Source organism: Bemisia tabaci, chromosome 3 (assembly GCF_918797505.1).
Source record: "Bemisia tabaci chromosome 3, PGI_BMITA_v3".
In the NCBI taxonomy this organism is placed as follows: domain Eukaryota; kingdom Metazoa; phylum Arthropoda; class Insecta; order Hemiptera; family Aleyrodidae; genus Bemisia; species Bemisia tabaci.
The window spans coordinates 51,500,693-51,572,781 of NC_092795.1; the positions used below are offsets into that span (position 1 = coordinate 51,500,693).

Consider the following 72,089-nt stretch of genomic DNA (forward strand, 5'->3'; position numbering starts at 1 on the left):
AATGTCAGTTTTTACAATGATTATGTCTGACTGGTTTTTAGCATAACTAAAAAGAAATCTGTATATTGAACTAGTGTGCCTCTGTAGCGAGACTATACACAGGTGTGTATAACTCCAAAAATCTACCAGGCCTTCACCGATGCATTCGCGAATAAAGTTAGGGTCCAAAGGGGCAGCCAACCTATGAATTCAAATTATCAACAACGATTTATTATCACAATTTTTACGACTCGTTGTTCGTAAAGTGTGAATTGGACGTATTTCTGTCAAACGGAACTAAGCGCCATCGGGGTAGGAGGGTAGAGGGGGGCTTGGATTGGCGGCGGAACCGGGCGTCAGGCTCATTCGTTCCTATACTCGCAATGCTTTTCCATGGCGCCTAGTTCCGTTTGACAGAACGTGCTATCCGGGATTCTAAATTCTTCAAAAGGAACTCAAATTGGCGCTTCGTTCCGTTTGACAGATATATGTCCAATTTGACTAAGTTTTGTCATAAATTTTCTCATTTTTGCAGGAGAACGCTCACTTATGAACATTATTGGCCATCTTGTTTTGATATACCCCCCCTCCCCCTGTAACGCTGCGTAACGCTGGCAAAGACCCCCACCATAAACATGGGAATACTCTACCCACATGGATGGGTCCGGTACTCTATCGTTATGTGACCTATCCCAATCGTAACAGCGTGACTCACACCTCACAGAGGTCGAGTCACGTAAAAGACGACTTTCGCTGGCGCATGGTCCAGCAGCGGGTGGCGCGGCGGCTGTCGGCGTCGCGGCGCCCCACGATGAACTTGTCTGGGGACGCGCGGCGCGTGGCGGGCGCGCGCAGCGCCGCGCCGGTGCGCGCTCAGCGTCACCCTGGCAGGGTCAACAGACTCGCGAAGATACAGTTGGCGGCAAGATCAAATTGTCCGCGGCGACGCGACGACGACCCGCTGCCCTAGTCACAGTCGCTCACGTGCCCGTTTCGCAATAGGATCGCTCTGCCCAGTGCCCAATGCCCAATGCGCTCCGATTCGCAGATGTGCAATCGAAATTCGCCGAAAAATCGCCTGCCAAGTCGCCTCTCCGGCATTTTGCTCTCCTTTTTTTAATCCGTCATCGCTCGCGTCGCGCGCTTATCTTCCGAATTGATACTTCAGTTACGTGCCATCGAACAATCGGTTGCATAGTCGGGTTTCGGTGGATGTGGTGACTTGAAAAAATGTATGCGCTCATAATGTGAACCTTTATTTGTGTGATAAAAGATACAAAAGTGACCTGTTATTTCTGACATCCTCGCGTTTATAGTGTTAATAATCGTCTTTATTTTTCTGGGTGTTTTCAAATTTTCTTTTAAAAATGATGGTTAATTTAATTGCTGTTGTGTCAACTTTTCTGTGGGGCTTTTCTCTCGCCCAATTCCGCATGGCTGTTTTCGACAAGACAACGGTGAGTTAGAAACGCTTGATGTATTCTCAACATCTCCTTGAGGGAAGTTTCTAAAAATATATATGCTTTGGGCTTCCTCTGCACGCGTGTAAATTCAATTTTACCGATTTTCCAAAAATACGTCTTCTACTAAAGATGCATACTGTGACACCGGCTCAAATATTTTTTCCAAATTACTGATTCTTGACTAGGCAATCCGACTGTAAAAATGCAAATATTTTAATTCGTCAGATTCTGCAAATTCCTTGATACGGATGAAGGTAAATTTTTAACTTACCTGTACTACTGTTACTTTATACTGTACCCTCTGTGATACTTAATCGGTAATTTTCTGGAGAATATCATTCATCTTAAGATTAAAATGAAAAAAAGGTCGTTTACAACTTTGCCTACACTAAAAAAAGAAATCGTTGTGCTCAAAAAAAATTTAGCCTATCGTATTGTTTTAGCAACATGTGAACGATTTCAGTCCAAGTTGTATAAGACTTTGCGCTTCTTGAATATAGAGCTTGTGTTTGGAAAAGGTTCAAGATCCACCTCTTTCTTGTCTTATATGGTTCTCGTCCAATTCATCTCGTCCGAGTGATATTATCGTGAAATGGCACGCTTATTCGCAATACACGCAAAAAAACAGCTTTTTACCGGACAAGAAGAGCTGACTTCAACGTCATATCAGTTCGCCTTCAACTTTTACTGTAGGCAACACGAGCTCCCACGTGGTCGAATAGTAGTATCCCCCTAAATGTATTCGGAACACACAAAAAATGTATTCACCGAACGTGGAAATCTAGCGAAATGGCAATTTGCCTGCAATTTTTAGTGTAGGCAACACGAGCACCCTGGTGGTCGAATAGTGGCATCATTATTGAGTGTCACGCTTGCACGGAAAGCAAAGACGCGAAAAAGTTATGCTTTGACTTTCTGATAGCTCACCTGAAATTATTTGAGACAGCAAGAACTCTCACTCTCGCACGGCCGAATGGCTTACGTGTGTGCACATGGTCTCCATAATTTAGCATAAGCTAAAAAAGTAAATTCAAATATAACTGAATAAGTGAATATTTGAAGCAATTAATTCAGAATTGTGCGTATTTAAGGCAATTAAATGCTATTGAAAAGGAATTTTGTGAAAATTTCAACTGGAAAATGAATACAAGGGACAACAAAATGGTAATGAAAATGTAATAAACTTTGAGTACACCCCATGACCGCTACGCGGTTCAACCACCCGAAGCGCCACACGCCTATGTGTGTTATACTACACGCGTTACTCTCGTGATTTTATTATACAGAGTAAGATTTTGAAGAAAGAAGTAAATACAAAGGCAAAAGTACTCAAGTGCCGAATGAAGAAAGAAACAAAGCATGAATGACCAAAAATTAAATTAGTTGAAATGCAAGACATACGTACTGTTACACTTAACACTATTATACTAAGGAGCTATTACGATGGTTTGAAAGCAAAAAGGGCTCCCGGTCTGCTGAGCGCTCAAAAAACGTATTAGCTTTACACTTTACTATGGGCTGAAGCATATAAATGGCTGCGAGGAAATAGACTGAAAGATGCTAGCTTATGAAACGAGTCAAGCGTGAAAGATACTCATTCGGTAAAAGCAATAGGTTACCCATTTTTATGACCGGGAAACCCCGCAACTGCAATTCAAAGGCCAAATACCTGTCCGTCTTATTCATCACATTGATTCTCGACATAATAAGACAGGTTAATCATTTTGCTCCTGAGCATTACATCATTTGTTTCCAGGTAAATGAACGGTGAGATTTTTCTGACAGCTACGTCTCCGATAACCATTCCCGGTCATGACTTCGCTCGGTCAGTGGTTACCATTAAAGAACCAAGGGCAAGTATCCATCAATAAAAAAACCCTATCCGCATCTAAAAATCAGTAGCACATAAATCGTTTCTAAAATGAGTCAACTTTTTTCGCTGTTTTACGCACGTCATTTACGTTACAGCTATTTGCGTCCACTAAATAATTAGAAATTAGTCGTAATGAGACAAAAAAAACGTAAAAGTAAAAGTTCAAAAAAATTTGTCAAAACTTGAAATTAGTCGGTTTCATTTTAGAAATATTAATTATTTATATACGAGCTAGGTTTTTAACTTAGCTCTTTTTTTTAACACGAGGTTATACAAAAACACTTCACACTTGGTCACATTCCTGAGAGTTTTCCTCGCCTTGGATGAGAATCATGTGAAATCCGTAACTCCTGCCTCGGGTATCAAAATGAAGAATGTTTTGCACTTTTTCTGCTCCGGCTGTTGGCTCGATGTTCCCGGAAATGAACTCGTCCACGCTTTTTTCCACGGCTTAAACTTTAGCAATATGCAGCCTGTCTCAAGACGGAAATTGAAAGTCACAATTGGTGAACTGATTTTATGAGTTGGTTTCCTTGAGAAAAATAACTTTCACGCCATTGGTCCCAGCGTTTTTCCTAACCACAGAATTTAACCACCCCCCCTCCCCCTTGGTCCTCTCCACAAAAAATTAGGAAGCCTTGGACAAAGCACGAGACAAAGAACATTAAAGTCAGGTTTTTTGTTTGATTTTTCCGCTCTAATATATTCATCCGAATCCGATAAGGAATCGCGTGCATGAGTAATTGAATGGGCGTTTCCACCCTTTTATTTCAAGTTATACCTACGAAATACTTACTCAAAAATAGAGCGAATAATGTCGCACTTATAATATTGGTGTTCATGTTTTCCCATTTTTTTGTGTGTGAATGGAGTACCACCAAAAATTTCACAAATAGAAAGACCAGATCCATAATTTTCTTGTATTACTTTAAGTACATAAACATATGAAAATGATCATTATTTAATATATCGTCCGCATGGCTGGATCCACCTACTTGCCGCCCATGGGCCGCCTATATTTTGCCACCCCCTTCTCATTCGATTTGAAACTCGATAAAAACCACCAAATGAACGTGCCAGCGGGGGAGGGGTGCACAAGACTCGTTTACTTGTGTTGAACACGTTTTTCGGGAAAGCCCTGTCAACACTACTAGCAAAAGTTCACCGAACTTTGCGTGAACGTTAAGTTTCGTAAACCTATCTCTGCGTTGACAAGGCCTTCCATTCATAAGAAATGAACGAAAAAATTATGAAAGATCAAACATAAATGTGGATTAATGATTTTGACATCCGCCGCCGCGCCGCGCAGACCGCACCGTGTTTGGAGCAATGCGTGAAGTATTCCGACAGTTTTGTAGGCGCTATGAGTTTCACGCCGACGACCGCTGCTGAACGCACTGTGTTTGATACAATGCGTGAAGTATTCACGCAGTCTTGTAGGCGCTATGCGTTTCACGCTGACCGACCGCATTGTGTTTGGCGCAATGTGTGAAGTGTGCATGCATTCTTGTAGGCGCTATCCGTTTCACGCTGACCGCAGTGACCGCTTACAAGTTTGATGCGATGTGTGAAGTATTCGTGCAGTCTTGTAGGAATGTAGCCGCTAATATGTGTTACATGCCGACCGACGCGCCGAGGGCTTCTCCTTTTCATCTCAAGTCCTCGTCATCATTTCTCTCTGAGTCGCGCCGTTCCTGGCCAAATTTCGTATTTGGTCTCTCTCTTAACTCGATTAATTAAAGGTGCTGTCTCTTGTATCACCGAAAGACGATAAGAAATTACTATTCTCTCAGGAAATGAAGGATTTTGTTTGTAATTTTTTTCTAAATCCGATTTTTTTTATACCTACATTTAAAAAAATTGCAAAATTTGCCGCCTGCTAGATTTGCCGCCATGGGCCGCGGCCCATGTGGCCACCCCCTTAATCTGGCCCTGATCGTCCGTTGACTCTGATTTTCTTACAAATGTGTATGAAATATAATGAACTATTCTTCTTACATTAACGATAGTAGCATAGCAATTTTGATGTAATGTATGTCAATAAAATTCTACTTTGCACGCATAAAGCCAAAAAACCTACCTAAAAATATCCATCAATCAAAGCTTTCAGTCATTTTTGTTGGATACGCTGGTTCCGGAGGGACTGTGACTTCAAGATGGTTGATAAATAAAATATTCACAGCCACCCATATTGATGCTCCGAACTCACTCTCATTGCATTTCAAAATAGAAGTTGCCTGACTTTTCCTTGACTCTTGCAGTTTCTCTAAAGTATTTCTTCAAATATCGAGCCTTACTGATTGCCTTTCAACTATTTTTAAATACTTTCCAGATAGAAAAAATTATTATGATTCAAAACTAGCAATGTCTCAGAAGAAATAAAAGAATAGGAAGTATGTATAGCTGGTCTAAAATCCTTCAACAGGGTAACCCTACATTTTCCCGAATCTATGAGTTAATTAAACTTCCCGGAATATAACGCGGAAAGACACATGCAGTGCCTCTGTCTGTGAAACAATACAATCTTCCCAACGTACTTCCTGAAATCTTTTCAACGTTTTAGATACTACGCACATGCATACACGCACCGAAAACAACAATGAGTGCCAGCTTTGTTCGTGCTAAGTTCATCAGGCATTGTGACAAACCCGAAAATTCAATCCTTTGATTTGTAAGTGATGATCACGGGTGAAATGGCCGAATCTTCCTCAGGGCATTGATGAACTTGATGAGGCTCCTTGATGAACAAAATTATTTTTATACCATCTGCTACCCCTCCACTCAAAAATGTATTTGGTATTTCGTTTCGCACAGGGCATCTATGATTTTGAATGTTAAAATGGTTTTTCAGCCTTTTGAAGAACGATTTGAAAATCGATTGATCAAGAGATGATTCCTGGATTTTCGGTCATTTTTTCAGAAGTATCGAGAATTCAAAAGTATATCCAGAGCAAATACCGCAAATTGAAAAGCAAACCTATTTCCGGTATTCACTTTCGACGTACTTTTGTCATTTCAAGAAGTTTCTTGGTCATAATTTGTGGCCGAATACCTGATGTTCTACATTTTGTTTTGATGCTTAAAAATTTCGAAAAAATTATCCTTCCATCCAAAGATTATCGATTAATTGCTCTATTATCAAGTCGTCCTTAAAAGTATCGAGGATTCACCTTAAACCCGCCTTCTTCCCCTACGAAAAATACTTATGAAGAAAAAAAAATCGGATCCATACTCTTTTTGAAGAAACCTCATTTTTATAATGCTATTACTCTGCTAAAGTTTTGACAAACCTCTTAAAAGTATCATTCATCAGTTAACTCACTCTTGTCATCAAAAACAATCACAGTTGGGTAAAGCTTTTATGCGCATTTGTGTGAAAATTAGTCGATTTGTTTACTTTCGAGATATCTTTTGCAGCGCTGAATCAATGATAGTTCAATGATAATTTTGGAAAACAACTTTTTCAGAGCCAATGTCTCAACTCTCTCAATGTTTTTCATGCAGTAAATAATTGATGTCGGCTATTAAATAATCAAAAGATTTTTTTAATGAATGCGTTGCAGAGAATAGTTAGTAGTATAAAAATAGAGGAAATAACGTAGATGGATTTCTTTGCTCGCACACATTCTTCAACCAGTGATGAGGCGACTATCCAGTGGCGTGGCGTAGTTTGCGATATATCGATTGTTATGCCGTTTAAACCTTTGGAAAATGAAAGATAAACAGGGTGTTCTCAGCGAACACCTTAATAATCGATTCTTTACCGTAAGTTTAAATGACAGAACAATCGATACATCACAATTCACGCCACGCCACTGCGACTATCGATACTTCTGAAACTATTGTAAAGAATCGATTATTAAGCTGCTCGTTCGAACAACCTGTTTATCGATCCTTTTCCATTGGTTCAAATGGCAGATCAATCGATATATCGCAAATCACGCCACGCCAGTCTTAAACATATGTTACCAAGCACCGGCAGCTCCACGCCAAACGCGATTTCTGGAGTCGGTAGTTGCTCCAAATCTTGATCCGCGCTGAGACCGCGCGAGGTCGCGGGGGGGCCTTACCTCCTGCGCGCTGCCGTGCTAAGCGTAGCGAATCATCGGACGAAGAAAAAAAAATGCGAATTACAGTAATTTTAAAATTGACTTTTTTACGACTCATTGTTTTTGAATTGGCTGGTATCACCAAGGCCCTTCGTGATCTTGTGTGAAATAACCGTCCTACGTTGACGGTCGGAGTGAATCCCTGCGCCTTCTACTCTGCAGCTGTGCTAAGGGAAAACGCCGTAAGAGCCTTCAGATGTTGCCAAATCTCCCTCGATAAAATAGTTTTTTATTAAAAAAAAGTTATATATTTTCTCTTGCAATTTTCAGATATATTAGATTGAACTGCGGACGAAATCGTCTGAAAAAATCGAGAAAAATATTCCAAATTTTAACAGAGAATTCATTTTTCATCAAATGAAATTTGGCAGTGCTTGAGGGCTCATACGACGTTTTTCCTAGCACGACAGTATTCTAAAGCTTTATGATTCACTTACTTACTGTTCATAATCCTCGCCCGTTAATATTGGTACTTTACATGTTCATATCACTTGGAAAGCCCAAAGGTTTGTTTTTGTACACTATAATTTTGCCTTCAATCCCTTTTGTGATGGACACATTTCTGTCTGGACAAAATGAGGGTCCAACGACTATTTCTCGCACTTGAATTATTTTTGGAATAATTTGAAGTAGCTTTGGGACATCTGACATTGTTTTTGTACCATAACTGAAATTCCTTCCGAAAAACAAGAACCCCAGTGATAAATCTTAACAGCATCGCAGCACGGGAAATATTCACTAGACGATCTATAAAACCTCCATTTAAGTTTAATATATAGGGAGCAATTATTTCTTGGAAGATGAAAAATTTACCGTGAGAGAGAAAGGGTAACAAAACCTCAAAAAATCTTCGATATTAACCTAAGTTGAGTTTGACGAATACTCCTATGGCACTCGATAGAAAGGAAACCAATTAATTAGGACAAAGAATGATAAATAACTCAATCAGCAGAAGCACATAATAGAATAACAGCTTAATCTAGGGAATAGCTACTAAAAAGTACAAAAAACCGGGACGTTTCGAAGTAATAACAATCTAATTGCTAATCCAAGAATTTTCGTCGATGAATACTTCTCGGAAGTAATGTAAATGAGGGTGATTATGAGATTCGTATGCTTCGGAAGATAAAGACTTCAACGCGTGGATAGAAAATGAGCAATGCTTTTGATGGGATGGTCTCAAAGACCGACGTTTCAGATCTTCTGTTTGTCGGTAAAAAGTCCCCGAAATAATGTATCAAATGACGATTCTGAGATTTTGACGAAGACCTCGCAGTCTCGGACCCGCAATGACAGCGAATCAAAGACTCACTTTTCTCTTATTACGGTTGAAAATGAGATTGCCATTTCTCAAAACGTCTTGGGTTTTTTTTTAATCTTTGGACTTTTTGGAGTCTTTGCAGCCTTTCCTCAGATTAATTTGTTGATTTATTATTAAAATAAGAAGGTAGTAATTTTTTTCTGCAAATTTTATTTTCTGTCAAGAATAAGCAAGTTATGCTCCTGCATTTTAATGAAATTAGCATTTTGAAATAAAAACTTTCCTTGAGGAGAAATAAATCCTGGAAATTTCTAAAAAAAATCCTAGAAATCCTAAAAAAACAGATCTTATTTTACAAAAAACTTAATTCCTTGCTGCACATTTTGATTCACATATCCCTCCCTCCCAACAATATCACAAAAAAGGTCCTTTTGACAGCCTATTTGCGTCAAAGACAACGATTCAAAAATGACACCTTCATTTGCAGTTGTCATTAATCATCATCACAATTGTCGCAATGAGCACTTGATGGCGTGTAAGGACTATGAGACTCCGTGACGCAAATTAGTTCGCGGGTCAAAGTTACTTAATCTAAGGAGGGAACTTTGTTCCGCTTTCAGCGTGATCTGACGTTATGCAAGGGATAATGATGAGGAAATTAATGCAAGCTTCTCGGGTCTTCCAACTTGAAATGGTCGCAGCATACATTTTCATTCTCGCACGGTTCAACGTCTTCGTAGAGGTGATTATTCAAAAGAGCGCCCGTTGCTTTCCTCCATAACTGATCCAGTGGCTAAGTGTGAATGATCGATTATCGATACATCTCCATTTGAAGCTAAGATAAATAATCGATTACTATTGTGTGCTTTGCGAAAACCCTGTATATCGATTCTTTTCCATAGGTTTAAATTGCAGATCAATCGCAAAACACGCGACGCTGCAGAACCAATCCTCAATTTAGTGCTCTGGTACGGTCAAAATAAGCGCTGCAATCGACGTCAAAGTACTCAACGGAAATTTGATGGTTCCGATGACGTCATAATTCCAGTATTCAAATTTAGTACGATCATTCGATCGAGTAAATTCAAAACATATGCACTGACGCAATTTTATTACACCTCTTCAAATAACAACTCGATGGCATTACCGTCCGTTCGTAATATTATTAAATTCCGAGCTTGCGCATCCAGCAGATCTGCTAATTTATTTGAATTGGGTATTCGAAATTAGTTCCCATTACGGAGTGAATCGTAAGTGGCCAATGATCACACGACAAAATACTAGAATGTTCGACTCTTCATTCATTCATTTGAATTGTGCGTATTGATACCGTAACCGGTTTGTACTTGTTAGCTAATGTGAGCTGAGTTAATACAGCAAGTATCGGTACCCATATTTATCGGTGGAAAAATACAATTAAGTCTCAATTTGAAGAATAATCGTCTCCATCAGATACACAGAAACTAATATCTGGGGTGGAGCAGGAAACAACATACATGCGGACATGTCTCCCATGGCGGTAGGAAAATTCCTCCCCGACACAAATCGTTACTAAATAGAATTTAAGATGAAAAGTTCTTTTAAAACATGTTGAAAATGTTCAACTTCCTAGGCTAGAGACTAGAAAAATCTATTTTGAATATTTAATTCTCTAGATTGAAAAAGCAAAAAAGGAATTGGGACGAAAAGTGGATTTAGGCCCAACAACTGGGATTCATCTCAGCTCTTAAGAATGCATAAAGAATTTAATTGAAAAGGAAAAGGGGAAAATAAAACATGATCGAATTGCATTATCATCGTGATAAAAGTAAAGACACACAATCATTATAAGTTGCCTTTCAAACTTCTTTTACAAAGTCGATGACCGCATCACCCTAAAAATTCAGTTATCATATCGAATGAATGATAAAGTATCATAATTAATGAGGAAAGTAAACGAATAAGGATGTATTGATTGAAAAAAAAAGTTTTTTAAAGCGTCGTATTTGCCATAGGAGGTGCCAAGGAATGTGACACACTTTGATGCTGAGGAGCTTTTTTGTTTGAGAAATGCAGTAATTACATCACCAAAATAACAACATCGGTATTAAGATGAACGACACAGAATGAGGCGGCTTGACTTAACATTGCAAGGTTGCATTCAAATATCAGGAAATTTTTACACAAAGCCATATGACCTACATGAATCTTGACCCACTCTTGGCATCGCTGCAAGAACCGGTTACTTTACAATCTAACTTCCTGACCACTGGTTCCTAGTAATTTCCCATTGATGCTGCCACCATTTTTGAAGCGTGCATTTACACTCAAGCTGTTTCGAGATTTTGGGGGCAGATTTCTACGACGACAGTGTTTGAGCAATAAAAAAAATGAACTGAATGAAATCACGTAAGTTGTTTTAAGTTATTGATAGCGGTCGAGGCTCAAGCATGAGAGGTTCGAGGAAGTGGGTTGAAGGCAGTGGTGATCCTTGCAAGTTGGCAATACGTTTCATTCTCCATTTAAATCTAGTAAAAATAATCGATTCTAAAAGGGCCGTCTAAAATGAAGTTAATCTCTTTAAAAAAGAAAAATAGGTCATCATACGCGATTAAAAAATTTTCCGGAAGAGCGTGAGCGGCCCGGCGCACGGTGTGTCGAGTCAATTAGAGAGGTTGGACACAATGTGGAAATTTCAAAAGCTTATAACTTCGTTTTTACAAATCATTGAGGGATCACAAGTTATTCTATTGGTTGCCTCGTGAAAATTTCTTCCAGGAGCACCCATTTGAATTTAAAATTTGACGAAATAAACGTTAAAATTTGCAGTTATTAATCCAAAATTTCATATCCGGCCCTTCCCATTCCCTCCATCCACTGTGCGGCGCGGTGCGGTGTACTGCTGTGCTAAGGAATAACGCCGCACTGGGAAAAAAATGCGCTTGGCTCAAGCATGATGATTCTTGAATTCGTCGCCAAGAATTTTTTTCATCTTGAATGAAGCTGCATGTTTCTTGATACAAGAAAAATAATTCTTGGGTTAAGCAAAAACATAGTTTATGTTAAACAGAAAAATTCTTAATTTAAGAAAAAATACCTCTTGGCGGCAAATTTAAGATTCCTTTTTTTTCGGTGGCGCAAAAGCCTTGAGGCGTTGTAAAATTTTCCTTGATAAAATACAAATTTGTATTGATATTTGTGAGTAGGTATTCTTCTTCGAATTCTTAAGGAGATTCTATTCGCACTTTAATCTAAAGTACCTGAAGATTTTGGTTATAGATAAAAATAAATTTCCTCTGAAATAAATATTTATCCACGATAGAAATCCGGCAGCCTTCGAACACTCATTCGGCGTTTTTCCTTATTACGGCGCGGTGTGGTACATTTGAACAGTGGCGTGGCGTGAATTGCGATATATCGATTGCTATGCCATTTAAACTATGGAAAAGGATCAATGACAGGGTGTTCGCAGCGGACACCTTAATAATCGATTCTTTACCGTAGGTTTAAATGGCATAACAATCGATACATCGCAATTCACGCCGCGCCAATGCATTTGAAAACGAGGGACTCGTCTAAACAAATGAATAGTCGGACTAATTTTGGCGTCTTGCGCAACGGTCTGTCTCTTCCTCAGCTGACGAGATGCTATTCGCGGAGAGATGGACGTGCAGAGGTAGCCGGTCAAACTTCACCCCGGGGCACCCAACGCAGGAGTGATGCCGGCGCAGCACCACAGCAATTAATTGCACGCTGGAGTAAGCTCGGTCACTGGGACATTAAAAAAACCGTGCAAGTGCTCGTCAAGAGCCCGTTTCCGATTGAGTAATACGACAGACACATGCTTCCGTATTTATTTTGCTCACTCACACACAGTCATTGAAACGCCGCGCGCCGGAGTTTTAACTGCTGGATAATATAAGGAGGTGTATACTGCCGTGGTAAGGAAGAACGCCGTATGAGCCTTCAGACGTTGCCGAATTTCCTTCGATGAAAACCGAATTTTCTGGGAAAATTGTAAATATTTCTCCTCAAAATTTTCAGACTATTTTGTACGCAATTCAATCAAAAATATCTGAAAATTTCAAGGGAAAATATGCTTCAACTGCGTCAAAAATACACTTTTTATCAAGGAAAAATTGGCAACTCTCGAATGTCCATACGGCGTTCTTCCTTAGCAAGGCAGTATACACATGGGTCAGGTTATAGACTGGTCGCTGAAAACAAATCTACCCTCTAAAGTTTAATGTTTGCATGCACAATGCAAGCATCGAAAACAATGGATCCGAAATGAGCTCTTGCCCATTTTAGTCGGTTAGTTAATTTATTTAAAGACATTCAGCGTATTTGGCTATTCACGTCTTTTTGGACGATGGGTCTCTCTGAAACTTGAGATACTTTCTCTCTGAAAAGGGCCTTTACAAGAATCACCACTGCTATTCTGTAAAACGGAGGATGAATTAACGTGGAGACTTTAACGACAGGGTAGAAAGAAGAACCAATCTTTCTTCACATTTAACATGATCGGAATGGGGACTAAAAAGTGTAGGAACTCCATGGCAGTTTGAATTTGAATATTTTACTGATTCTAAATTACTTGTATTTAAAATTTGGATTTTTACTCTGTATGAAATGAAATTTTTGATCGAAAGAAGATTACTCGAACAAAATGCCTCTAATTGATTCACCAAATTTCATTTAACACGAAGAATCATCGCGTATTTTGAAGTAAATCATTGTAATGAAGAACTCCATTTCTTTATGACGCTTCCATTAAATTAAAAAAAAATCTAGAATGTGACAACTAAGAAAAGATAGGACCGTACTTAAGGGCTAGCTGTGGTGGGGATTTATGGAGTCTAGTTTCCCTTCATGCATTGAAAAAGTTGTCTACAGAAAACCTTTGCTCAATTTTAATGAAGTATTGCTCTTCATTCTATATTATTCACAATCTCGACAGAAAAGAGCTTAGCGCAACTCATTACCTACTGAATTGCCACACTCAGAGTTAAAGTGTTTCATTTCGATAAAATAATAATATAATTATTCTATTCTCAGCAGCTTCTCTCCTCTAAAAGCAGAGATCAAAATGGACAAAAAATTGAATTCAATTTTCCCTGTCTCTTCTCATATTTACAATAGATGAAGCTATATAAGCGAAGCTAATTTATTCATAGGGATAAAACACTTTTGGCAAAGTACTTTTCTAGCACTCGCATCTAAATCAGCTGTCATCCTTAGTCAGACTCTCCTGTAGAGTTCGAGGACACTCGACATCTTGCTCATATAATTTAAGATACGAATGTACTGCGCATTCTTCGAGCAAGGATCGATAACACCCAGTCAAGTGGCTTGGCAATGAAGAATTGAAGTTATATCCCACCACATTGTATGATATGATGCCCACACGTCAAATGCGAGCCTGGACGCACTCGAATTATTATTATATTTTCCTTCTTCAGAAAATTCTCGGTTAACAAATTGGGAGAGACCGTGCGCCAAACTAGTTTCATGTTGATTTGGACATATTGAATTATTGAACGCAAAAATCGGATGAGGCCTAGTGGTTTTACACACCTCCGCACACACTTAATGGTTTCTGACAAGAGTATTAACCGGGTTTTCCCACCGACCACCATGAAAATTATTTTGTACGAAAATATATAATATTCCTGTCTCAAAGAAGAGTAGTGTCTTGTAGCCCAGTGATTCTCAAAGAAGAGTCCTTAAATCTTAATAGCCATATTTACTTTTACGAGCAATTTTAAAAGCACGATTTTTCACTTTACCCTCGTGGGCAAAAAACCTTGCACAAAAATATTATTTTGAAACGCAATGCTCCTAAGAAAATGCAGTCACAATTTTCGTTCTGATTTGTTTTTTGTATGTTTTTCTACAAACTTTCACTGGGTCTAAGTATCTGTTTTAAACGAATCATGAAATAATAAATGCACTATTCCAGCAAAACTTAAAATACCAGATTCTTTTGTTTCGTTGCTAATTAGTAGTAAGCATTTTTCGTGTCCATATTGGCAAAGACGATTCAATTTTAATATCGACTCAAAATAATTCTGAAAGACATCATTCAAATGTGAGAAAGAATCTCTTTATTGAGACATGGGTCCTGGGACCATAAGAATACGTGCATAACAAAGCCAATATCACAATGGAGATAGCTTCTTTTGATATGAAGACGACCAATTACATGAGCAAACTGCGCCACTGCCAAAATAGGCCCCAAAAAGGCTCTTTTTACAGGTTTTGGGGCCTTTTTCGAGAAATTTCTCACGCACAGCCTCTCAGGGTCCTTTCGAACCTTTCCCTCCTCTTTTGTATCAGGAGGAGTCCCCGATTCTCTTCCTTGGAAAGTTTGGAGACAACTCGGCCCTGGCCAATCAGAGACAATGGTGAAAACTGTATGATTCTGCAGGTTGTAGTCATAATTACTACGGCAGCTTTCTATGTATACCTCTGTGCTTTGTAATAGAAAATTGTTCCGCTTACTGTAATAAAATTTTATATAACTTTTTGAAGAGTTTACAAGTAGAAAATTTTTTTATCAAAGGAGGCTATATACATCAACCACTATCTGCGAACCACTGGTTTAAAAGACTCGACCAATATCAAAATAAGGGAACGTAGTACGCACCTCCAACAAGTATGCCCAAGTGATGGGGATCCCCAGACAGTGTTGCCAAATTCTGCTGAAAATTCTTCACACCACCCCATTAACTCAACGCAAAATGACCAGGTTTTTGCACGCAATCTGGCAACTTTGTCCTCAGGGTCCCCAATCAAATTATTCGAAGCAAAAATATCTTACATCCTTTTATTAGGATCTGTTTATTTGGGCCGAAGGCCCCTTCAATGGTTGTTACAAAAATATGTTGACGGCGAAACTGCAAAAATGAGTATCTCGGTTGCAGTTTTTTCGAAATCTCTACTACTATTTTGTATTTTAAAAGGAGACCGAATAAACATCATGGCTTGAAGTTTTCACAGAATATTCTTCACGTGAGAAGAAAAAATCACTAAAATTTTCAAATTATTATATTCAGTAGTTTTCCAGGTATAGAAAATAAAAAAAAATGTGACAGGAAGTTTGCAATGGCCGCAAACCGAGAAACGCATTTATGCGGTTTCACCATTTATATTTATTACAAATAAAATTGAAAATAGTCGAGTTTGCTTCATATCGGTAACAACGTCATGTGCATTTGTATCATATTATGGGTGAAAAACTGAATCAATTACTTCAAAGGAGTACATTTAAATATACTTGGAATAAATACACTTTTAAAAACATGTCTGGTATTATTTTTTACAGGATCAAATCGGGACTTTCTACAAATACCCAAACAGAAGTTCACAAAGTTCAAACAAAAGATGGATATATTTTGACAATGCATCGACTGGTCCAAAAGAGCGAGAAACCTCCAGTGTTACTCATGCATGGATTGATGGATAGCTCTGTCACGTGGCTTTTAGCAGGCCCAGGAAAAAGCTTGGGTAAATCTTTCTTGCTATACCTTTCTACATATATCTGTTCCTGAGATTTTTTTCCCCAAATCGAGAAAAAATATCTCAGATACATATCCTGCAGTAATATCTGGCACAAGGATCGTCCTGCACCTCTTTTGGATACAGTATTAGTATAATATGTGTTACGAGACGATCCCAATTTTGGGCTGTTCGTGATCGGCCTGAGAAAAACTGGGCACAATTGAATCTGGCCGGGGCACATTGCAATCGGCCCGTAACATATGTGCCAATTCCTCTACGTCACTCATCACCAATCAATCATGACAATTCAAATCAGACACTCGTTGAATGTACCAGATCAGTTTGAGAGTCCATTTATTGATGTTAGATGTACGTTCTTACAAATGGAACTACGAGATCTTTTCGTTGTAAAGTGCAGTTTTAATGAAGGAGAAAATTTGAAGATCACCATGACAAAGAATATAATAAAACGCAACAAAAATCTACAACTAATCATAAATCTTTTTAATACAATTTTCACAGTGCTGTACTTTTTAGGATTACTTATCAATTGGAGAACTCGAGAGAAAAAAAGTTTGGAAACGTGAAGTGCATAATTAGTCAGCATATAAATATCTGTTAAAGAGACATCTAGCCAATCTTTTTTTTCCCCAACTATTGGAAGTGCGTGGTTTTAAAAATTTACTGATGCGTCTGACCACTTTCATTATTATTGACGAGTTGTTGAGCGTAATTAATAATTTAGCAGATCCTTCGTATGAGTGAAAAAATAGGATTACAAGTTAGAGAGATTATTCTTAGATGATTGAAAATATGGGAACAAAAAGAAAGTTGGAACATCTACGTAATTATATTTTAATGAACTGGAAAAAGTGTTTTAGGAAAAATTTCATGATAAATATTTCATATCCTATTTCCTCAGGTTTTATGCTGTTTGATCAAGGTTATGACGTATGGATGGGAAATTTCCGAGGGAATTTCTACTCACGAGAGCATGCATATCTCCCGACATCTAGTCAAAAATTTTGGGATTTCAGGTAAAAATATTTGATCTTTTACTTAACAATGGACCACTAGACAAGGTACGAATTTCAGCATTCTGATACATTTTCTCAATCAAAATTTCATGTAGAACACGATACGCACAACGAAATTACCAAAATCAACTCCTGACGAAGATATTTAATGATTCTTGATGCGTGGATTCAAACCACCCGCTCATGAAAACTCAATGCTCTACGTGATTCACATCGCGCGCTAAATGTTTATCATGACAGTCTCTGCGATGTAAAAATCTTCAACTTCAATCTTGACACTTTGGCTCAGCTATAGCAAATTACCAATAGTTTGAACAACACATGGTGGAAAATGAACATTGCTCGATTGAGAAGCTTGCTGAAACCGTTGTAGTGCGCGATTTGACTCACGTAGAGCTTTGAGTTTCTTGTGAGCGGGCAGTTCAAATTCCTCGTAATCATGCGAAATAAAAACGTTAATATCTTCGTTAGAAGTTGATTTCGGTAATTTTCATAGTGTGAATCGTGTTCTACGTGAAATTCTGGTTAAGAAACATGTATCAGATTGCTTAAATTCGTACCTTGTCTAGTGGTCCATTAAGGAAAAACAATCTTAAAAAATTCATCCATCCACCGGCCTCTCGATAGATATAAGGATAAATGCATGTAAGAGACGAAGACGAGAGAGTAAAAGTAGATATGAGACTTCAACACCAACTGTGAGAAGTTTACCGCAAACATGCATGTCTGAACATCCAACTGCTTTCGTGCGCGCGGTTACGCACCAGTTTAAAGGTTGTAACAAATAAGCAATGAAGAAAATATCTGCTTCGTAACAAAGGATGCCGGATTGTATAAAAAAGAGTCACTACATTTCAAATTATCTGCGACTAGGGTTCATTTTAACATTGACTTGGCAATTGTAGCCATCATGACTAGCAAGCTTGTACCTATTTTTCAGCCGTCTCGCCTCTTTTAGCTGGTGGACGCTTTTACACGGACTGCGTTCATTGCGTCATTTAAAACTGATTTTAAGCTGTAATCAATCGTCTCTTTTTATTTTTCATACAAAAAAAATTCTTCTTTTTCGATAGGTTGAAAAGATACAGAGAGGGTTATGCAAAATGGCCAAAAAGTGACCGAGCGGAGTTTGTATAAACTAAACTTTGTAGGATGATTGTATAGGTCATTTTGAGCCTAAATTTGGCTGCTTTTAAGCGAAACCACAGGGAATCAACGTTGCCATTTTAGAGTCGTAACTCTCAAATATACTACAATAATCAAAAAAGCTACCGAATTACACAAGCTGTCTGATCAGTAGTTTTGGCAATGGACCTATAGATCCATTGATTTTGATACACTCTCTTTACAATATCGATATTTCGTTTTTGTCGGGCATCACTGCCGTTGCAGAGAGATAGATAATACCGTCGATTTGATAAATCGACAGTACCAACTACAGAATAAGGCTGTATGCGTGTGGCTGGGCGTGATTAAATGGGTAATATTCAATGCCGGCAACTCCGCCTTGACGTGAATTCCTAAAAATCCTGTCAAAGTTTCAAAAAAGCGCAAAATATGAACTGGCTTTTCGAATTTTGTTTGGTTCATGCGTTTTCTCCCACACGGAGTCGCGAAACGTACGGGAACGAGCGTCAAAATCGGGTTTCGGGTGTGCTGACGAATTTTTAAATCAATATAACTCGGATTCCCTAAGCTTTTCGGAAAATTATAACATAGCAATGGATGCGAAATCGAACGAACAATCATTTTGACAGGCTTTCGTTCAATCTTCTAAGTCAAATGCTTCCATACACTCATCTCCGCGCTTTGTCAGTGCCCCACCAAGGTTCGGTGGAGTCGAAAATTAACCAAATCAATAAACGGGAACGAGCAGGCTTTGACAGATAACTGATTGCATGATCAGTTATGTTGGCTAGCTATCGAGTCAATCCTTGGCTCTTCCAAGGCAAGGATTGGTATTGATTTTACCGGCACAAGCGCAGAGGAAATCATACCCGAGTGCTTTTATGCTGAAAATAAAAAGCTACTACTTTACCAACAAAAGAAAAATTATCCGTGTTCCTTCCATTTTTTTAGAGTTTTCCCCGTAAATTATACAAACCATCAGAGGGGTCGTTGGTAGTTCCGTCATTTTTTGAAAAATTTGATCTTTTGAACAAAATTTATGAAGCATAATTCTTCGTTTAAAATTTGACTGACGACAGTAGTTGTGAGGCTTGTGTTTTTGACTGCAAAACGCGATAGACTGGAAAAAAAATTGCTTGGATACAGAGTTCAGACTTTTAATAACATGCAATGACAAGAAACAATACCCTTGATTCAATCCGATTTTTCCTTGAATCGAAGAGCCAAGCCTCTTGATTTAGGCGGAGTTCCCTTTAATGGACCACTAGACAATGTACGAATTTCAGCTTCTGATACATGTGTCTAAACCAAAATTTCACGTAGAACACGATGCGCACAACGAAAATTACCGTAATCAACGCCTTACGAAGATATTTAATGATTCTTGATGCGTGGATTCAAACACCCGCTCATGAAAACTCAATGCTCTACGTGATTCACATCGCGCGCTAAACGTTTATCATGACAGTCTCTGCGATATAAAAATCTGGCAACCTCAGTCTTCACGCTTTGGCTCAGCTATAGCAAATTTCTTATAGTTTGAACAGCACATGGTGGGAAATGAATATTGCTCAATAGAGAAGATTGCGAAACCGTTGTAGTGCGCGATTTGACTCACGCAGAGCTTTGAGTTTCTCGTGAGCGGGCAGTTCAAATCCTCGTAACCAATGTGAAATAAAAAGGTCAATATCTTCCTTAGGAGTTGGTTTTAGTAATTTTCATTGCGATATCGTGTTCTACGTGAAATTTTGGTTGAGAAACTTATATCAGAATGCTTAAATTTGTACCCTGTCTAGTGGTCCATTCCAGCCAAAGGTCCGATTGAATCAAGAGTATTCTTTTGACAATGTTTTTAAGAATCTAGACTCTAGATCCAAGCGACTTTTTCTCCAGTGTATGACGTATGATATCACTGAAAGGCTTGAAACTCATGCTGCCTTGCATGCTAAGGAAGAACGCCATATGAACATTCGAGAGTTGCCAAATCGCCCCAGATAAAACATGTATTTTTAAGACAAAGTATGCGTATTTATCCTTGAAAGTTTCAGAAATTTTAGACAAATTTGCGAACAAAATTGTCTGGAAAAAGTGAAGAAAAACATTTAAAATTTGTCCAGTAAATAAGGTTTTTATTGAAGGGAATTTGGCAACGTCTGCAGGTTCATACGGCGTTTTTCCTTAGCACGGTAACATGGTACTCGAGACCGATAGAGGGGCTCACCATGCTAGTGTGACCCCGGCTTTGGTCAATGGGGCTGAAATTGCTTTGTCATGAACCTAAACCAAAGTTCTGCTCATCGTTGCCAAATATACTTGAAATGCTTTGTTTCCATCACCAGTAAGATAGTAAAATGCATATTTTCGAGACAAAGTCGTCAACGCTGTCATTCGACGCGTTGCGCACACGCTCACTTTCCAAAGCTCTTAGCCTTCTCTGCGGTCAAATGTTAAATGAAGCAGTTAAGGTGTTGTCATTGCACGCCGAAACTGAAAGCATTCTTTCCGCAACTTCGGTCACTTCGAGTAGAATTCCGGGCCGTTGGAGCTAGTGCTAAAATTTTGTTTGCCTTTGTTAAGTATTTCATTAAGAAGCAACCGGAATTTTAAGTATTATATTCTCTGTCTCAGAGAAAATCTTGGAAAAGCGCATTTTTTTTGTTGTCACTTTCGAATTATACATCGATGGCTAAAGTGCGAGCTATCTCCATTGCGGTGTTTGAAAATGTCCGCTTCTATTTTATTTTTTCGAAGAGAAACAAGCTAACTTTTGACATTTTTACAGAATATTCTGCTAACAGAGACGATAAGTTAAGAAAGATATCGACTATGCGATACGCGTTGACTAGTTTTCCAGGGAAATCATGACACATGATAGGAAGTCTGCAGCGTCGCAAACGGAGATATGTGGTTTCACACTTTGGCCTTCAATTTGTAAAAATATTTGATATGCAGAGATTAGCCAACCTTCCTTCAAAACTAGAATACAAGGGCTGCGTATTTCTGTAAACAGATCAAAGTTTGACCTAGATTCGAAATTTTACTTTTGGTGTGAAGAGTGAATCTTAAACTTAAAGACATCATCTCTAAAAAGCAGTTGAGCTAAATATTGTGATGCTCTTCTGAACATTAAATAAGAAATCGACGGAATCATCACGGTAGTTGCAGATTGCTTTGCACAACAAAAAATACACATTTTTAGGGAAAAAACCTAAATCTATTGAGGTTTCATTCAATACTGTCATGTTTAAGGTGAGCATATCTTATTTGCTGTATTTACATAACCACCAGCTACCAATTTTAACTATGTATTTAACTCTTATTCCTAACGTGTTTTTTCTGAGCAGTTGGGATGAAATGGGACGGTTCGACGTACCTGCCTTCATAGACCATGTACTGCAAGTGACAGGAAGAGACCAGCTTCTACACATAGGCCATTCAATGGGTACGACAACTTTCTACGTGATGGCATCAACGCTGCCCGAATACAATGAAAAAGTCCTCGCGCATATTAGCTACTCACCCATCGGTTTCTGGAGTCACACGAACAGTGCATTTTGGAGAAGCACTGTGCCCATTGAGAAGGCTTTCTACGTGAGTGAACACTCGTTTTTTAACAGAAATCAACACTGCCGTGCTAAGGAAAAAAACCGTATAAGCCCTCGGACGTTGACAAATTTTCTCTGATGAAATACGGATTTTCAAGGGAAAATGTGTAAAATTTTCTCCAAATTTTTCAGAGAATTTTGTTCGCAACTTAATCAACAATATCTGAAAATTTAAAGGAGAGATATTTTTTTCTCAAAAATGAATATTTTATGAGGGAAAATCTGGCAACACCCGAATGTTCATACGACATTTTTCCTAGCACAGCATTTTAGAGAACAAACTTTCGGAGTGCTTGTCACGCTAGCATTACGGTCAGCCATGAAACTTATCTCTCTTCCTTCGAGATTTCCATTTCTTAGCCCCCGCATTTGTCCAGAACTCGATTATTTTAAAAATTTGATCTCATTTTGCTATTAGGAACCACCATTTCTTGCTCATTTATAGTTGCACTTATCTGCGAGGGAAAGCTTATGGTGCATCCGTGTTTCTAACATGAGCCGGAAGTATCAGTTTCTTATGGCAAATCGTAATGCAATTAATCCTGGAAGAAGTAAAAATAATGTAGTGAGATGAGATCTCTGAGAGTCCGTGCAGAGTGTGCAAGCATTTCAAAATCACGAGTTGAAAAACGCTGACTCTGCGAGTTTAAATATCAGAGCCAAACAGAGCGGAGCGGCGTGCACTGCGTGCAGCCAGCGCGAGAGGCTCACTGGCGCCTGCAAACCTAAAGAGATACTTCACGCATTGCGCAATGTTTGAAGTATCTACTTAGGTTTGTAGGCGCCAATGCGTGTTCCGCGCTGACGCCCGCTCCCCGTGCCGCGGCATGGCTCCTCAAGCAACTATTTCACAACAAAGGTGTTGCTTAATATCATTCGAAATTGAAGCGCCCCATCATATGAAGAATGACGGGCATCCTTTAAGAATACGCAGCGTTCTCCGGAAAATTAATCAAGATGCTACGGCACAAAAAGAGAGCGGTAGTCCTAAAACTCATCAAGTCCTAGCATCCGTATTTAATAAAGTTTAGCATAACTTTCAATATTCAATAGAGAAAAAAATGACTCGATTTAGGCTGAAAAATTCCTGTGTATGCCGTCAAAAATATTTTATTTGAGTCTCAATAATAATTGGTACGTGAACCAAAACTCCCCTGCCGAAAAAACGCGTGGACGTAAACTACTGGAAAAAGCAGGTGCGCTGACAAAAAATCCTTGACAAAATGTCCTGTAACCCACGGGACAGTAATACAATCACCAGTCCATCTCACTATATAATGGGAATGTATACGTGTGCACCACCACTGTAGGTTATTCTAATTCATTTTATTTGCATTTTACAGGAATTCTACTTGAAATCAAAGAACGGCGCGATACTTATGAATGATGAAGCAAACACGCTGAAAACATTCTGTTTCTTGAATTCGGGCACCGCGCGCACATGTAAAATGCTGCTCCATCTTGCGGCTGGTTTCAACGACAATCTCGATGACCCAGTGAGTGTATAAAATACTTCATTCTTGCTGAGAGAATAGCTAATTTTGATGATATTGAGTCCACGTGTCATATAAACAGTTGGTTTTTTGGTCAAACCAACGCAGTACCACTGCCTTCCCATGCAGGGTGGTTATTTACTTGTCTACTCTATTAACCTTGACACGCGCCAGCTGATTTTCAAACAAATTATCAGAATTCACTGTATTTTTCTTAAAGCGGGTCTAACTAGACCCAACTGTTTTTCCCGGCCGCATGGTCGTAAATTTCGTATCAAACGGCGACTCTCTCTGAGAATTAAATTTGGTTTCCCAGAGACAAAAGATCCTCCTTTGGCCTCTTTGGCGACAACGGGATGCTTTTACTTCCAGAGATCCGCCACTTCTATAATGAACTTTCTTATGGGAGAAATGACCTACTTGGTGGATGATGAGCTGCGGGTCAGGTAATGAGCCAAACAAGTTCGCCAAACTTTGTTATGTTCGCGAAACGAAATACCCAACACGTTGTTCAACAGCCACCAAGTAGGCAAGGTCAACAGTTGATTGTTTGGGCCCCGAAAGTGAAAGTTTCGTTTCAAGAAGGAAGGAACTAAGCAACACCAGGTTTTGCCATATTTAATCGGGTAATTTAATATTTACATGAAAACGGTCGAACGGATATGTTTTGCAAATTTCTGTGAATTTACAGCATAGTACGAATCAAATTCCATAAAATTTTCAGGGATCCGCACAAACGCTTTCTTGTAAAAAATTAAATTGCCCAGTTAAGTTTAGCAATAACTGATGTGACTTGGTTCCTTTCTGCTAAACTAATTCAATTGAGGGTCTCTTCTGGGTCGCCATTTTACTTACATCATGATAAACTTCTCAGATTTTGTAAAAGGCGCGTGCACGTTGGCCTTAAAAAACAATTGCCACACCGGTTATCGAAAATACGTCAATACATATTTTTGATTACTTTATTTTTATTGTTTTTTATGAGGACTGTTTCAAAAGAAAGTAACTTTCGGTCATAACTGCAAACTCACTGCATTGAATTTTAAAATATAAAATCTCTTTCAAATTAGTTATATTTTCAGATTTTTAACGCTTCTTTTTCGATCTAGTTGGTGGCGTAAAATTTTGGACTAGTTTGGTGTAAATGTGAGTGAGTGCACAGAAAACGACTTCTTTGACGCACTAATGGTCTGAATATGACACACTTCATCGCGTCATAAAATTAAGAGTAAGCCCAAAAAAAGGAAACTTTTTTACAAATTTTAATTTTATGCGGTGGTATTTAAGGCACGAAAAATTGCCTAATTTGGTGACCACTCTCATGTTTATTTTTGTCGACATTAAATTCATTATGTCTTATTAATTTGTATTGAATGAATTCCCTTGAGGTGGTCTGTTTCAAATATTATCCTAACTCATTTTTATCGTAGAGATGCAATTCCCCAAGATTCAAAACATAGTCTCAGCAGAAATCTGATTTTAAAATTTCCGTCAAACCGCATTTTGTGTTTTAGAATGTACGGTTTGACTTATTCTCTGTAGTTGAATTTTTCACTATTAATAATATGAATTTTCCTTTCAGACCGTGTTCAGCGTTTACCTGAATCATGTTGGGTCTGGGTCGTCAATAAAAACAGTGATCCATTACACGCAACTTGTCAAATCAGGTCAGTAGAGGCATGTGCCTATAAATTCACGTTATGAACGAACTCCTAGGAATGCACAGTATCTCTTGTCGTATCTGCTAGTTTGAAGGGGACTTTATTGACCCAACACTCTCTGCGCAAAGATGGGTCGGTATTCGTTTGCACAGCAGCTCTAAATACCATGATCCGCAGCGAGTTATGGCAGCCAGACTTTTGAATCCCTAGGTCAGTGCAGGGCCGGATTTAGGGGGTGGCCACATGGGCTGCGGCCCAAAGTGGAAAATTTTGCAATTTTTTAAATGTAGGTATGAAAAAAATTGGATTCAGAAAAAAATTACAAACGAGAAAAGGCGACATTTCTCATTTCCAGAGAGTATAGTAAGTTCTAATTTTGTCGTCTTTCGGTGATGCAAGAGACAGCACCTTTAATTAGTCGAGTTAAGAGGGATGATAGGTTGCCTAAGAAGGTGCTAGATTGGGTTCCTCCTGGGAGAAGACGTAGGGGACGCCCAGCAAAATCGTGGATTGGTGGCATTCAAGATGAAATCACAAGATGCCATCTACCAGATGACCTCTGGATCAATAGGCAAGGATGGCGATTAGGTGTCGCAGAGCGCCCGAGCGCGCTGTAAAGCGACTGGAATGTATGTATGTAAGAGGGAAACCAAACACGCAATTTGGCCTGGAACGGCGCGGGCGCAGAGGGCAATGATAACGAGGACTTGAGATGAAAAGGAGAAGCCCTCGGCGTAGCGGTCGGCATGTAGCACATATTAGCGCCTACAAAACTCCATGAATACTTCACTCATTGCGTCAAACTTAGTACGTGAGCACTCAGCAGTGGTCGACGTGAAACGCACAGCGCCTACAAGACTCCATGAATACTTCATGCATTGCATCAAACACAGTGCGGTCAGTGCGGCGCGGCGCGGCGGCAGAAGTTAAACTTATAAAACCACATTTATGATTGTTCTTTCATAATTTTTTGGTTCATTTCTTATGGAAGGCCTTGTCCACATAGAGATAGGTTTGCGGAACTTAACTTTTGCGCAAAGTTCCGTGAGCTTTTGCCAGTAGTGTTGACAGGGCTTTCGCAAAAAAATGTTTCCAACACAAGTAAACGCAACTTATGCACACCTCCCCCTCCGGACCGTTCACTTGATGGTTTTTATTGATGTTTCAAAACTAATGAGAAGGGACGGCAAAATACAGGCGGCCCATGGGCGGCAAGTAGATAAATCCGGCCCCGAGTCAGTGGCGATTTCGCAAGTTGGCAAGACAGTTTTTCCTTCATTTGAAGTCATTAAAAATATCGATTTAAGGTGAGGCAGCTTGCCTCACCAAGAATCTGTTGTTTTACGTACATTTAAAGGGAAGAAAAATGGTGCTACCATCTTTCCAGAATCGTCACTGCACTCAGTCAGTTCTCTCCATTCAAATCCATGCGACTGAATACAATTTAAAATCATATAAAATTATTTTTATTTTAATAAAAAATTCAAGAAAACAAAAATTGTTTAGATCCTTTCCATCAGCAGTAAGTTCTGCGCATTCTTGACGAGCCCCCATCTATCATTAATTCGTCTAATTTCTTGTCTTTTATAGGTCGTTTTCGCGAATTCGACTATTATAACGTCAAGAAGAATAAAGCTCACTACGGTGTGTCGAAGCCACGAGATTACAATATTACCAACATCTCAGCCCCTGTTTTCTTCTTCTACGGAGCCAATGATGTTATAGCTTCACCAATTGTGAGTATTCCCTCAATGAGGCAACTTTCAATCACGAGATTCAAAAGTAGGCTCATCGTAAATAATGACGTTTAACTGAAAATATCAACAAAGTATACATTTTTACGTTTCTCCGGGCTACTAGTATAGTTCAGAAACCATCCGTAAAGTAATGTAGATCGAAGGTGAGTCAGAGACAAGTTTGACAATGTCAACTCAAACAATTCAAAATTTGTATTCTGTTTCTATCAAAAGATTTCGGAATTTCTGTATTTTTGCATTCTATTTTTGGAAAAATATCCGTAAGAAGTCATTTACTGATGTTTTTCCCCACCTTTAACTTTAAATTATCTTGAAAAAAGGAGGGAAAAAAGAAACCACATGACGAAAACTTGCCTTCGTGCTAACTTTTTAGTTTTTTCCTTCGGTGGTCCACCTCTCTACAAAATTTTGCGATGAACTTTTTGAGTAGTGTTATGCTTCGCATCAATAAAGACCCGAATGAGCACAACATTTTTCAAATACTTTTTTGACCTTTTCTTCACCGATGATTATTTTACTGGAAACGTTACTTTTAACTTTACTTACTGGCGTAACTTTTCAAAACACACATATGAAGTGTGGTGACTCTGCAGTGATTTCTGAGAAATTGAACGCATCATTCTATCCTCATGACGAATCTCTCAGTCTTCTACTCAAGAATGACCGTAATTACCTTTTTTTTTATTTGCATTTTTTTTTCTTGTTGCAGGACATATACAAACTGTATCGAATGTTACCAAATCCAATTGGGATCCAAAAAATTGAAGACCCCGATTTTAACCATCTTGATTTCACCATGGGTCCAACCGCTGCCAACCTCGTCTATAAGAAAACTATTAAAATTATGGATAAATATTCTAATTCTTCGCAAGCATTACTCTGGCGGCAAAATCGAGTTCTGCGGAAGACACCAGAAATTGCAGAAAAATTAGAAAGTTCCCCCAAACTTCCCTCGCCTACAAAATCAAGTCCGGAAGCACCTAAAAAAACTCCCCTGAAAATGACCCGTGGCCTCAACTCTAGGAGAATGAGGGGTAGAAAATTCTCCTTCAAATTAACCTGAGCTCGGAGAAGCTATAAGCTCATCCCCAAACTGAACTTTTGGCGGGAGTAGCGAGCAATGATTCGCAATAAAACGATAAACTTGTCGCGAGGTGCAAGTTTCGCGAACCCAATGATGCGGAACAGAGATCAAACACGGTGATAACTGTAAAATATTTGATATTTACGAGACGTCCTGATACGCTGTACAAAAGGAAAATTTACAGCCGACATTTCCAAATATTTTAATTTTTTTTTTATTTGCCAAGAAACGAGTTCTGAAGTGTGTCTCCGTGTGAAGATTGAGTGTGTGTTCCGATGTTCATACTATGTATCGTCGAATTTAATTCATTTCCATAGTCACCGTCAAATTACGATAATTCAAGTGCCTCAAAACATTGAATTGACTTGTTGCAGTGAAAAGGAGACGATTCGTTCTGTTTCAAAGTTGAGGCTCTTGGATGAGTTTAACATGCGTATTCGCAATTTGTAAATAGAACGGGTAGTCAGGACTTTCTGTCAAGTTCTATTGCTCGTAAAAATGTTATCATTTCGCCCTAGCGACAAAACAACTGAACTGAACGCAAGATTGGATATCAACGGCTAAATTAAGACAGCCTTCGATAGGACCATTCTCAAAGATTGCATGGAGGCACGTGAAATTGTATCTTCCAGTTTTGAAGGCGCTTATATACTCCGGTGATATGATGCGCGGATTATGCGGAATGATTAGTATCTTTTCTTTGCAAGCCACGCATACACAAAACAATTTATTAAGACTGATTAAAAGCATGAGATGAAAAGTTAGTAATATTTCGATTGGAATGGAATTTTTGAAGAACCACCCATTCACCATTTTCATTCCAAGTCTTTGTTACCAATTCTTTTTGAAAGAAATGTAGAAGTTTCATCTGATATTTTAAACTTTGATTTGCATTGAAATTAACATTTCAACGGATGCTCTATGTTTTATCTAAGGTATATTGGAGGGAGGAATAGTCTGTTATACAGGACCTCGAATCTAATTGGTGACAATTGTTCCTTCTCCTTGCTTTCCAAATTCATTGGATCAGATATTAGCTACGGCAAACAAAGCTTGTCAATTAATACCACGAAGTTTTAAATTATTGAGTCCTAACAGCTCCTTGCCACTTTTTCATAGTAACGCTTCTGCTGGATCCTAATCCTTTAGAATGGTTATACTTGCAATACAAGATAGATTTAAGCGTCGAATTTTTCATGTGTGGATAATTTATTTGTTGAGATTTTTTTATCATAAGGATGCAGGAATTTTAAACAAAATATCTTATATGAACAAGCTGAAGACAAAAAAAACCTCATCCTCTAGAAAAACGAGTGGAGCTTTAAAGTTTGATATTTTTCATTTTGAAGTTGTAAATATTTTTAAGTACTGTAAAAATTAGTAAAAAGGAATGACGCCGTAAAGTAAAATCTCAGATAATCGCGGAAGACGGTGCTATAATGTCAGAGGAAACCACTTTGTCTTTTGAAGAAGAGACCCCTTTAATATGTCTGGAAGAGTTACCTGTTCTACGTAAAGGAAGAAATTTACGGAAATATTTAATTTTAAAACAAAAAATACTCAACTAGCGTGTACATATGTTACCAAGTAGCCCGTTAAGGTACAATCCAGAGTATCTGGGACGACGACTTTGTTCTCAGGATAAGATTCATCGTACCTTAACGAAACCAATGTGATACGAGACTGTACAAATGTGTAACATAATTTATATATAACTACCCTCCGAGCTTAAGAACATTTAAAATTGTGCTTAATTTATTTCAATTATGATCCTGCTCAATTTGACCTGAATTTTTAGTTATGTATGTTAATTTTACGCGTCAATTTTGTTTTTCACTCGAATTATCAGAGATGATGATATGATGAAGCGCCGATTTGCAAAAGCTGCAATCTCATTCTGCTGTCTAATAATTGGAATTTATTTTAATTTAAATTATTAGTTATATTGAATAACAGTGAGCCAATCCCTGCGTACTTTCTCAAGAACTCTCTATTTATTAGCGCGAAATTAATGACAGTAGCAAGAAGTTATATTGTCTACTCCTTTTCATCCATTACTCCTAAACATCATTGCAGCTACCAAATTTTTAGACGGCGGAATGGGGCTGTGGCCTTTAACCTTCGGCAGTTTAAATGTTGTATGTATAAAACATGTTCCTAATAAAAGGTTTCTTTTTCTCGTGATAAAACGCTTCTCCCTTTCATTTGCTCATGAATTTTAGGAATTTTTCTTGCTCCTGAAATCTTTGGATTTACTCGGTGCTGGCATCGAATAAATACTTTCTTTGGTCACGAAAAAACTTTTATATCACAAATAATTTAAAACTAGAGCCTCACTCTGTCAATGGCTCATTGTTGTCATGAAGTTCTCGCCAGGGTGTGAGATTTTCAATTTTAGTGGATTAAAAGCGACAAAATCGCTTTTACATTCAAAAGAAAGCTCAAAAATCGCAAAAAAGCTAAAATTTTACCCTTGCCAGAACTCTGGAACTTTCTCATTCATATGAAGAGCTCGTCGAAACCGCTCTCTGGTCCAGTCGAGAGATGATACGTAAAATAGGATTCTATTCGATGGCGAAGCAACGACGAATCAGCCAATCAACGACTGCCGTCCTCTGTTAGAAGGCGGTAATGAAGAAAATTAGTTTTCCATGAGGAAAGTTTAACATTCCCAGCTAAAAAAGGCATCCTTAGACCCCATAATGAAAATCTTGTAAACTTCAGTGTTGATGCTGTTAGGTCCCTCTACATAATCGAACGAAATATTGAAACTTACGGCTAAGCTCATAGACAGCCTTCAATGCGAGTATTCTCAAAGATTGCGTAGAAGCACATAAAATTGTATCTCCTCTGTTTTGAAGGCGCTTATTTACACTCCATTAATATGATGTGTGAAATGATGTGTAAAAGGATGTGTTCATTTTCCTCGTAAGTCACGCATATATAAAAAGCACTGTCATCCTTTGCACGGAGGCGGGGACGAAGACATTTTGTTTTCAATGAGGAAAGTTCAACAATTCAAGCTAGAAAAGTCATTCTCAGACCCTAAACTGAAAATCTTTTAAACTTTACTATTGACAGCCGTATTTCTTGCTTTTTGTATAGAAGAAGAGTACAGTAAAATTACCAATTCTAGCGCCCGACCAAGTGGGTTGTATTGTGCAAAAAGGAATCAATGCATTCCAATTCCTTTGGCATTCCGATGTCGCTAAGATTGTACAACTTTTTATACACTGGGAATATAAACTGATCATCTAAACAAGTTTTAACTTTGCTCTCAACAATCTATAAATTCAAGACGAAAATGATCTTGGTAACTTTGAATTGTTGCATGGTTCGCAGTAATTTTTTGCAAGATAATGTGTGTTGCACAATCCCAGCAACATCGGAATGTTCTTGGTTGATTTTTGCAGAACAAAATCCTAGTTTAAAACCCTATTTTTCTGTTTGGTGGACCACTAGCCAAGGAACACATTTAAGCATTCTTACAAATAGATTTGTCCCTTAAAATTTTACGTAAGAGCACGATTTGTGCAACATAAATTGCCACAGTCAATTCCTAACCAAGATATTAACGTTTTAATGTAGCACCACTTGCAAACAATTTTAATATCCCGCTCACAAAAAACAGGAATCCACGTGAATCAAATCGCGCACTATTCTCAATCAAGCATTGTTCCTTCCTGTCGTGTATTGTTGAAAGTGTGAACAACTTACAACAGCTGAACTGAAGCTCCGAGACTTGTCATAGACTGTAACAGTAATTACGTTAACATGCGATTAAACTCATCAAGTTTTTTTTGTTAGTTGGATTTATGCACAGAAAACCGTTAATATCTTGTTTATGAGTCACTTTAAATAATTTTCGTTTTATCAATAATGTTCTATGTGAAACTTTTACGGAAAAACATTTGTAAGAATGCTTCAATTTGCACATTGTCTAGTGGTTCATTGTCATTGGCGAGGAGTATCATGGAAGTATCGTGGAAGATGCCTCCTTGATAATTTGCATTTCACGAACTATTCTGCGGATTCTCATTTCTATGTGAACTTATTGAGGTTTGAGTTTCGGAATGAAAAAATAACAAGGCTTTGGTTCATTTTTTTCTTTTATAAGCTCAGAGAATTCATCATCTTTATCATTTTTCTATAAATTAATTTATAAGCTTTGGGATCGATTGTAAAGTCGATGTGATTAAATAATGTGTCTTGAACGAGGTGAAGTCCTATAGGATTCCGCAACTGTGTATATAATTTTATCACATCCTGGAACAAAAACACAAGTACAAAATAAATAAATACAAATAAAATAAATAAAAACAACAGAGTGATAGCAAAAAATATAAGATTTTTCTCTACTAATTTTTGACGTGGGTTTTTTTTAAAAATATTGAAGCTTCGAATTTTGTTTTTCACCATAGCATCATTGTTACTTCTTTATAGTTCACCGTGGGATGTCACAAAACTTCTCTCCTTGAGGACTCAATTCTCTTCATAATTTGGACTCATGGAAGTGTTCATTTTAATGGACACAACTATATTTGTATAAGCGTTCCCCCTGATTACCACGATCAAGAGGTCCAACATCTACAAAAACTTCACGCTCTCACAGCTTTCATTCACCACGAGGTCCTACTTTAGCCAATACAGTACGCCCATTTGTGATTTTTATGACTTAAAAATATGGATGAGGCTATTCGTCGTACGGTACCGACGGATAAATGGCTATTCGTCGGTACCGTACCGATGAATAAATGGCTATTCGTCGGTACCCGCATCGGCGACATTAATTAATAAAAATGTGTTGTCAAGCCTTGGTCCGAATGGACAAGCAAACGCCATCTATGGTGCTCTGTTGTAATTACACGGAGATACTAAGTGCTACAAATGTACAACTGTTGTCAGTTGTGTAGCTGCTCTACGGCTTGCGAATCTTCAGTATCTGTCGCTGCCCTAACTAACAACGATCATAGTGCAGAGAGCTATTCCACCACCAGCGGTTCTTCGGTTTCTGTTGCTGCCCCAACTAACAACGATCATAGTGCAGAGAGCTATTCCACCACTAGCAAATCTTCGGTTTCTGTTGCTGCTCCATCTGACGAAAATGTCAGTACAGAGAGCTTCACGAAGCTAAAATTTAAGAGTAAAGTCATTCACGAGGGCGACCCAAACTGCCAGCAAGACAACTTTGTTCCTTTAATCGCACCGTTGCCGACCGACAATCTGTGGAAAATCCCCCCGAAAAACGAAAACGAAAGAAAACACCTGCGAATGAAACTAAAGGCCCCACCACCCGAACAAAGAACGTTCTTGATGATTCTTTTGACAGAGTAGTACATTTCAGTATTATAATGATTCATTTGACAGTGAAGTAATTTTCAGTATTATGATTATTTATTTGACAGAGTAGTACATTTCAGTATTATGTGAGAGTATTAAATACATAAAATTAAATTTGGAGAATATTTCTTTACAACTCGTGTTGGGTTTTTTTTCCATCTTTCACCCAATTTTTAGCTCTTAACATCCATTATTAAGAATCATATCTTTAATATAATTTACGTACTAAAATCAAAGTACGGTACCGACGAATAGCTATTTATTCATCGGTACGGTACCGACGAATAGCTATTTATTCATCGGTACGGTACCGACGAATAGCCATTTATCCGTCGGTACCGTACCGACGAATAGCCACTTCGAAAAATATTATAATTACCACAGGAACTGAAACAGCGTCATTGGCAGCATAATAAAATTGCACTGGAACTGTGATCGCTGAAACGTTGTACTCAGGTGGTCGTGCCGTTCCGTATCGCAGATAATTCCTTTTCATGTCATGCGAATCATAATTGCAAAATCTCCCTGAGAAAAAATACACAATCTTTGAATGAACTTACACTGTGTTACATAATTTTTGTGAGTATTAAATTATCAACGGCAATAGAAGTATATTAGGCTTTGTATATACGATCAAAGAAAGAAAAGCAATTTATGTTTAGATACTTTGCCAATATTTGCCATGGAAGAGTATAATGGCCTGGTCACACGCTCAAATTTCCGTCAAATTCCGATCAAAATGATGACCAAGATGGCGGTCGAGAGTTATCTAGATTGATGAGTAAAATTAATTAAAACAGCGTGTTGATTGAAATAAATATGAAATAAGCACATTTGTGTGGAAATCAGATGAAGGATGAGCCCCACAGTCACATCATCTACCATCAAAGTTTTGCAGGCCGCAGAAATTTGATGGTAGATGGTGCGCACCAGTCACCATTTGATCAGAAATGGATTGGTATTTGAGCGTGTAACCAGGACATAAAGGAGGATTTTATCAAATTATATTCAATTTAAACAAGTATCTATCATTCGATTCATATGGTCCCCGTAAAGCATTCTCAAATTACGACGGGACGGTATAATTATTCGGATAAACATCTAATTCGCATCATTTAAATGACCAATTTTAAACGAACCTGATTTCATAAGCTGAGTATAGTGGTTGAAAGCTTTCACAGAAGTTCCGGCAGGAATATGTGCTGTTACAACATTATAAATAGTCTGTAACGTCAGAAACAAAACAAAAAATTGTATATAAAATTAAATAGTGATGCCCGAGTGTTGATGAATACTTACAAAATTACAAAAAAGGTACCGCATGTGGAAAAAAAACTATTTTCTACTATTAAAACACATGATATCTATAGAAATCCGCAGATTTTTACAGTTTCAAACTTTACGGTTGATGCATAAAATTGTATTCGTGTATAGCAATTAGGGCTTGAAGATACCCTGAGACTTCTCTCAGAAATTCACATGATTACCACTGGACCGCGTTAAACAGAAAGGAACCAAGCCACATCAGCTATTGCCAAATTTAATCGGGCAATTTAATTTTTTACATGAAAACGGTTGTGCGGATTTTTGTGCAAATTTCAGTGAATTTTCTCCATAATACAAAGCAAATCCCTGAAAATTTTCAATGGAATCTGCATAGACGTTCTCTCGTAAAAAAATGTAATTTCCCTGTTAAATTTGGCAATAGCTGATGTGGCTTGGTTCCTTTCTGTTTAACGCGGTCCTACTGATGTTGCGGTGCATATCGCTGTGTTGGAAAAATGTGGGGGAGGGGGGGGGGTGCGACACCTGACCGCTTCGCAGTTTAGGCCCCCGCCTCGCTTCGCGCCTCAGACGTTTATGCGTTACGTATTACTCTTATGATTTAGAGTAAAATATGATTTGCGGGTTTGAACTTCTGGAATTGACGAGAACCTACCTCGTTTCTCAAAACGTTGCTAAATCCGAAGGAACAATGGAGAAATAATTTACAAAGTCTTTCCGTGCTAGGATTCATTGTGCAGAAATCACGGATGGACTCCGCATCCTGATCCACCAAAAAACCTCCGTGGTTCGTCTTGTGCATAAACTCCTGCAAAGAAGGAAAAATATCGTATGAAGTTAAATTTCAAGCACCTCATCACGATATTGTTTGAAAAAATAAAATAAAAAATAAATGATTGGAAAAGAAATGAGTGAAAAAATGTTTTAAAAAAATAGAATTAAAAAGTCTAAACCAGGTGAATAAATGCCTGAATCAGAGCAAGAATATGTAATCACATTTTGAAAATATTATAACATGAACTTGAGGTGGGTACAAGGATCATCGTCACAATTCGATCGAAAAATGAAAACACAATTCAAAAAAACGATGTCGACGTAAAAATGTTTTTTTTTTTTCTTCTTCTTCAAGGATTTTTAAATTTTCGAACGAATCAATGTCGTTGGAATATATGTCGATTGAATTGTGTTTTCATTTTTCGATCGAAGTGTTTCGATGTTTCTTGTACCCACCTGAACTTAATATACAAATTTAAAAAGAAGAAAATATGTGGCCTAACTACTCAACAGCAAATAACATTTGCAGGGAATGCCAACGTCTCCACTTTTAATTGTCCCTCCTTCAAACTGTTTAATTTCCCCGTCATTGCCTTCCTTTTCCTCCGTACCGTCTTTTTCTCAGGATTCTTCCATTACACACCCTTCTTATTTTTAAGGAAAGTCTAGTTTTGTCGTGATGCTTTTTATTTGGCACAAATTCTGCAGTGATTCAAACCAATGTAATCGAAACCAATTTTCCCTTAACATTTTAGTAGATATGTACCCCCAGTTCATGATAAATAGTAGGAGTTGGACAAAATTCCAGCATGAACTAGATTGCTTAAAAGTTTATAAGATTTTTAAATTTTTTATTTGATTTGCATTGTAGATCTCTCACAGCAGTTAGTAGACTTACATATTTGTTTATCATATCTGAAGAAATATTCACTTAAAATTGAAATTATTTAGGGATTTATTATTAAAATTATTTCAACACTCTCAAGCCCAATAAATGTAGATATTTTAAATTTTACTTACGGATAAAGCCATCTCAACAGGCGCCAGAATTTTCCAGAAGAAACTGGCCGAGTTACCCCAGTATCCAACAGGTGACAGCGAGAAGTGGGCGACAAATTTTTTGTTGTAACTGGGCATTGACGAGGTAAGAACGAAAAAAGTGGTGGTGCCCATCGAATGACCAATGTGAAATAGTTTCGGTCGCCCTGTTCGGTGTAACACATAGTCCACCATGGCCGGTAAATCTCGTTTTCCCATCTCATCCCAGCTGAAAAACCAGGTTATCAAAATATAGTCGAATTTGAAGAGAAGAAGCGGGATGACTGAGTTATTGCAAGTTTTACAAGATTTATTAGCAAATTATATCTGTAGAATAGTGTCTCAAATTTGAAGACTACAATCCCACTTAAAATGAAATTTAGCGGAAATATACAGCAGAGTAAATGTTGTTTCCTAGGATCTGTATTTAATAACGTTTAGCATGATTTTTTTTACTTCATTAGCGGAAAAAGTGACTTGATTCTAACAGAGATATGCTTAAATTTACCGCAGCGCAGAGAAGATTTCTTTATGAATTATAATAAAGAAAATAATGCTTGTTTAAAGAGGAAGAGATACTTATAAATAAAATAAAATAAAATCTTCGTTACGGCATACTCAAGAATGTTTCTGCCTAAATCAAGTCACTTTTTTCTCTAATGAAATTCAAAATTTATACTAAAAGTTATTTAATATGGATGGTTGGACTTCGTAAGTTTTTGGGCAACCGCTCTCTTTTTGTGCTGTAGTATCTTGATTTATTTTGCGAGTAAAGCTCCGTGCTATTAATGTATGAATGTCATATTCAATAAGTTGGAGCGCCTTCAATTTCGTATGATACTGTGCAAAACCTTGGTTGCGAAACAGTTGCTTGAAGTGCCGCGGCGCGGCGCGGCAGGCGAGGAGGCGTCCAGCGCTACACGCGCATTGGCGCCTACAAACCCAACAGGGATACCTCACGCAGTGCGCAATGCGTGAAGTATCTCTGTTAGGTTTGTAGGCGCCAATCCGCGTTTCGTGCTGGCAGCACGCCGCTCCGCTGCGTTTGACTCCAATATTTAAACTCACGGAGTCAGCGTTTTTCGATTCATGATTTTGAAATGTTTGCACACTCTGCATGGATTATTCTCATCAAAATTGATGGGAAAAAAATACGTATTAAAGGAAAACCCAATGTGTGTTTTGTGAATATTTAGGTGGTTTCGTGTCAAATGTAATGATTTCCAAAGCACTTGAATTTTTTCTTTTACATTTTGTGTTTTGCAGCGTGCTGCAGCGTGGTGTACGCGCAACCAAATGCTCAAAACCGGACGGATTTGACTCTTAAAGATCGATTTACAAATAGGCTAAAATAAAATATTGCGAGCCTTTTGGTTTTTTCCTCTTTTATTCTGGTTTTGTATAATTTCTTTCAAGACAACTTTCTTTCATTGAGATAAATATCAGTACCATCGCTTGGAAAAGGTTTTACAAATGTTTGCCAAGTTTTAAAAATGTAAATATTTTTAAAATGATGTAATACCCCCCCCCCCCCCCCAAAAAAAAATATATATACACATAAGGTAAGTGTTATCGATCAATTTATGGATAGAAATAAAACCAAATATTCACCGATGACAATTAGAAAAGATTAATCAAAAGAAGAAAGCAACATTTCATTTAAAAAATTAGTTACCATAACAATACCTCCTTCTCTCTCAATTTTCTCATTTCAATATTAACAATATAATTTTACACACAGTCTTAGTCTACAGTCATACCAAGTCACTGTTGCTTATTTTACGCGTGGACGTAAACTACTGAACAAAACAGGTGCGCGGACAAAAAATCGTTGACGGAATGTCCGGGAACCGCAAAAACTTCAGTTTGATTCCTGTCATTATCAATTGGATTAAAGTTTGCAATAAATAATTACAATTTCTGGCTCATCCGCAAAAACTATAATGTGCATGTGGAAACTAGTAGCTCACACGTTGTTTATAAACTGAGCCGAAAATTATAGGTCCTTATTGCAAAATGTTTGTAATTTTAATTTGTATATATGAATGTAATTAGAGGCACATTTACATTTTCAGTCTCCCTATCAACGTTCGTTTGTGCGCATAAAACACACTGTATTATTCGCTGAAACCGCAAGACAAAACAAACGCCGTGATTGAGGCGAGTCTGCAATGCAAACTCTGATGTATTGCTTGTTGCGTGTACTACTGTTTCAAGGCGATATTTAGAGAATCCTTTTTATCTATTCCTCGATGGATGGATTCTCTGCTGTTGATACGACCGACGACTTACAATTAGCACATATTTTAATTGTCATAGCTCCTCGCCAGTGGCGTGGTATGCTTTGCGATATGTCGATTGATCTGCCATTTAAACCTATGGAAAAGGATCGATAAACAGAATGTTTGTAACGAACACCTTAAGAATCGATTCTTTACCGTGGCTTCAATTGGGTAAAAATCGATAATCGATCATTCACGTCTCCGCACTGCCCCTCGCATTGAGCGATCTTTTCATATATAGTTGGTTAGTTAGTTAGTATATTTTGAGACGTTCAGCGTCACAGGCTATTAACGTCTTTACAGAGAATTTTGAAAATGGGAGTGTATACGAAAATTTATAGTTTGACTACTATTTGAGGTTCATGTACGGAAGTTTCATATCATTTTATTTTACTCAGTCTATCTTCATTATTTACTCAATCTATCTTCATTATTGAACAACCTGTAACCACTCGGAATATTTACTTTGAGATATTTTATTTTATTTTCTATCGAAGCAAATTAATCGAACGATTAACGCACAGTTGCAATGTAGACGAATTTAAGTTATGACAGTGTGTTCGAGTAGAAACCAGTTAAAATCTCTCTATTCAACTATCCTGCTGTCAACCACCTGCATTTCTTTCTTCGTCAGGTTACTTAATCTCAATAACATTCCGGAAGTTACGATTCATACATGAGTTTGTTGATCTTTTCCTAGACTATGTCTGGTTTCCATTCTTATCTTCGCATATGCTCTTCTTGTCGTTACCGACATCTTTATTGACCATTCTCATCCGTGCAGTAAGTTCGCGTTTTGTTTTCAATCGCGACGTAACAATGTAAACAAGACGGCCAACTATGACTACTATTTTCCCGATATCTCACGTTGTCTCAACTTTGCCAAATTGCAAGTTACGGATCTTTGAACGTGTCATCTTGACGTTTTACCATCAAAAGATAATAAATCACTTATCGTTGACATCGCTTTTTCCTGGGACAAATCAATATAGTATTCTATGATATTCTTTTTCCTGTTTTTGAACAACTTTAATCGAGTCTTTCCTGTGCAGTAAACAATTACCGAACATTGAACGAGATGGAAAATTCAGGTAAGACATCCTTTGAGAGATTAAACAGAGAACGCTTCTTTTTTAGTTCTATATATAATTCAAATTTGGAGCAGATCGCCTTATGATGATGAAGTCACCTCCCGTTTAAGAGCAATCCATATAACTATAGTCAAGATATCAATACCTGAAATCCCAATATTCATCTTGATCTGTGCTCAACCAATTGTGTGATTGGGAATAAACATTTCCCCTGAAATTACCAAGCCAAACATCGTAGCCACTATCAAAGAGCTTGAATCCTGTGAAAAAAACAGATGAATTTGTTATTTTTCAGATGGTCGCTACAACTGAATACAAGGGGCATACCGGCATAAGTCGTTTTCATAAAATTGTTCCAAATAATTATGTGCAGGCCACCATTTCAAAAATATAGGGAGGTTGGCTTGCGGAGAATGCATCACTAAAGGAGACGTCCTAAAAGATTTGAGAAACCTGTAATTTTCTTTTGTAATTCCTCACCAAAAAATGTAGGAGAATGCAGAAAACTGGTAGACAATTCACTGCTCTCACAGTTTGAGTTAAATGATGAATAGCTTTTAAAGAAGAGCATTTCCTTGATCCCGATTTTAACTACATACCCTAAGAGTTTAAAACTATCACTGCAGTGAATTTATCATTCAAAATAGTTCATTTTAAGGTACAACAACATTTCTCTTTTCTGGACTCATCAAGCTTAAAGTACTGAATTTATAGTTCCGAAACAACTTACCCAGAGCAGTCTGGGGTCCAGTCAAAAGCCAAGTGAAGGAACTATCTAAAATACCGTGCATAATCAAGACTGGCGGCCTCTTGCTCTTCTTGTTGGGTATCCTATGCAAAGTCAAAATATAGCCATCTATGGTCTGTACACGATGAGTTTCTGCGGGATAGCCGTAATATTTTAGAACTTCAGCCTTTAAAAGCGATTTTAAATTAAATAAGACATCTAGAAGCAGAAGACGGTCGTGCAAGTACTACACACACATGCTGATACAAGTGAAAACACATTTGAAGGCATTGGGTTGGTATAATCCTTAAGGTCACTTCCCAAAACGTCACCACTCTGACGCAAGGGTGTATCTTAGTTCCTACGTGAGCTCTGCTCTTCATATAAATCTACGCTATCCGTGGCTCATGTCGGAATAGAGATGCGCCTTTACGTCAGAGGAGCAACGAAAATAGAAAAATATTTCAGAGACACCGCATAAATAGCCTCCGAACCTTTTACAATGTAGCACATGAGGTTTATTCAAGGATGCGCATGAGGATCACATCTATCTATAATTGGACCATACTTAGCAGAAAGAATCCAAGCGATATCAGCTATTGTCAAATTTAATTGGGGGATTCCATTTTTTACATGAAAACGGTTGTGCGGATTTGTGTGCGAATATCAGTGAATTTTCTGCACAGTACAAAACAATAAATTCCTTAAAAATTTCAAAAAAAAATCTTTCTCTTGTAAGAAATAAAATTGGTCAGTTTTTGGCGATAGCTGATGTATCTTAGTTTCTTTCTGCTAAAAGCGGTACATTTAATGGGCGAAAATTACTGCGGAGTTCTCTATAAAGAAGACTAGGTTCGAAGTAACTGGGCAAACTATTCCAAATAGCTTTCATCAGTCATTATTTGGGTATATCGTCGCCTCCCTAATATAAAGGCGTAACTACACTCTGCAATGAACCCTGTCATCCATACAAATCAATGCTTTTCCGGGTTCATCTCAATGTGTAGTCACGCTCTTGTGTCAGCCAAGCGATGATGTGGTGATCTCGAAGTCCTGTACCACCAGCACCAGGCTTGAATTTTGATCAATCGAGAAATATTGCGATGATTGATAATTATGTAATACTTTGAAAAATTGTTTTGCCTTGACTTTTGATAAATTGAGATAGAGACTTGAAGATTTTTAAGTGCTGCTAGATCAAAGGGATCGACTTTTGGGAAGCCTCGAGATTTCAAAGGGACCTACTCTGAAAAGGGGCTAAACCCTAAGGTTTGTAAAGGTGTTGCGGAGACTTTTAGATTACCTCATAGATAAACGTTTTGGATTAACTGAAATGTTAAATCCACTTTTACTTCGATTGGATTGCTGGTGTGAAGGCTCCAGAAATGTCACTGGAAAAAATATTTTTCTTGAGATATTATTTTGAATTGAACCGCCGTTTCTTGTCGACAAAATTTGATTTCCTTGAGTTACAGAACCGTTGTTCCGCTATCACTTTTTTTTAGCTTAACGCTAAAGAACAAATCAAAACAAAAAAAATGAAACAACTAATGATAAGTTAAATTTACAAGGATTTATCTCAAAAAGACCAAATTATGTCGACAAGAAACGACGCTTTAAGTCAAAATAATATCTTCAGAAATGTTTTTTTCAATGCTGTCTTCAGAACTCTGTGCATGCCGGTCATTTTTTTCTGGCTGTGTTTTTTTTTTCTCCTTTTTATGAGAATGTCAACGGCAAAACTCTCAAAACCTCGTATCTCGGTTTGCGACGTTGCCGACCTAAGTATTGTCAGACTTCATTTTTTAAATATAAAAATACTCAACATCAATTCTTTGAAGCTTCCGTGATTTTTCTTTCCAAGCGGAGCGACTTCCGGAAAAAGCTTCAAGGAATGATGTTGACTTGTTCTCCTTTAAATTAGTAAAATAAGAGGTAGATTTTAAAACACCGCAAACGAGATACGCGGTATAGTTTCACAATCGATATGTAACCGATCACACAGCAAGAGACCTAAAAAACCAATATTTATTATATGTATTCACAATTTCTCAGAGTCTAAACCCTAATTTTATTGCGATAACTCTTACATTAATTGAAAAAAGTCGTATAAATCATTTAGTTCCGTTAATGGTGTAATAATGAATTCAAAGGAAGGTTTTTGGTGATCATTTAAAACCGAGCAGCGCATCAAGGATCATGATCCACATTTCAAGGTATTGGGAATGGCTCATCCATCATTTGACTTGCAAATTTATCGATCTTGTCAACTAATTAACTATCGAACCGAAAACTATCGAATTCGTTTGCGCAACATAAAACTAGAATTCACCGGAACCATTTGTGGTTCATGGTCTACTACGATCCATACGTTGACCAATCCTATTATATGCTCCTCCTTTCAAATATATTTTTCCAAATATTACACACGCAGGCGGAAATTTTACTATGGTACATGAAATTAAATAATTGACAAAAACCAGCATGTAACACATTCTTTAAATTTTAAAAAAGCATTAACACAAAAAAAGCTTTGAAACTGAAAATACCCATCATTTGTCATGCGTGCGTGAATGAGAAGAGATTCTGCAATATGTCATCACAATTCCATTATAGAGATTGTTATTACGGGCGTAAAACTAAGACCTACGTCATTACTGTAAGCTTCTGATAACATTTTGGCAATAAGGTACCCTTTACTGGGTTTTCTTTGTGAAGACAATTGGACATCCCCCCTCAAATCACTGCGAATCAAATACTGGAGACTGGACATCAATTATTTCAAGCCCCCCAAAAAATAGATTACAAATTGATAACCCAAAATTTTCACTGTTTTCATTCTGTAATCAAATTTTACTTTTGCTTGAGTCGAAGCGTTCATTCCAAATTTGAATTCTTTTTATTTTGACACAGAACTAAAAGTTTCCCATCACGCCTGCTTAAACAAAAATTTCATTCAAAATAGCATTATATTCTAACTATCAAACAAATGACGGCTTCAGATAAAGTTTCACTTCAATCGTAAAAATGGGGAAAGAGAGGGGGAAACCAGGAAAATCACTAGATCTGAAGAGCAACATCATTAGATGTAAGCGATTATCCGTCATTTAAGTGAGCAACTTTGTAAAGAAATACTTTATTACTGTACGAATACAGACGTAACACTAACTATGGACGTGAACTAGTTGGACTATTAAGTTGTGTGATAAAGTGACCATAAAGCTATAGTGTAAAGAACTGGAGACTTAAACAGCTCATAGCCGAGCGCTATTTGCTTAAATAGAGTCTCGTCCACGTTTTTTTAGAGAAAATGCCTTTCCAGGGGCAAAGTGAAACCCTAGTCGTCTTTTGTAACTTATGCTTGCATGCTTTAACGTCACACATCCACTAACTTTAACCGAAAATTAATTTGGACCAATACAAGGAATCAAATTCCTGTATGTTATACTTTTAGAAAAGATGATGAAGGGGGGGGGGGGTATTCCAAACTTTTTCAGTGATACTCGGAAAAAATAATCGCACCCTATCTCAAGCATAATAGTAACTCTTTATTGAAGAATAGAAAAATTAAAGAGGAAACCTCTCGATAAGTCAGTTTATATAGTTTGCAACCGCACTCACAATCTAATTTAGAAAAAATATGAGCATGTATCCAATATTCGATTCCCATTTTCCAATTATCTGCAAAGGCTTCTTTTTTTCATGGGCTTTACCGGCAGAACTGAAACGGAACCAACGCGACTGGGCGTTTCTTTGATTTTGGGCGTTTGAATGAAGGAAGAGCGTATGCCTTTGCTTCTCTAACATTGGGTCTTAATAATGTAGACGACTGAAAAAACTTACGAGAGCTCTTTTTTTTACTACGAGGAACCAGATTCTCATAGCCAAAGGCAACCAGGACGACCGCTCAAGAGATGGGCACAGAGCTGCCTTTCATCCCCGGAGGACCATTAAGAGTGATCTCTCTCATCACCATCACACGGAGAAAAAAACTTTGTGCGTGGGACCCGAAGTTTAGGTCATATGGATCTCCGAAATTTTCAGATTGAGCATCTGAACACTTAAGGTCCAGCTGCTAAGGTTTGGATCACATCTCAAACTTCAGTTCTTACATCTGAAGTAATTCGGTTTTCACAGCCAAAAACCTTCGGTTCTCACATCCGAAAAACTTTGGTTCTTACATCTGAAGTACTTCAAAACTGAAGTTTCAGATGTGTGATCCGAACCTCGACGGCTAGACCTAAAGTGTTCAGATGCTCAATCTAAAAACTTCAGAGATCCATATGACCTTAACTTCGGGTCCTACGCACGAGGTTTTTTTCTCCGTGCATATTTTACTAATTTAGAGGCTAGACAAACAGGGTCACGGCCCTAGTCAAAAGTTAGTAGAAGAAGAAGAAGAAGAACCAGATTCTCAGGAATATAGTCAAATTTCCTCCTTATCCAAATAATAAATCCCAGGCGAAGGTTTCATGATGCTTGAAACCACTCGATAATTTTGGGTCTGCGTGACAAGGCAATTTGTTAAAGATCGATCTGGGACACTTGATAATCAATTATCTTCAGACAGCCCATCAACGAAAATCCGCGATTGGTTGTTCTCGCCAGTGGCGTGGCGTGCTTTGCGATATACCGATTCATCGGTCATTTAAACCTGTGGAAAAAGATCGATTTATAGGTTGTTCGCAACGAAGACCTTAACAATCGATTCTTTACCATAGCTTCAAATGGAGAAATATCGAAATCGATCATCGACGCCTCGCCACTGGTTCTCACACCGATAATCGTGCCCGTGCTCTTGTTTTGTCGTCCTTCTGACGTGGAAGGGTAACTTCATTTCCGAGTGAGCCCTTATGTCCATATAACTCCACGCTTCCCGGGGCTCACCTACCCTGAAATAAAATTCTCGGCGTTTTTACCAAGGTCCGTTGGTACCTTTACCATCTCACTTTTTTTTACCAATTATTGGTAATTTTACCAAGACAGACTGGTAAGCTTACCTAAAAACCGGTATTTTTACTGTTTTTCTCAGGTAAGAATACCATTTTTATTGGTAATCAATTCCCGGTAACTTTGCCATTTTATCTCGGTAATTCTACCACAGTCGATAAAAAAATATTGGCGTTTTTAACGGGGTCCAGTAAAATTATCGAGAAAGTCAATAATTTTACCGAGATTTCTCGGTAAAATTACCAATTCCATAAATGGTAATTTTACCAAGAAAAAACTGGGATCAAATAGAACCCTGAATTCTTAGTATAATTTTACCCTTTTCCAGTAAATATACCGAGATTTTTTTTTCAGTGTAGAAATTGAAATACCCCCTTACGTCAGAGGAGTGATACTTTGAGATGTGATGCAATGAGTGAGACACCCGAAAATGTAGGTCTGGATTTGCCATCGGTCTTTAATAATCAGTTTGTTTCTTCGGAGTTTAGTTTGTGTTTTTAAAGAGTGTGATTCAATTCAAAAAGCTGATCTCTCAGACTCAGAAAACTGAGGTTTTGATAAACACACTAGGAAAAATGGGGTTTAGACGGTTACCAGATTCCTGCCTTCGTGTGAATACAAGGGAATCTAGTAGCCGGTGCCTGATGTTCAGTATTGTTGATCATACGTCTGGTGAACTCTCCTGTAGACATATGCCGTTAACACTACTAGATTTCGTTGTCCAGTTCAAAAGTTCGAATAAGATGGGGGAAAAAACACTTATTGGTGTTTTTGATTACCAATCTGTGTTTTGTTTCTATCATATAATGGTGACTTCGTGTGACTTTTCTATAATATGCGGAAAACTGAGCTATACGACAACAGTTTTTCGCACGAACTTCAAGATTTAGAAAATGATTAACCCAGTGTTCCTGTTCATGTTTTCTCACCTCGGCGAATTTTTCGAGCAGTAATTTTAAACAGATGCAACCTTGATAGGTACTTTAAATTTAGTATGAGTATTTTTGTAACTTTTTTAAGCGTGCCAGTAGGGCTCGCTTTTTGAAATCACTCGGATGTACCATAGTACAGCACACCGATCAACCAATGCTATTCAACGGGCCGTCCAAATATTTTTTTCCTCGGACCCGTTTTCTTGTCTTTGAACCATTATACTGTCAAGCCCTGATGGTCTCTTACCAAAAAACCGAATGAACTGCTAATTGGGAACCCTTGAGAACATTTTCCTGTCAAAACCGTATTATTTCATTTGACAAAAACCTCATAGAAGCTTTCTTACGCTCGGAGGACTCAACTCTAGAACCTTCTTTCCCGCCAAAACTGTTTAGCCAATGAGCGTCTTGCACTGCAAGTGCAATCTGTGATGAGTCTCGTGACTCTTTCTACCATGTACTAACCGTGGCCTTTGCAGAAATCCACTCAAACCACTGCAGTTATCTCCCGATATAGCTTTGGGTGTCAGGTTTCGAGCAAGGCAATAAAAGACGGCGAGGAGAGGGTCGCCTCGTCGAACCTATTATCTTCCACGCCCGATTAACCATTTACCGTGACGCCAGGATCCACCAAATTTTCACAAAAATTGTTTTCCGTCTATTTAGCGAGTTTTTCCTTACTTTCCGTTAAAGTACAAATAAAAAGAGACCTCATTTGTAAAAATCGGCCGAATAGGAGAGAAGTTACAGTTCGAAATCCAAAGAGATTAACTCAACGCGATTTCGATGCACGTGGCAGTTCGCCCAAATCACGGTCGTGCGAAATGCCGCATATCAGCTTAAAATCAAGATAATTGGACGGAATCTTTAAAATCAATTTACATTCAACGTTCATGAATCAATATTTTCTCCCAAATTTAGCAAAAAGTACCAATTGATGCAAATAACAAAGACGTGAAAATAGTAGGTATGTGTCCAACATTTTAGTTATTCGGCACGCTTTTCCAACATATTCATGTTGTTTGTTCAACAAACAACATTGTTTTATGTTCTCATAACATGTCCTGCCGTTTTTAGTCATTTTAATAATGTACTGAGTCTATAATTCAAACGTAAAATAATTATAGTACAACACATACTGCGGGAAAAAAGTATTCAACATTCCGACTCCTAGTTAACTACAAAAGAACAGCAAATCGTTGATCTTTAGACGTAAAAAGTACTACTCTTCAGCTAAGCCCTGTCGCCAGCGGGACTTTAGGGCCTCTCTATAAAATGCGTTACATCCGAACGCACAGGGGAGAAAATATGCATCAGTAAACAGGATCAGCAAAAGATACCATATATCAACGAATCAAGGTATCAGTGTGCTCAAAATATCTATTTTAAGAATTCGTTAATACATTTTTTCAACTTTTTCCAAGTTGAAAGATGTAAAAGAGAAAAAATCAAATGTGTATCTTATGCTTACCGAATCCATTTTCGCGGTTTCTTCCAGTGAAGCACCGCTGACTAGACTAGGTTGTAGGGCAAGTGCCGCAGCACATATCACAAATAAATTCCAAATATTGGGTGAAATACATTCCCGCTTGTCTTCCTCCTCGCCAAAACGCCCTGATGGACACTTCGGCTCCTCTTCCGCCTTATCAACAGCTCTTGAAGTATTCGAATTCATTATGAGGGCAATCCAAATTGCTTTAAGCTCAATTCCGAGATTAAACTTCAGGTATCCATCGAACGGTGAAATTAATTGCTACGATGTCTTTTTCACCTAAAATCGGGGTGCCCAGATAAAATTTGCTCAAACGTAGAAAATCCTGAACACTCAAATTATTTTACTTTTTCCAGCACTGCACCGCATGTTAATCAAAGCACTCGTTGGTCTGAAAGTCGCCAATTCAAGCCATTATCGAGAGACTTTTCAATTTTGAACACTTTCTACATCTGACATTTCTGAAATCAATAATTCCGAACTCCCATCAACACAGCGTTACAAGCACTCGTTAACGCGTGACGTTACAAACTGAATCCTGGAAATCGGCCGAATCTCTTCGCAGCGACCGAAATGAACACGGAACCGATGGGTTTGCGACGACACTGAACAACTAATAAGCCTGAAAAATTAGTGATAGCTGGAGATTAAGTTGTCGGACACGGTCGAAACTTTGCGGGTATTTTGTAAACAAAAACGCTGACGCCGAAATCGGAGTAGCGCGAGGACGCGCTTGGCGAGACTAGAGCTTTGATGGCACCGATCGGACTGATCGAATGCAGTCGCGTGGCTGGCGGAGGAACAATCAGCCGTTTTTAAGGGATCTTCACGGATGGGCGGGGCGCCAGAAAAGATGCATTGATCGATGACGTTTCCCGCAGGGCTCCCGCATCGGAAGTGAACCGCCGCGCAGTGGATCGAGTCAATTAGAAAGGTCGCACATGACAGTTTTTCAGGATGTCTAGTTTTTTTGTTTTTTTTTTTATTTTGGGACATTCCTAATGAAATCTTGATATTTCCAGACTTTTGATGGCTAAATCCTGATTTCATAATTTTTCCAAATCCTGATTTTTTACGGAGAAAAATTAATCACACACAAATCACAAAAAATCGTAAAAATAGCTCGATAAAAAAAATCCGATCGGACGGCTGACTTTCCTCCAATCCTGATTTTACGACCGATTTTTCCTCAAATCCTAATGAAATCGGGATTAAATCCTGATTCAACTCAAATCCTGATCGGGTTTGCCCAGGACCACACACCAATCGCGAATCCAGCCCTAAACCGCACAGTATGGCACAGCCCAAAACAGCACATTTTTTTGGCGGGCAAAACCGCACACACAGCGTAACAGCGTACATGCGAAATTAAACACATGCTTTTACTGCAATAATTTACAACATGGGATCGCGAGGCCAGTTCGAAGATGATAGGAAAAATTGAGTTGTTACGCAAGTATGTGTGCATTATCGCATATTTTCGACGAGAATCGGCAGTATTTTTACGCCTCTGAACCCTCGGTTTTTTTAGTTACTGATATCCTAGCTCAAATACAGGTAGACACTGATCTGAATATTAACTCCTTCCATGAAGAACCGGCGAGCAATAATTAAAGCTGCTGTTAAAAAAAAACAGAACTTTATAAAGAGAATACGCAGTCCTTCACACTACAGAAAAACCTGCAGAAGATTGCGATGACTATGAAGAGAGAGATGAGTCTAAGCTGCTGCGCTTCCTTCGGCACGTTGGCGTTGCCAACGTGCTGCAGGAAGGCTGTAACTGACGCCTACAAACCTAGAGGGATACTTCATGCATTGCGCAATGCGTCAAGTATCATTTTAGGTTTATAGGCGCCAATGCGCGTGTCACGCTGTTTGCCCAGCGGGCAAATCGACGGTGCAAGTCGGCAATCACATAACTCGTTTGCGGTGTCTGAAAATCTCCGCAACTATGTTATTTTTTTGAAGGAGAACAAATGGACATGATTCCTTGCAGTTTTTGCAGAATTTTCCTCGCACATAGAAGAAAAATCACGGCAGTTTTAAGGAATTACCGTTGAGTAGTTTTCCGTTTAAAGAATAAAGTATGAGAGGAAGTCTGCGACGTCGCAAATCGAGTTATGTGATTGCCGACTTTCACCGTCGAAATGTCTGCACAGCCTGTAAATGTCTTCACAGAATATATGAAAGTATGATACAAATACGACAGCGTTGCCAACCAGTCAAAATATAAGGTACGTTCCTTTTCCCTTCTATTGCTAATGATACATCATTGTGTGCGGTTTTGGGTCGTCCCCATTCTGATGGAATCAGGAAAATCTGGAAAAACCTGATGCTAAACACCTTATTTTTTACTAAAACTGCGAATTTTGCTGTTTATTTCGTCACATTTTAAATTTTACGAGGGAACCAATGGAGCCACTTTTGAAATCTCAAAGTTGTGTATAAGCAGAGTCATAAAAGTTTAAAGTTTCTAAATTTTGTCCGACCTCTCCTATTGACTCGATCCACTGTGCGCCAGCACCCCGTTGGGAAACCGTCGGCCAATTTTGACTTCGGAGTATTTCCCACGGCACCTCACGGATCCAGCGGATGCAAGGCGTTTCGTGACTCCACCGTGTCCAGAACGGTGGAAAAATGGGTCCGGTAATTGCCCAGAAAAATGACGACCCCCCCCCCCCCCTCCGCAAGCGTCAAAACATTCATGATCGTCATTCGTCGTATCTGAGACTGAAGAAGGCGACTGCGTTTCTACGCGACAGAATTTCCCCTTTTGCTAGGAGCATCATGGGATTGATTCTACCAAAAATGTCTCTTCTGTATGCAAACAAAAATCAGTCTTTTGAAGAGAAATCCTATCTTATTTTTGTATATATATTACATAGAAAATCCTGTTTTCGTAGAAAAAAACTAAGCAATGTAAGGGGCACTAAGCAATTTTTGAGATTCCCGCAAATACAAAATGGCGGGAATCTCGAATTTGGCAGAAATTTGGACTAAACGAGAGATATTGGAGAGCGCAAAGCGTCTTCTGGAGGTTGGGCCGCGTAGCGACCGGGGCAAAGCTTCCTAGTACTGTTCAAGTATTCAATCACGATGCCGTGACACCGGCACTTAGAATGCATAACATGAATGGGACTAGAGCTAATGAATGCTGATCATTCGACCAAACTAAATAACTGAATTGCCAGCTTGGCTTTAATAGCGTAAAAACTGGATTGAGAACCTCGGCGTTCAAAGTTTTTGCCCAATTTTACGAGCCCAAAGATTTTACCGATAAGTTACATGCTGCAAGCATGCATCGGTCAGCGACCCATGACCGCCCTGCAAGTGGAAACTTTTAGATAGTGACCTTCTAATGCGGCTGTTGAACTTTCGTTTTTTTTATACCTGAGCCACTTCCGATTTTCGTTTAATATGCTCGTGTTCGATACGGATCTTGGCTGCTTACTAGATTGACGTATTTCTGTCAAACGGAACTATGTGCATTAAGGCATGAGCCCTGAGATCCATAAGAATACATGCATAACAGGGCTCACGTCATAATGCACATAGTTCCGTTTGAAAGAAATACGTCCAAATGAGCCACGACACAAGAGCTCCTGAAGTTACATAGAATAGGTTCTCAAACGTGGGCCGTATCCCTCAGTGGTGAGGCGTGAATGATCGATAATCGATTTTTTCTCCATTTAAATTTAAGGTAAAGAATCTATTATTAAGGTGTTCGTTGCGAACACCCTGTTAATCGATCCTTTTCCATAAGTTTAAATGGCATTTCAATCGATATGTCGCAAAGTCCGTCGCGTCACTGATATCCCTCCAGAAATGTTTCATGTGGGTGTTTTCTTCTGTAAACTTCTGCTAATTTTCTTTAATATTGAATTATATTTACTAACTTTTCGCGCTTAGAGTTCTTGAACAAAAAAATTCACTAGCTTCCGTACTGTGAGGTATTTGAGTGTCTTTTGTGCTTCAGCTTTGTAATTGTGACGTAATGAGAATGATTTGTGGGGCAAAAATTCATTTCTGGGGGACGTCTCCGAAGAATAAATGAAGAATTTACAGCACTCTGTCAATTTAGATCCTTCATAGCACAATGAAACAAACCTTTTCTCAGAGGTTGGACGTAAAACTTTCGACTAAAACTGATTTTTATGTTAATTTCTTCACATTATAAATTGTTTAGGGTGCTTCTGAAAGTAAATTTTACAAGAAAATCATACCGAAACTACTTCTAAAACGTCTACACTCTGTTTTAACATCGGCGAGAAATTTTAACGTTTCCCCAATTCGTCCGACTCCTCTCATTGACTCGCTCCACTGGCCACCGCTGGTAAGGTAAGGCGGTTGTTGTCTAAAGTCAAAGCGCCTTCACTTCCGGGCGTATGCAACACGGATATCCACGGTGCCCGAATAGTTGTATTCAGGCGTTGTAATGAAATTCGTTTAGTTTCCACCGAATGCGCACTCTAGGGGTGGTTTGGGGGTCCAAAATGTTTTACAACTTATTTTTAGCCCATTTAGAAACTAAAAATCATGGTGAGCTCGGGCGACGCGAAAAGTCAGTTTTAGCGCTTCTTTCCAATGCGTAAATAACTGAGGCTTTGATCATTTCTTTTACACTTTCACTTATTTCCAGCGTTGCCTCTTGTGCCGATGAAATAAACCATTACTGATATTAATCGGATGCATTTATTCCAAACGGAACTAAGTGCATTATGATGTGAGCCCTGTTACGCATACGTGTTTTGATCTCAAGACGTGTGTACAGGAGTTCAAATGGACGTACTTCTGTCAAACGGAACTACATATTATGTGCATAAAGAATGAGTCCTGAGAGCCATAAGCATATTATGTGCATTAAGACATGAGCCCTGAGGGTCATAAGCATATCGACGGTGAAACTACCAAACCACGTATCTCGGTTTGCGACGTCGCAGACTTCCTGTCATACTTTATTTTTTAAATGAAAAACTACTTAACGTCCAGTCTTGAAAATTTCTGTGATTTTTCCTCTTTGTGCGGAGAAAATCCTGTGAAAATTTCAAGGAATGATATTGATTTGGTCTACTTCAAAAAAATAAAATGCGAGCGTAGATTTTTAAACACCGCAAACGAGATACGTGGTTTGGTAGTTTCACCGTCGATATGTATAACAGGGCTTACGTCATATTGCACATAGTTCCTGAAAGTTTAATGTAGGTCTTCTAAAAAGATTAGCCGAAAGGGTCGTCCACGGCACCCGGACCGTAGGCAATCGTGACCGGTCACGAGTAGCGCGATGGAAGCTAATTAAAGAGAGAGACGAACATTTACTTTATTGAAATTTGGAAGAATTCATCCGCGGCACCCGGACCGCAGGCAATCGTGTCCGGACACGAGTAACGCGAATGAATTTAGAGACCGAAAGGAATTATTTAATGGCAGAAGGCCGGAATTTGACATGAAATTATTATTATTGGAAAAGATAGAGTAAAGAAGGTGTATTTAGAATACATACTCACTTGGTTGAGAGAAAAGACGTAACTGTTTAAGAAGGAAGGTTACAGCGCATGAAAGACATGTGCGGGGCGAATGTGCATGCCATAGACGCTACCATAGAGTGGTAGGTAAAGCATAATTAAGATACGGCACACGGGCCAACCGGTCAAATTAGATTTGCGAAGGAATTGCGCGGACGCGTAGTTTAAGTTGAGAAACGTTGTGACAGAAGGCACCAGTGAGTGTTATAATTGAGGATTTATGGAGAAAAGTAATCAAAGATGAATTTTATATATTGAAACAGATAAATTAATAAAGAAAAGAATTTAAATATTTTATGAAAAGCCGGAGGGGCGAATAAAGAGCCCGCAGCGCGATCGGGCGGGCCGCGGCGGAACTAGGCGCGCGACGCGACATGAGATGCGGGCGGCTTGCCTAGCTGACGGAATGAAGGCTAAATATTGGTGACGCTAGCGGCGCCAACATACCGGCCCCCATTGAAATACTGGGGTGTTTCAATAAGAAGAAAAAATTTAAAAGTTGAATTTGATGATTTACTTTAAAAAAGTCCGAAAAAATGTAGAGAAACAATTATTAATGACAGAATGCAGATGCGTCTCATGATAATGATTGATAATGCAAATCGTGACTGGGTGATTTTTAGGCATTAAAATGGGATGGCGAGCCTTATAATCGATAGAGGCTTTTTGAAGTCGGCCACCCACTCGCATGAGTCCTTGAGTGTCCAGGAATGGACAAAGTCTCTGTATTTGATCACTGCATTCCTTGCCTTTGCGGAGGTTCTTGAGGTCCTCAGCGAAGGCTTCCTTTTGCACCAGCGTGCAAATTTTATTTTGAGCTGCTGCAATCTCCTCAAGCGATAAGGGTCCATGCAGATTTGACAGAGAGCTATCAATTTTTCTTGCTCTAATGTTGTTGACAAAACGTAGTATGTAGGCCATTACGCGTTTCAGAGAAGGCCACCAGGAGAAGCGCTGGAAGAAATCCAAGGTTGCGGGTTTCTCGTTGAGGTGAAGACTGGTCGCTGATTCTGGTTTCATAGCACCTTTGATGAATTCATCTTCCCGTTTAGTTGGGTCCTTTCTAGAGATAGGCCACTCTGATTTTGGTCCGCTGAGCCATTTTGGGCCGGACCACCACATTTCAGCGTTCATCAGCTCTGATGGTAGCAAACCTCTAGACGCACAGTCTGCAGCATTCTCTTCTGACGGTACATGTCTCCAGGACTCTGGAGATACGTTTTCTTGAATCTCAGCAACTCTATTCCCCTCATAGGTCTTGAGGCGATAAGCTGGAGTTTGGATCCAACCCAGGGCTACGGTGGAGTCCGTGAAGGCGTGGGTTTCTGCAATCTTGAAGTCCTCTGCTAAAATTGATTTTGCATATGCCAAAAGTTTTGACAAGAGGTTAGCTCCATTGAGCTCTAATCGAGGTATGCTTAAGGTTTTGAGGGGCGAAACTCTGTTTTTAGCCATGAATAATCGAACTTTTGAGTCTGTAGTACTTCTGATGTAGATTACGGCAGCAAATCCTTTTTCTGAACCAACGCAGAATCCGCAAAGCTCTATAGAAGTGCAATTTTCTGACACGAGAAGTCTATCGATTAGAATATTCTCAAAGAGTGGCAATTCTGTGGTAAATTGGTTCCACAGGCACAGAGTTTCTGAGGGAACCGGTTCGTCCCAGTCGAGCCCTTTAGTCCAGATGATTTTCATGAAGGTTTTACACCATAGACTAGTTGGGGCTAAAAAACCGCACGGGTCATAAATTCGAGCTATGACTGATAAAATTGTGCGTTTAGTGTTAGCAGGCATTATACTTTTAATTTTGTAGGATAAAGCATCCTTAGGTTTTATCCATCGTAGACCTAAAATGCCGAATGATAGATCATTAGGATCCGTGAAATCAAGAGGTTTTTCGAGGTCTTCCTGAGGTATTTTTGCCAAAATTTCAGGTGCATTACTGACGATTTTTCGTAATGAGAAATGACATAAGCCGCATAAATCGATTAATTCTTGAAAAAGACACTCAGCTGTGTTCACGGTTTTCACGGAGGTTACGATGTCATCAACCAGAATATTTTTGCGCAGTACTGGCGCTGCCAATGGAAATTTATGACCTTCATCTGTCACTAATTGATGTATTGAGCGGACCGCTAAAAATGATGAGCTGGTGAATCCGAAAGTTACTGTTGTGAGTTGATACACAGTTATCGGTTCATTTTCTGATTCGCGCCAAAAATTAATTGATAATTTCGATCAGATTCATCCATGTTAATTTGTCTGTACATTTGGCGTATATCACAAACTAATACGATCGGATGAAATCTAAAACGGGCGACTACATCAACAAGCTCATTTTGTAGTTTAGGGCCACACAAAAGTTGAGAATTCAAGGATTCTCCGTTGTCAGTTTTCATACTGGCGTCCATGACTACGCGACACTTAGTTGTACTGCTAGAATCCTTAAGTACAGGATGATGAGGTAAAAAATAATTTGGCTGCGAAAAATCAAAATGATTCAACGTGGCAACCTTTTTCATGTGCCCAAGTTGCTCGTACTCTCTCATGTACTCCGTATAAAGAGCTTTGAGCTTTGGATTTGAGTTGAGCTTTTTCTCTAGGGCATGAAAATCTTCTTAAAGCCTGAGGGTGTGATTTACCCAAATTAGGACTTCCATTTTTGAATGGCAGGCGCACACTATAACGACCATTTTCCAGCCGGGTGTGCGTTTCTTGATAGTGTTTCTCACAAGCGAGCTCTGCAGGGCTCAACTTTTGAGCTTGAGGTGGCTCTTCTGACCGCCAAAAGCGCTCTATTGTTTCCTGAAGAGAAGGAACAGTGCTTGTTAACAAAGAGACCGATGATTCATGATTTTGATCAAGAGTTGGACCAAAAAGCGCGTCTCCGAAGACTGTAGGCAAGGCCATTGGCATGTTAGGGCCAAGAGCAATCGGTGTCCCAGAAATTAGGGTTGGCATTAAATCAGCGCCAAACAGAATGTCGATTGGGCCTTTGACGTAAAACTCAGGATCCGCCAATTTGAAATTGCGCGCGTAAGTACGCAGCTCACTGGAAACAGGGTGCGACGGAAGTGGAGCTGTAATAGCATCAAGAACATCTACGGAGTGATTCTGTGTCACAAGAATGTTTTCAGATGTTAAGACATTTATTTTGGTGCTCCCGCGTACATTCACTGGTACATCTGAAATGCCGCTCAAAGGAGAGCCTTTAGGATAGCATTGAGATGCAGCTTCTGAGAAAGTTGCGTTGTGATTATCGTTCTTTGAGCACCGGAGTCCAGAATTCCGCGGACCATGATACTGCGATTCGAATGACTTGAAATTCGAGCCTTAACCGTGGCTAGTAGCACAGTAGTATGAGCAGGGATCGCGTCTGCAACGGTTGTTGCCACAACTGTTGCTGGTTTAGTGGAATCATCGTTTTTGACATCTGAACTTTCAGTATGGAGCAATGTATTATGAGCTTTAAGGCACACTCGACAAGTCCATGTAGAATTGCACTGGTCGACGGGGTGCGAACGCAGACAATTTTTGCAGAGTCTGTGCTGCTGCGCTATTGAAGAGCGCTCTCGGACCGATTTTTGCAAAAACGCTTCACATTTGACAACTGGGTGAGGTTCTTTACAAAGTGGGCATGGATCGGTCCAATTGTTTGATTTAGATGAGTTGTTTGGTTTTTTCAAACTACTCTTTTTATTAGATTTTTTCTGATTTCGTTCATTCGAGTCAGAATTTGCTCCAGTTCCTACTAGAGCTCGAGCATTTTTCTGTTGAGCCTTGGGTTTCGGATTTGAGGAAGAAAGTTCTTCAACCAAAAGAGTTTCCTTTTCAAGAAAATTAATAAGTTCATCAATTTTAGGAAACTTGGCATCCTTGCCTCGATAATCTTCAAATCGCTTTTTGAAATAGTGATTCATTTTGCGTAATAACGCTGCAACGAGGAGATGAGGATTTTCTTCTTTGTACCCTAGACCTTCAAGCGCTTGAGTATGCTCGCGGTATTGCGTAAGAAAGGTTGGAATATGCTCTGTTTTGGAAATTTCAGGCAAATCCAAAAGTCCATGTAAGTGATGGACAACGTGACGTCTCTCGCACTGGTACCTTTTACATAAGAGTTCATAAGCAACATCGTAATTTTGTTCTGTGATGTTAAGTCCTTTTACAAGATCAAGGGCTTCACCGCGAAGTGAGCTTAAGAGGTACTGGAATTTTTGAACTGATGATAATTCCGGCAGAGAGTGCACTGTGACGTTAAAAACGTTAAAGAATGAGCTCCAGGTCTCAATTTTTCCTGAGAATTGAGGCAACTCCATTTTTGGAAGTCGTACTGACGCTGCTGATTTTTGAGATAAAGAACGTGTTGAATTTGAGTTTTCATTGTGCGAGCTTTTTAGAGAGTTGAACTTGGCTTTCACTTCATAAAAGAGCTCCTCAAATTGTTCCATCTCAGATTTTAAGTCAGTTCTCTTCTGCTCCGAAATGTGAGAAGAGAGACGGACGAGTTCGGAAAAATTTTCCTCGTGTTCCTTCCACAGACTTTCAAGATGCTCACAGCGAGCAAGAAAAATTCCGCGTTTTTCCGGCAAATTTTCTGATAGTGCATTTGTGTCTTGTACACGTTTGAAAAGCAATGAGTTCCTAATGAGAATCTCGTTTACTCTAGAGAGTTGCTCTTCCTGCACTTTTGCCTTTCTTGGAGCCATATTTGAAAGAAGGAGACACGTTTTTGATGCTTATTTTTGAGAGCAGTGGACTGTGTTTTTAAACTGAAAATTTTGCAAGTTCAAATCCGGTTCGGTCAGGACCAATGAAAGTTTAATGTAGGTCTTCTAAAAAGATTAGCCGAAAGGGTCGTCCACGGCACCCGGACCGTAGGCAATCGTGACCGGTCACGAGTAGCGCGATGGAAGCTAATTAAAGAGAGAGACGAACATTTACTTTATTGAAATTTGGAAGAATTCATCCGCGGCACCCGGACCGCAGGCAATCGTGTCCGGACACGAGTAACGCGAATGAATTTAGAGACCGAAAGGAATTATTTAATGGCAGAAGGCCGGAATTTGACATGAAATTATTATTATTGGAAAAGATAGAGTAAAGAAGGTGTTTTAGAATACATACTCACTTGTTGATAGAAAAGACGTAACTGTTTAAGAAGGAAGGTTACAGCGCATGAAAGACATATGCGGGGCGAATGTGCATACCCATAGACGCTACCATAGAGTGGTAGGTAAAGCATAATTAAGATACGGCACACGGGCCAAACGGTCAAATTAGATTTGCGAAGGAATTGCGCGGACGCGTAGTTTAAGTTGAGAAAGGTTGTGACAGAAGGCACCAGTGAGTGTTATAATTGAGGATTTATGGAGAAAAGTAATCAAAGATGAATTTTATATATTGAAACAGATAAAATAATAAAGAAAAGAATTTAAATATTTTATGAAAAGCCGGAGGGGCGAATAAAGAGCCCGCAGCGCGATCGGGCGGGCCGCGGCGCACGGTGGATCGAGTCAATGGGAGAGGTCGGTCATGGAGCGTTGCGCTTCCAATGTTACGAGGATAACGAATATTCCTGGTCATTTGATCGATTATGTGCCACATACCTAATGTAATTTTTCGCGTAGAATTCATTTTTGATGTTATTTTTGGTGAACAACGTACCTGAAGACCCGTATTTGTGCATTTTGTCGGGAAAACTGTACAGGTGCAAAGTTTAGGCGTCTGTGTTTTACTTCGTAGGACGGAGTTTTTTAATTTTTCATGATGGAAGAGGATAAATTATGAATAAAATTATGAAAACTTACTAATAAGTGTCACAAATACGCAAAAATACCTCCCCAGTTATGAGCTGCTGCATCAGATAAATCATTCCCTTCACAGCAAAGTTAATTTCGGAACTTTGTCATAAGATATCATTCTTATGCATAAAGATCGGTGAGAAAACAAATGAAATACATTTATGAATTCTTTGAAAATATTCAAGATCACTTTTACTTTAAATTCATATTTACATTCAGAGGACGGAACAGGGACTTAGAGTAGGAAAAACACTAGATGGCTAGAAAAAAAAAGAAAAGAAAAAAAAAATTTAAACATGTAACAGTCATCTGTCATCTGCTACTTCTCCTTATTCTTCTTCTTCACATTCAGTTCCCCATCACTCTCATCCTCGTCTTCCGCTCTCAAACCGCATCAAACTTAAAAAAAAGGCAACGCAAAAAACCGCAAAAATTCCAAAATTTCCCGGACTTGTAACGTTAAAACGTACTCGCAGTGTAATTAGTTTCGCACTAACTGCACTTTGTTTACACCGAAATAAGTAGGAGTGAAAAATTAAAAAATATGTACGTATTTGAAAGAAGCATCAGTTATCAGAGTTCACCAGTGACCGGTCGCGCGCGATCGCGGAGGCCAACAGATAAAATGGCATCCATAGTCAGGGGCCAGGCAAGTAAAGGGGGGGGGGGGGGTTACTTGCTAAAAGTTTCCTCAAGCTAGCTATCTACGCATACGTCCCAAAAAAGCTTTCTATGAGGAATATAAAGGGATGTCCGAGTGAAAATATGCCCGATTTTTTTTTTTTAGTTCTCCTATAGATATGTAGTTTAAGAAATAATGAAAATACGAAAAACGGGCCAAAGAGCACGTCTTGATGGTGAAACTTGTTTTTTCAGTTTCTGATGAACAGGAATCATACCTACCTGGGTCATTTAGCAGTTACGAGAGTTCACTGGTCGCTTGATTTTCGAGATAAAGCTCGCGCGCAATCTCGGAATGCAACAGAAAAAGTGATGTCACGGCCAAAGTGGCGCAAACTGGCACCCAAATTTTGCGGGATCTTATTCTCAGGACTCCTACAAACATGCCTATACAAATTTTTCTGGCGGATGGTGGCGGATGGGTGGTTAAAAGTTTACCTTAACTTTTTTTTCTGCATTTTGATATAAGCACATTAGTGCAAACATAATCGTTGAAAAAATGGGCCAAATACAAAAAATTACTAGTGCAATGTGTTCTCCAGTTTCTGGAAAATAAGAATATGTCAATGAAACTAGCATTAATTTAAACAGAAGCAAGCTAAGTGCCGCGGCAGCTCACCGGTCGCTTGATTTTCGAGATAAGGCTCGCGCACAATCTCGGAACGCAACAGAAAAAGTGACGTCACGGCCAAAGTGGCGCAAAGTGGCACCCAAATTTTGCGGGATCTTATTCTCAGGACTCCTACGAACATGCCTATACAAATTTTTCTGGCGGATGGTGGCGGATGGGTAGTTAAAAGTTTACCTAAACTTTTTTTTTTTCGCTTTTAGAGATAAGCACATTAGCGCAAACATAATCATTAAAAAAATGGGCCGAATACAAAAAATTACTAGTGCAATGTGTTCTCCACACTCTGAAGAACAAGAATATGTCAATGAAATTAGCATTAATTTAAACAGAAGCAAGTTAAATGGAATAGAAAGACTCGGACGATTTTTCGCTAAAATAAAAAGTTACGCAAAGCCCCTCTTTGATGCCTTCGGTCACAAAAATTAACATGTTTCGTTCCAAATCAATGTCAGATCCTTAAAATATAACTCTTGAGGAACACTTTTGACCCTTAAAAAATGCGATTCGCCGAATCGCCCATGACCGACCTGTACCATTGACTCGATCCACCGTGCGGCGGAAACTAGGCGCGCGACGCGACATGAGATGCGGGCGGCTTGCCTAGCTGACGGAATGAAGGCTAAATATTGGTGACGCTAGCGGCGCCAACAGTTCCGTTTGGTAGAAATACGTCCAAATGATCAAAGACGTCATGTCATTCTCAGGATCCTCTCCGTGATTTAAGTACGAAGTTTTCGTATACAAAATCTATGGGAGGTTTTGCGTCATTGCGTTGCTGGTAGAACATTACTTGAATGAAGAACTTCAAATCTGAAATAATGAAGGTAATACGGTACTGAGCAGCGCCTCAAACCATGAGTGAAGTCATTTCATGACCACAGGAAACGCACTCAAGCTTATAATTTCATAATTATTAGAGAAAAATGTCATTTACTGCAAGCCATATTTGATTGGAATAGAATGCTTCAAAGCATGCAAACTGATAATTTTAATGGGACATCTTCCTGGGTTTCAATTACATGCACTTATTTTCTCATGGTGCATTCATCAATAGTTATTATGGGTTCTCTAAGATTCAACTCCTCAAAATATTATGACGTGATAAGCTAACTTAGAATTAAAATATCATCGTGTTTACTTTGAGTTAGTCGGGTTACCCGACCAAAAATTGAGAATTGGCCTAAACTCTCTTTTTTTCCAGACATGCATCAATCAGTCTATATGTATTTATTTCATTTGGATTTTTCCCATGCATTAGTGAAAATGTTCTACCGGGTGAGAGTATATACAATTTTTTTTTAATTTTCATAAATAGCTGTTCATAATCAGTAGACATCTCCGTCTGATATAAATTTTGAAATTATTTACTTTTGTATCTGAAATTTTTTCTGTGTGATAATAAGTATCTGAGCTACCAGACATCGTTGAATCAGCGTATGTTCCCTGGTAAAAATTAGCATATGAGCTGCATTTCAAAATACCATAGGAATTATTATAGCCGGCTACAGGAGGCGATTGTAGAAAGCGAAGAAAATCGTACAGCCGGGCTATAGTTCCTATCGCCGAGCTATGCAACTCATTGCCTGGCTGTGGCTTTATCGCCATCGGCTATACAAGACTATAAGAAATTATATGGAAGCTATAGGAAATCTTACAGCCGGCTATAGGACTAATAGTATTTTGGATTACAGATCCTACTGCCAATTTTTACCAGGTTTTGATATTAGTTCGATCCCTACTCTTAACATTCAATCAAAAACAAGTGGAGATTTTTCACTAGCGTCACCACATCATTATTGATTCAAATAAGTTATATTAGTAGCGATTGATCTAATATCAATACACCCAACTGATATCAACCGTAGATATAGCCTGTTTTTACTTAACATTTTCCTCAAGGTCTTTCAATGTTTACATATTAGGTTTAATAAGAATAGACTTTTTTTAAGAATAATAATAGTAATCCAAACGTTACCTACGTATAAGTAATGTAACTTTCATTCCGTACGATTACCACTAAGTAAAAAAGATAGCAGCAACTAATTAAAACTAATAAAGGTATTAAATGTTATATTAGAGTAAATTATCAAACTTCGAAACTTAAAGACTACTTTACACCATTTCCCCTGTATGTAGGACATAATATTACTCGTGTTTTGCCAACAGCAATACAGAGAGAGCTTTTATAGGTTTATGACTGTAGATAGGTAAATGCGTCTTTTGGTTTAAAATAAATGCAACCATAAATAAAGTAGCCCTTCAAAGGGAAAAGTCGGAGACTAATTTATGATAACTCCGGTGTCATGCCTTGAGGTATATGTTCATAACAGCGCGGCGTTTCAATACTATCTGGGATTTTGCGGGACGCTGCGCTGGAGAACATTAACGAGCATGATCTACTGATGAGATCTAAAAAGACCCAAATCGATGTGGATCTCTCGGCATGACCCCAGCTAAGTATTCCAATGCATCTGCCCATATTAAACAGCCCCCCCCCCCCCTCGTTGTACACTACTACGCATTAGAGTTGAGAAGACGATCGAATAAAGTATTTGAATTTTTTTGGCTTTGATTTCCCCGCAGAATAGCGTTGACTCAGCAATGTTCTAAAATCTTGTTATTGATGAATAAAACCGTATTACGACTAAATCATTAAGAAATGAATATATTTTTGACGTTTTCCGACACCTTTCATCTAGAGAGGGCATTGCGGTAGTCATGTGACCGATTTAAGGCTGCAGATATTTGTTATTTGACATGATTTTGTTTGACGTCCAACATCTGTTAGTTGCAGTTCGTTGCGAGGATCCAAAGCGAGGTTGCAGCAGCGGTACTGGAAAGAGAAGCATAACGAAAGCTACTTTTTACTTCTTCAGATGTGATGGCTCATAAATTTTCTTGATTATTTGGATTGCATTTTGCAAAAATGAACCACTAGCATTGCAATGATACTAAGATTGTGCAACTTCATCCTTTGCAATAAAATTCCGGAAATCCTGAAAAACTATGAAATTTAGATGGTAATTTTTGTCTTAAATTCACAGTTTTTAGCGAGTAAAATAGAAACTATTAATGGATAATCGGGTTTTTCCTACAAGACAAAAGAAGTTGCACAATCTTAGCAACATTGCAATGCTAGTGGTTCCTTTTTGCAAAATGCAATCCATTTGACACTATCTTGATTATCTAGCCAGAACCGGTGGTCTGAGGGTTAGAGCCCATTGGAGTTGTTTCAACCGCGGCTGGAATTCGCTTCAAGAACTGAGTAATAGGTATGGTTCTGCACTTTCCGTTCTTGAACCTCTTCATATGTACTACGCATGTGTGGCCGAACCACAATTTAGTATATCTCCGCTCGCAGTGAGGGTATTCAGGAAGAACGGGTAAGTTCCTTCGTATCATCCTATTTATTAAGACTTCGAACGCTTCCAGGCATCTTGTCCTCCCGAGCTCCAATTTGCTGGGATCCGGAGTCTGGGTCCAGAAGTATATCAAACCTCTACATGGCTCACGAACTTTCTCGGACTTTTTCCCTGGTGCCATCTCTGATTCTGAAGTTGAACCGAAGACTATCATCACCTGCACAACGAAGCAAATCCACAAAAAATATTGGTTCATCTCATGTGAAAGTATCATTACATGAAAAAATGAGATGGATATTCTGCCGTGATAGCGAAGAGAGCCGTAAGTGCAAAATTTTCGAAATCGAGTTTTCTTCAAAATTCGTCTAAACTCTTTTAGATGAAATTACCGAGACAGCTAAAACATCAAAATTCATCCTAATTTAATGAAAACGAGACGTATGAAAAAGCCGTAAGTGCACAAAAATGACACAGTTTTTTTCAAGACAGCCGTAGATGCATGAGAGCCAATGAAAACAATGCTTCCCAGTTAAGTGCCGCCCTCTTCCGCCAATTTCTAACCTGAAAATGTGTTTGTTGTGCGTCCAAAACGCAACCACAAAAGCATGCAGAAGATAGCACTTACGGCTGTCTTGCCTAACAGTAACCTAGCATGAAAATGAAAAATACCCTTTTTATGTAATGGAAATAAAATCAGTCGATTTTTAATCATCCATACGATTCCTAGGGGTCTTCCGGACGATTAGTGGCAATTTGACAAAGAACGGAGGCTTCTCTCAATAAAATGTTCTTGTCAGAAGCTTCTGAGCCCGTTTTCTCAAAACTTCAATTTTGCACTTACGGCTCTCTTCGCTATCACGGCAGTCATGTGAAAGTATAATTACATGAAAAAATGAGATGGATCTTTGTGATTTAAATTTTAGAGTACCATACGGAAAAAGAGGTAGAGAATCTTGGATGATGTGAGCATTTCCAATTAATTGAGGCAATACCCCAATTAATAATGGCAATACCCCAATTAATAGTGGCAATACCCCAATTAATAGTGGCAATACCCCAATTAATAGTGGTAATACCCCAATAAATTAGATTAAAAAATGTTACGGTTCTCGGCTACTCATAATACTGCATATATTTGTAAAATCGGCTACAGCTCAACTTTTGCTTTTAAATTCGGTTACTGACCCAAATGTTGCGGTACTATGACGATTAATTGGAGGTGCCCGAATCATCCAACTCATTGGGGTATTCGATAGTATCACAATTTTAAGGGATAGCCCGTGACACTTGTTTTTCTCTGCCCAACGGGTCAATAAGATCAAAATACAAAATATCTACAGACACTTTAGGAGGACTTAAAATTAAAACTTAGAGGAATTTAAATTTTGAAAATCGCGGTATACTACATAAAATTCTATTGAGATACATTCCCAACACTGAGTTGAGAAAAATCGGAAAACCAAAGGGTGCTGGCATATCCCGAGGTCGCAAACTTGCATTTAAAACAAACCCGAAATATATTGATCTAACAGTTTTAGAAATCGAAACCGGACAAACTGCCCAGTGGTCAGGGCCGGATTAAGGGGGTGGCCACCCGCCACATGGGCCGCGACCCATGGCGGCAAATTTAGGGGGCAGAAAATGTTGTAATTTTTTCAAATGTAGGTATCAAGAAAAAAATCTGATTCAGAAAAAAAATTACAAATGAGGAAAGGCGATAAAATCTCTCATATCCTGAGAGTTGAAGTATAGTAATTCTAATTTCTAATTTGTTCGTCTTTCGGTGAATACAACAGACAGCGCCTTTCATTAGTCTAGTTGAGAGAGAAACCAAACACGCAATTTGGTCTGGAGCGGCACGGCGCAGAGAGCAATGATGGCGAGAACTTGAGATGGAATGGAGAAGCCCTATCGGCGCACCGGTCAGCATGAAACACATATTAGCGCCTGCAAGACTCCATGAATACTTCACGCATCGCGTCAAACGTAGTGCGGTCAGCAGCAGTTGGCGTGAAACTCATAGTGCCTACAAGACTGCATGAATACTTCACGCATTACGCCAAACACAGTGCGGTTGGCGCGGTGGCGGAAATTAAGATCATTAGACCACATTCATGTTTATTCTTATTCATAATATTTTCGTTCTGTTCTTATAAATGAAAGGCATCGTCCACACAGAGATAGGTCTACGGACCTTAATTTTCGAGCAAAGTTCCGTGAACTTTTGCTAGTGTTGACAGGGCTTTCACAAAAAATGTGCCAAACGCGAGTAAACGCGTCTTTTGTGCCCCTCCTCCTCCGGCACGTTCACCTGATGGTTTCTATGGATGTTCCCAAACGAATGCGATGGGGCGGCAAAATACAGACGGCCCATGGACGGCAAGAAGGTAAATCCGGCCCTGCCAGTGGTGTATCCGAAAATACGTCGATTCAAATCAAGTGGAACGTCGGTCGCGAAAATCGGAAAACCAAAGGGTGCTGGTAGATCCAAAGACCGAGAGCTTATATATCAAACAAAGTCGAGGTTGATAGTTCTCTAGATTGAAAGAAAAATAAAAAAGCCTCAGAGTTTTGAATAAATATAGGTGACTGGTCGGAATTCGGAAATATAAAGCACTATTTCTTGTACATCCCGGGTGAGTGTTGAACTCGCGACCCCTAACTTCTAAGTTGTCATGCAAACACTGATCACATCCAGGGGCGTAGCTAGGAAATTTTTCTGGGGGGGGGGGGGGCATGGGACCACCTCTCGTGGTGAAGAGAGCGGGGGGTGGGTGAGGAATGGAGGATCCCGTTTTTCTGGGGGGGTCACGAGATTCCTGGGGGGGCAGGCCCCCCCAGGACCCCCCTAGCTACGCCTATGATCACATCGAATCACACAGCTGCTGCTTCTTTGCGGCTGAGTCAGGCTCAAATAGATTGCCGAGAATCTGATCGGCCGTGATTTTAGCGAATATGTCAAACAGCAGCCGATATGCTCGCGACGACTTTGGATTCCCCGCTTGAAATATTTGTGAAAAACAAAGACTTTCTCCAAGATTTAGATTTTGAGGAAGTTTTAAACATTCAATTTACGCTGAATATTGGGAGATAATATTTTTGATGGGGCCAAAAGGCGGATTTTTCTGAAAAGATCAAACATTAGTATTAGGTCAGTTTCGCTGATCACAGAAACGTGTTTTGATGCTTGATTCTTGTAGATTAGCTAAAAATAATGAGATCTCTCCAAGCAGCAATTTTTTTATTCAATATTAACCGAGATATGGCGCTTTGAAAAATTCGGTTCGTGACGCCATCCACCGCGGTATTTACACTATTGGTTTCTTCCACCTCGCTTTCATCAGTCAGGGAGGCACACATTTCGTCGCCCCTCTGACGTAAGGGCGTATCTCAATTTCCTCGTGAGCCCTATCTTACATTTAAATACATGCTTTCCGGGGCTCATACGGAAATCAAGATACGCCCTTACGTCAGAGGAGCGACGATTTGCCTGGTTACTCAACGTGAAACTTGGATGAAAGCAAGGATGTCACAACCGCGATGGATGACGTTATAAACATAATTTAGCGCGATATCTCGGTTAAAATTCGACGTAGAAAGTTGCTGTTTTGACGGATCTTAATATTTTTATGGAAAAATTAAATTTATAGTGATTGCCATAGCAATGAAGTTTTAAGCATAAATCAGCTTAAGGAGAATAATATTAATCAATAATTTTTATCGATAGGATTTTTAGCTGATCGACAAGAACCAAGCATCAAAACACGATTCTGTGACCAGCGCAACTGACCCATCAGAGTTTAAGTTTCGTTAAAGGCTAATGAAGTCAAGAATATTTAGCAAACAGCTTTTGCAAGGAGATGGGTCGGTGAAATAAGTCACTTACCGTCAAAATCAAAAGGGAAGCGTACCATAAAATACACACAAATTTTACACAGGGTCGGAGAGTTCGAGTCATTGTGAATGAAGCTATAGAATTTAGAGCTTAAGAACGGATATGAAGCTTAAATACCTCCCTTTACTTCAATACGTGCACGCGTTGCGTGTCCTATATTTCATTAAAAGCATGCTCAAAATCGCTTGACACAATTAAAAAGTGCGTCATTAATGAAGGGAGAAAAAGTTATACGTCAGACGAAAAGGTTTTTTTGACATGTTTTTTACGGGATAAGACTCCTTTAATGGGTATCGACACATTTTCGTAAGCTTTTCAACCGATCATACGTCACAGAGAGGAAGGAGATCGTCACTGCTCTAACCTCGGGGCGTGTCCCAATTTTCACATGAGCTCTAATCTCCGTATAACCCCATGCTTTCCAGGGTTCATGTGAAAATCGAGATTCGTCCTTACGTCAGAGGAGCAAGGAAATGTCGTCGCAGGGGCATAATCGGAGATGTCCCGGCTCCACGTAGGTATACTTTTTAGGATGCTACCGCAAAAGTAGTCATGCGTCACGAAACTGTCAAGTGCTCGCAAACGCTTTCAAAACTATTTTTTATAAAGTGAATCCAGAAATAATTTCACATCCTCGTTCTTTTTTCAGACGTCAAATTGCAGGAATTGGCAAGTTTTCCTCCTTCCAGAAATTACGTTTTGGTGACAAGTGCGCATGAAGTGAGAAAAAATTCGGAAAATAATTCAAACTGTAAAAAACGGTGAAACCAATCCCATTACTTGAAGACAAACAAGATTAAGAGGAGGGGAAGGGATGGAAGGAGGCACCGGAAGAAGTAAGGGCCTTTTTTACAAAATGTGTTGGTTAGCATGGCTAGCATTATCTGCCCATAACTGATGGATGGATTTAACTTTTTTGTTGATTGGTGCCGTGTTTTAAGTTTTTGCGCTGTAGTTAGTAAAGGTAAAACTGTTCAGATTCTTTTATTTTTTTTACAAACCCGAAAATTTTTAAATGAGATTTTCGTGATTTAAGCCATGATGAAACCAATCGGCGGATCATAACCATGATGGTCTAGACCTACGTTCATGCCGGTAAATGAAGTAGCGTTCCAAACAAAAAGATTCCGCAAAACCCTGTTGTTCACAAATTCGCTTTTCTCACAAAAAACCTTTGTGAATAAGAGGCAATGTAAAGGGAGGGGCTTGGAGGACAAGGCGTATACGTGCAGTTTTTGGTTTATCGAGGAATACGTGTTAGAGGCATCGGAATCACGTGGATCCTTATTGCGGAAAGAAAGTTCAGAGTGACTTTTTGATGCTCAAAAGTTGGAATTTGGGGGCGAATTTCTCACAGATTATGCATTGAGACTGATTTTACCTGAGATCAATGTTTTGGGATGTCCAAAAACTGTGTCGTCATGACCAAACTTTGGTTCGCCTTGAAGATTTAGGATGGGATTGATTTTAGCCATGGGTGTCATTGAGATTTCGCCTATTTTTTTTCTCGGAGTTGGAAGGGGCGGAAAGAGGTAGATTGAAATAAAGAAGGGTAGAGAAGGGTAGTGATAAGTAGAGAAGGGTAGAGATAGGTAGAAAAGGGTAGAGATAGGAAGAGATAGCTAGAGATAGGTAGAGATAGGTAGAGATAGGTAGAGATAGGTAGAGATAGGTAGAGATAGGTAGAGATAGGTAGGGATAGGTAGAGAAGGGTAGAGATAGAGATAGGTAGAGAAGGGTAGAGATAGGTAGAAAAGGGTAGAGAGGGGTACGGAAGGGTACAGAAAGAGGAGGGAAAGGATTTATGGGAATAATATGCAACTAATTATTGGAAGTGTGACAGCGAGAGCCCGCCAGAGTACTCGATGTTTCTCTCATTTCCTCACAGGGAAAAATGAGAGTGAAAAAAACGAGCGGGTCAGCATGGATGCATGAAATGTAACTGCTCCTGAGTTTTGTGCCTATCTCAGTTATTGAAGGCGCTCCCCAACACTTGGGTTTATACGTTGAGAGGTGTTACACACTATTACTCACAAACATCAATTATTTGATCATGTATTTCAGGTGAATTGAAATTTGGCAGGTCACTCAGTGTCTGATTATCTCCAAGCCGTCTCAAGTTTTCACATCCCCGGATTCCATTTCCCAACATCAAATCAAAATTGCGACGTGACCAGGTTGGATTTCACAGGAGATCGAATTAAAAAGTGACGATGTTGATTTTAATATTGAGAGAAAAATGGGTACAATTATTTTCTATTCACCGATCAATTAACTTTCAAGAGTAGTTACAGCCTGACAGCAACTTTTCTCACAATCGGTTTTTCTCATTTCTTTATTTCTTTCTTCCGTCCTTTTTTTTGCACTCCGTTGCTGTATGTGGACAGCGTCCGAGCCCGGTGGCCTAATTTATCATTTTTAATACACAAGATTAAGTTTTCGGGAGAAAAAATGTTTGTTGATTGCATTTAAAGGGCTAACTCTAAGATTTTATAAACAATCCATCAATTTATCTACCTCTTTATTATATCAAACTAGGGGCTTATGGGCTGCTTCGCAGCCCCTTATTTTTCTGTACACTTTTCACTTTCACATTTTTTTTTTTTTTTTTTGTAAACTGGAGATTCTTCATTGGGGGGCAAAAGGTCAAGAAATTACATTTTGGCAGCAGTTATTAAAATGACCATTGGACATTTCCACCCTGAAAATGGCGAGCATCACAATGATGACAAATTATATTCATTGACGACTGAAAATTTGGTTACAAAATTTTCATCAAAGTTTGATCATCAATTTTTATACTTCCGAAATGAAGAAATGAAACTTTGATTTTCTATACTATTAACAGAGTAAGTATTGCTTCACTAAACGAACATGCGAAGAATTTGGAAACGCGACCACGTTTTGGAGGACGACCGCCTCGGTCATTGAAAATTTATCATAACAACTGTTAAATTTTAAATTAAAATTAGTAAAAATTATTTTTATTTTAACAAAATCATAACTGAAAAGTTCAATTTTTAAATTAAAAAAAATAAAAAGAAAAAGGATGAAATGAAAATGGAAATTAACAATAAACATATTATACCATTGAAAAGAAACAGCGTGAAAGTTCTGATCGGAAATGAGAAAAAAAATTGGTGGTTATTGCCTTAATGAGGAAAAATTGGCAATAGGAAAAAGTGGAACCAATCATAAAAACGTAAAAAAAAAAAAAAAAAAAAAAAAAAAAAAAAAAACGCGGGAAAAGAAAAATGTAAGTTGATGGCAGTTGAGTGTTGGAAGTAACCTCACTTAATGATGATTGTTGAACGAAAACAGCTGATAAAAAGACAGCAAACGGTAAAGTAAGATGCGTAGCAACAAAACTTTTCCGAAAAACAAAAAACAAAAAACCCCCACTTCCCTCATCCAATTTATGAGTTTTTAGGATTTAAAAATCGGGGACGAACCCCAGAAAATAATTTATAGTTTTCCCGAAGCACTGAGAACAACACCTTTCAAATGAACCAACGCCCCTCGCAATTAGTACAGTGGTTGATTCACAATTTCATTCTATTTTTCAAATTAAATATTAAGATTATGTGGTTTCTTTTTTCCTTAAATATTCCAGGCTTCATATTACAACAAAAATGAACATTTAATTCAATTACAGCATTCTTTTTTGTGATTCACACCACATGTGCCCACCATTAGATTACCGTTGACAGTCCATTTGGGCTTCTGATCTAAAAGTAACCAGGATCGAAATTTTTGAATATTACCCACAGCTATCATAAAATGTCAAAAGAGAAATTAATCACATCAGTTCCATGTCATCCACTTTACAGTTGTGGAAAGTAGTTCAGCGTTTAATTGTATAGATGGCTAGAAACGCGAAAAACAAGCTTTTTTCACAACAAGTCTTTTTCCAGTTCTTGTATACATGAACTGGCAGGTTTTGTCCCAAAATAAAGCGCTCAACTAAATTTCGAAATATTCGAGGTCTGACGTACTTTTTTCCCCAAAATGTTTTGCCTCGTGTAAGTTTTTGTGAGGTTCTCTTGAATTCATTAATAAGACAACAAACATTTTTTTTTCCATTCATATGTTTATTCAGAGATATTTTCCTTGTTTTTTTACGAACCTACGCACGAATAAATATAAATAAAAAATGACTATGATATCAACAACTTAAATCTCTGCTAAAAGTTTTGGCTGTGAAATTTGGTAAAGCTACCTTTTTCTTGCATTTTTAATATATCCGACAGTCATTACTTTAAAGTAACTTTGATGGATGAATTCAATTAATGATGCGTGTAAATATGGAATCCCGCTGCAAACTCTTGTTGCTCTTCGAGTAGGTTAGTGTTATT

The 72,089-nt window shown here is 38.7% G+C and overlaps 2 protein-coding genes across 4 annotated transcripts; one reads left to right on the forward strand and one right to left on the reverse strand.

Moving 5' to 3' along the window:
- The first annotated feature begins 939 nt into the window (after positions 1-939).
- LOC109036183 (lipase 1) lies at positions 940-31,324 on the forward strand. Its single transcript, XM_019050162.2, has 8 exons — positions 940-1,436; positions 15,992-16,173; positions 17,090-17,204; positions 21,677-21,923; positions 23,281-23,433; positions 25,013-25,097; positions 26,682-26,827; positions 27,558-31,324. Exons 2-8 carry the CDS (start codon positions 16,068-16,070, stop codon positions 27,909-27,911), a joined length of 1,206 nt encoding a protein of 401 aa, XP_018905707.2. The 5' UTR covers positions 940-1,436; positions 15,992-16,067; the 3' UTR covers positions 27,912-31,324.
- A 699-nt stretch (positions 31,325-32,023) lies between these two features.
- LOC109036330 (lipase 1) lies at positions 32,024-48,642 on the reverse strand. Of its 3 annotated transcripts, none has more exons than XM_072298585.1 (8): positions 47,822-48,642; positions 40,472-40,655; positions 39,887-40,001; positions 36,351-36,597; positions 35,212-35,364; positions 34,412-34,496; positions 33,652-33,797; positions 32,024-32,198 (listed from the first exon to the last, which is right to left on the reverse strand). In XM_072298585.1, the coding sequence occupies exons 1-8, from the start codon at positions 48,023-48,025 to the stop codon at positions 32,043-32,045; spliced, it is 1,290 nt and encodes a 429-aa protein (XP_072154686.1). In that variant the 5' UTR covers positions 48,026-48,642; the 3' UTR covers positions 32,024-32,042. The 3 variants fall into 3 exon arrangements, with proteins under 3 accessions (XP_072154686.1, XP_072154689.1, XP_072154687.1); XM_072298588.1 differs by having other exon boundaries at positions 40,472-40,621; positions 47,822-47,962; XM_072298586.1 differs by having other exon boundaries at positions 40,472-40,687; positions 47,822-47,961.
- Positions 48,643-72,089: the final 23,447 nt, after the last annotated feature.

What these genes read in the sequence shown, in the direction of transcription:
- LOC109036183 (XM_019050162.2), top strand. Translation starts at nt 16,068, where the DNA reads ATGCATCGACTGGTCCAAAAGAGCGAGAAACCTCCAGTGTTACTCATG. An exon ending in AGGCCCAGGAAAAAGCTTGG is followed by an intron (nt 16,174 to 17,089) that starts GTAAATCTTTCT and finishes CTATTTCCTCAG; the next exon opens with GTTTTATGCTGTTTGATCAA. An exon ending in CCATTGAGAAGGCTTTCTAC is followed by an intron (nt 21,924 to 23,280) that starts GTGAGTGAACAC and finishes TGCATTTTACAG; the next exon opens with GAATTCTACTTGAAATCAAA.
- LOC109036330 (XM_072298585.1), bottom strand. Translation starts at nt 48,025, where the DNA reads ATGAATTCGAATACTTCAAGAGCTGTTGATAAGGCGGAAGAGGAGCCG. An exon ending in GATGAATATTGGGATTTCAG is followed by an intron (nt 36,598 to 39,886) that starts GTATTGATATCT and finishes CTGGTTTTTCAG; the next exon opens with CTGGGATGAGATGGGAAAAC. An exon ending in TACTCAGCTTATGAAATCAG is followed by an intron (nt 33,798 to 34,411) that starts GTTCGTTTAAAA and finishes ATTTTTTCTCAG; the next exon opens with GGAGATTTTGCAATTATGAT.